Source organism: Electrona antarctica (assembly GCF_951216825.1).
Source record: "Electrona antarctica genome assembly, chromosome: 19".
In the NCBI taxonomy this organism is placed as follows: domain Eukaryota; kingdom Metazoa; phylum Chordata; class Actinopteri; order Myctophiformes; family Myctophidae; genus Electrona; species Electrona antarctica.
Genome location: NC_136800.1, coordinates 9,548,694 through 9,620,782, shown reverse-complemented (window position 1 = coordinate 9,620,782; position 72,089 = coordinate 9,548,694). Strand labels below are relative to the sequence as shown.

At 42.0% G+C, this 72,089-nt stretch overlaps 2 protein-coding genes across 2 annotated transcripts; one reads left to right on the top strand and one right to left on the bottom strand.

Moving 5' to 3' along the window:
• Window positions 1-3,778: 3,778 nt before the first annotated feature.
• On the top strand, window positions 3,779-6,811 carry LOC306943833 (uncharacterized protein; the record flags this gene model as incomplete). The annotated part of the gene is made up of 5 exons (XM_079530356.1): window positions 3,779-3,782; window positions 4,235-4,660; window positions 4,862-4,963; window positions 5,948-5,973; window positions 6,551-6,811. 5 exons carry the CDS (start codon window positions 3,779-3,781, stop codon window positions 6,686-6,688), a joined length of 696 nt encoding a protein of 231 aa, XP_079386482.1. The 3' UTR covers window positions 6,689-6,811.
• Window positions 6,812-35,576: 28,765 nt separating this feature from the next.
• Window positions 35,577-65,551, bottom strand: npc1 (Niemann-Pick disease, type C1). The gene is made up of 25 exons (XM_079488726.1): window positions 65,398-65,551; window positions 61,705-61,830; window positions 61,454-61,560; window positions 60,576-60,745; window positions 58,912-59,079; window positions 58,404-58,653; window positions 57,813-57,895; window positions 56,423-56,787; window positions 55,185-55,411; window positions 54,543-54,643; window positions 53,429-53,531; window positions 52,644-52,833; window positions 51,769-51,951; window positions 51,140-51,254; window positions 50,144-50,271; window positions 49,014-49,148; window positions 48,385-48,474; window positions 47,535-47,725; window positions 46,560-46,675; window positions 45,464-45,593; window positions 44,746-44,931; window positions 41,842-42,073; window positions 41,211-41,324; window positions 39,666-39,828; window positions 35,577-38,312 (listed from the first exon to the last, which is right to left on the bottom strand). The coding sequence occupies exons 1-25, from the start codon at window positions 65,473-65,475 to the stop codon at window positions 38,230-38,232; spliced, it is 3,834 nt and encodes a 1,277-aa protein (XP_079344852.1). The 5' UTR covers window positions 65,476-65,551; the 3' UTR covers window positions 35,577-38,229.
• Window positions 65,552-72,089: the final 6,538 nt, after the last annotated feature.

Here is a 72,089-nt window from a genome sequence, read left to right as displayed (position 1 = left end):
TTCCAAAATGGATCCGAACTGAACCCTTCGGTATCTTCCAGCCATTAATAGTGAAGATGACGTCAGTTTTGTTGGTATAAAGTTCATTGGCTTGAGATAGTTCATATCCGCAATATCCCACGGTGGTGCTGGTTGTCGAGCGCTCATTGGACCAGCACATGGATGATGAGACTGGTATCTGGTACCTGCACTGTAGTTACTCTAGCAGAGAAAAGCACTCCTATCTACTTTCTCACTAGGCATCAAGGTCAAATACATGTAGGCTCACATCAAAAATAGACCTCTCAGTATGTGAGTTAACTTGACTGGGGAAAGCCTAATAGAGGCAGTAAATCTGAACTTGGCGTCAGGAAACCCATAATATAAATATGATAAAATAATATAAAGGATAATATAGGGCTGAGATGATTAGGCACGTGGATGGTGACATGACATTTAATAGGATAAGGAGAACAACCTGGATTAAACAGGCAGTAGGCTAAGAGTAAAATGATGATATGAAGACTGAAAAGTAAGGTGACAATATGAATGACCTAAATGGAACACGGTCTGGGCCCAAAGTTCTATCTGTGTTGACCAACAGAATATGATGGAGTGGCCAACTTGACATGACGTGTAAACCAAGTTCAACCAAGTCTCATCTGAAAAGCTCCACTCCTGTGTGGTTGTTAGGCAGTTAATAATAATAATAATAATAATAATAGCTCAGATTTATATAGCGCTTTTCTAAATACCCAAAGCGCTTAACATATACGTAGGAACACTAGGAACAGACTTTATTAAGAAAAAAAAAAAGAAAAAAAAATGCAAAACATAACAGATACAGCAACAGTACAGGGTTAAAAAGATAAAAGGATAGACGAGGGAAAGTTGTAGTTTCCACTGGTGGAAACGTAGGCGAGGACAGGAAGACTGATCTGACTGCAACCTCAAGGTTACATACAGCATCTTGCAGCATCGTACAGTGTTGCAGAAGTAAAAAAATATTTTCACATTTGTGAGGTTGATTTATCTATATTCTTTCAGCAGGTCACTGACCATGTAGAAGAAGGTGGCTTACCACTAATTATTGCAGTATGTCAGACAAGGCAAAAATAAACTTTAAGTATACTGCATAGTGGAAACTATTCATGAAGTTTAAAACAATAAAATATGAAGGCACACAATATTGCAGATCTTTATTTCCCCATCAAATAAACCAATGTTTCATCCAGGGGACTTTCACACACAGATAGCTTAGGGCCTGGCCCTAGGCCTTAGGCCATTGAAGACCCTTATAGTTTCCATGAACAGCACTTTTTGTCTGATAACATAGCCCATGCATCCAGCAAAATCATCCACAAGAGATAATTTGTTGTCACCCTTTGTTATAGTGTAGATTAGTTTTCTGGAATATAGGATTTTCTCCATTAAATACTTCTCCATATAAAAAACAGTGTTAAGGGCCTTGCAAATGTGAAGTGAGGAATGCAGGCGTTGTTGCCTGGATCAACACAGGTCTCCTCCAGGTCTGTTGAAGAGGGGCGCAACAACGCAAGCGTAAAAAAAAGCTAAACGGAATCCAGAATCCGTTCCGTGCGTTTTATCGCTCCCCGTTTGCAAGGCCCTTTGGCTTACAGTTACACTGTTGCATCAGCATAGCCCTATTGTTACAGGGCCAACAAATCAGTCTAAATCAGTTAAGGGCCTTGCCAACGTGAAGCGAGGAACACAAGCGTTGTTGCCTGGATCAACACAGGTCTCCTCCAGGTCTGTTGAAGAGGGGCGCAACAACGCAAGTGTAAACGCACCGCGACTTCTCTGAGCAAAAACGCAGGTCTCATTGAAAACTAGAAAAAGTGCCCTTCTGGGCACAGGTCTCCACCAGGGGGATAGGAGTGTGTGTGATGTTTGGCAAAATGTTTAGGAGTAACATAAACATGTTTTTTTGTTTGTTGCAACAATTTTCTTCATTTTGTTGAGGAAATGCAGAGCCAGATCACTCATAGCATCTCTGAGGATAGAATTCTGGATGAGCAGGATTTTGAACAAAACAGGCCACTCTTTGGAACTTTGGAAGGCAATGTTAGCCAATCAGTGTAGAATCTGATAAATCCAACAGACTCGTCTTGATCACATGACTACAGAGATCATGTATACCGATTTGCGTGAGATTTGGATGAAATCTGTGCGACTAACATAAGCAATGTGTTTTGCAGAAATCTGCCTCATGGTGGCGCTAAAAACCGGCAGATGTGGGGGGATGCAGGGACAATGTTTTTCCATGGCCTCTAGGGAGTGCGCATACATAAGTTGTATACAGATCGATGCAGTTATAGCTAAAAACAGGAATTGGCCTGTTATAGCGCCACCATGAGGCTGATTTGGAAAAAATAATTGTGGCATGTCGCTTAGTGGAAATGTGCGTGTATAATTTCACGGAAATTGCTCACTGTGATTTGTGGCATTTTGTTCAAAACGGACCAATCATGTGAGCTTTGGAAGCCAATCTTAGCCAATCAGGATGGAAGATGGGAAATGGGGCAGATCCGTGTTGATCACATGACTATGGTACGAGTAATCTACAGAAATGTGTTTTGCCTAAATCGGCCTCATGGTGGCGCTATAACAGGCCGTTGAAGAATATTTGGGGCAGAGGTTCGTTGTTGGCATCCAGGGAGTGTGTGTGCAAAGTTTGGCATGGATCGGGTCAACGGTGGCAGAGTTTAGCTGGTAACGGACGGACGGAAGGAAGGACGGACACACACACACACACACACACGGACGGAGTGCAAAACATACTCTCTCCCCATGCCTTCGGCCTGGTGGAGACAAAACATACTCTCTCCCCATGCCTTCGGCCTGGTGGAGACAAAACATACTCTCTCCATGCCTTCGGCCTGGTGGAGACAAAACATACTCTCTCCCCATGCCTTCGGCCTGGTGGAGACAAAACATACTCTCTCCCCATGCCTTCGGCCTGGTGGAGACAATGAACTAGGCACGTTTTATCGCTCCCCGTTTGCAAGGCCCTTTAATCTGCAAACATTTGAGCGAATTATATTATGTTATTTAGCTACCTGGTTTACTTCTGAAAGTTGTAATTAGTAGGCCTAGGCTAGCTTACTAACTATCTCAATTACATAAGAAGACCCTTCACTGTAGCTGAAGTGAAGATATGCAGGATGACAGGTCTTACTGTAGGGGCGGGGGCCTATATCTAAAGTCAACTCAACTAACTCCACAAAGCGATACTTCCACAATAGGCCTATCTCACAGCCCGTTTTTCACGCCCACTTCCGGTAAATAGTGGTGACTTTAACATGAGCATTTACACGTTTTTTTCTCTGGAGAATCTAAGTACATTTTCTAATGTAAAAATGTGACAGACCAATATTATTATGAAGCAAACAATATGGTAAATCAGCTCGAACAGATAGAACAAACCTTACCTTGAGAAAACAAAAGTTGTAGACTTCTTAAATTACCTCTGTTAACATGAAGTGTCTATGGAGTGACGTCACGCTATCACCACTAACCCCGAAAGGGGGCGTATTAAGGGGGGCGGGGAAATTCTGTGAGATAGGCTTATTATGTTTACGAGCAGAGCAGGATGCTTCGAAACAGGTGGTCCGTTTTAGCCAAATAAGGCATTAACCCAAATTCAAACTGAAGATCTGTCTGGCCAAAAAAAAGTCACCCTGGTATGTATGAAATTATTTCCATTCCATGCAGACTTTTGAACAAGATGACAACTCCAAAGTTCACACTGTGTGTCGTTTTTCTGTTCTTTGGGGAAATGGGTGAGTTTGGCATTTTTTGCAACGATTTTGTGTTTCAAACTGAATTGCCATTGATTATACAGTTCTGAATAATGCCTTTTCATGTATACTATTATCATAACTGTATGCCATTATGATAATAGGATAAATGATACTGATCTGAAATTGGTTTCTATGTTTTTTTACAGCTGTTCATTTGAAACAAGCCTCAGCCCTCCATCAAGATAGTGGATTTATATCAGCTAACATTGGAGACAATATAACTTTGAACTGCTCCTATGGGGATGTTAGTACAGATGCAAAAATCTTTAGTTGGTACAAGCAAACACTGGGACAGAAACCACAGCTTGTGTCTACCTTCTATACGCTAACACCAGATCTACATGATGAAATCAAGGACAATCTGCGCTTCTCACTGCACACTGCAGAAAAGGGCACAAATCATTTGCAGATCTCATTTTTACATCCTTCAGACTCGGGTGCATACTACTGTGTGGGCATCCGTTCCTATTTGGCTAGCACATTTTCAGACGGGGCAATTCTCAGTGTAAAAGGTTCGGGGTCCAACGTTCGAGCTGTCATCCATCAGCCAGTGTCTGAGTCGGTCGAGGTAGGAGACTCTGTGACTCTGAACTGTACCGTCCACACTGAGATCTGTGATGGAGAACACAGCGTATACTGGTTCAGAAGCTCCAGAGAATCTCAACCTGGAGTCCTTTACACCCATAGTAAGACTGAAGTCTGCAAGAAGGCTCCTGAATCTGGGAAGTCTACACAGAGCTGTGTCTACGAGCTCACCAAGAGGAATGTCACTGTTGCAGATGATGGAGCTTACATTTGTGGTGTGACCCTTTGTGGGGAAATGTACTTTGGAAATGGAACAACGCTGGATATTAAACGTAATTCCAAATTGCACATGTATGATAAATGGTATTGCATTTAGATGATGGAGGGAAAAGATGTAATTACACTAAGCTAATGTTTCTATAGGTTACCAAATTACCATGCCTTTCACACGGAGTCTTACTGTGAAAACAATGTTTCTTGTTCTCATCTGAAGTGGTGAATGTGAACTAATAATTATTCTGCCTTCATTTCAGGACATGAAGATCCAACCATCACTGTGTTGGTGATTTCAAATGTACTTCTTGGGTTGTCCACACTTCTACTTGCATGGGCTCTTTGCAAGTCATGCAGCAAAGGTATGAACACTTGTTAATGCATGTAGAGTGTGACCCTTTGCATTTTACAATAGTAGGTAAAGACTTAATTGATTGATTATTATATTATTTCGATGAAGACAAATACATTATGGTACTTCATAGGTTCATAGGTTCGGTATTTGTAGTGCGCCCCCAATCCACTTATTACACAGCCAGAAGAAAGATGAAATAGAAAAAACATAGAAGACAAAGAAGTTTAGACTGGGACAACAAGAAACACGGTCAGTCACAGCAGGAGTGATTTGAATTAAATAATTGCCATGATGATACATAATTGATCATATGTGACCAGATTTGACTGAGAGCCTGTCATCGTGCAACCTCCAGCTTTTCACCAGAGGAGAAAAACTAAATGTATTTATATTTTATCCAAAATGAGATAATAGCACAGGCAGACTCTTCACATAGGCTACTATAGAGCATGTCTGAAATAAATATCAGAGCTGAAATCAACATGTAAATATGAAATAAATGCATAAACATGTAGCTAGGTGTAATGTTAGAGTACACAGAAGTGAACCTTTCAAGCCTGTTTTCTCAACTCGCTGTTTTCTGCAAGACATACTCTATAAGCCATATCTCCAAAACTGGTGGGTCAAACTGAACAACTAATATGTAAATTTGATGATTCCCTGCTTTCATATGACATGAAAAAACGAAAATTCAAAAAAATTCAATGGCAGTCCCTCAGTCAAATTTGGCCACATATTTTCTGTATAATTTACATAATGTGTATATTTGTACAGTAAACACAGTATGAATGTTTGACAGTATATATTCTGTATCTTTACTACATGCTGTTTTGGTTGAGGGTAGAATGAATCAATGCATACATACTGTATTTGTATAGTAATGTATATACCGGTAATAGTCTAGCTATCACACCATCAGTATTACAACCTGCACAGCTTTTGTGGTGAAAACTAAAATGAATATGTTGACATTCATTATCTCAATTTACAGGGAATACAGACCTATCTTCCTCTCAGGTAATTTGATTTATTTTCTGCCTATACCTTCATACAGTATCACAAATTGGAAGCCATATTCTCCAGGTCGAACCTCTAGTTTTTCAAAAGTGAAAATAGCAGACCTGCTGTACAAGCTCACAACGTATCGTGATGACTTGTATTAATGTTCTTAAGCAGTCTATTAAATGTTAACAAGTTTATTATAAGCGCATAATAAACGTATAGTCTGAGGCAACGCTTATAGTCTATCTTGATCTAATATGGACTTTAAGGGGCTGATTAACTGTGTTTATTATGGCCCAGGCCGGCCGGTCTGTAATTAAAAGATAAATAAAAATAATAATTCATGTTTATTACAAGCTCCTTATAAGTTGTGAGTTTGTGACCAAAATTAATTCATTTTTTGAGCAGTGCTATAGCACAGCTTTATGTGCATGTGTGTCTGTATGAGATATCTTTTTGTTCTCAATCACGGAATCGATGACTTTGATAGGCTGAGTACGGAATGTGATGTATGATGATGTATGGTGATAAGAGCGCCGCTCACTTCACACAAGTGTGATTTGTGTATACATCTCTGTTTCGCCCCTTACAGCGTCAGAATGGCGATGATGTCAGCTATGCAGCCGTGAGTTTCACTTCTAGAGGCCGTGCCTCCACCAGGATGGACAGAGTGAAGTCCAACAGTGACACCGTGACCTATTCTGATGTCAGGTACCTTCAGCAGGAGTGACGGCGGTGTGGAGAATCCACGGCCATCTTGTTTTAGCTGCAGAATAACAATAGTTTGTGCATGCAGTTGGGCACTCATTTTTCACTAACACAGAGCCATGTGTATTCCTTTCCTGCCAGGGAGGTGCTTAACACCTCATTTCCTCGAACACTTTCACAGCTTACCCTGTTGACGATAAACCGCAGGTTGAACTACTCCTCCACCTCTCCTTTGCCTTCTCTTATAATAAAAAAACATCACAAAACATCTATTACTCTATTTTCTCAACTGTTGTATACAATATATACAATAAAAACTGATCAATATCATTTGCCCATGTGTTGTCTTTCTTGTACCGACGCAATCTGGGAACCCATTCAGTAAAGGACCAATATATATATATACACACACACACACACACACACACACACACACACACACACACACACACACACACACACACACACACACACACACACACACACACACACACACACACACACACACACACACACACACACACACACACACACACACACACACACACACACATACATACATACATACATACATAAAATAAAACATTCTTAATCTGTCTTGAGAGATCAGTGTTTATGTAACCACCACAAGGACAAGACCTAAAGCTGTTGCTAAAATGATTTTGTTCTCTTCTTGGTCCTACATGTGAGGGAGGATGCCCATGATGAATTACCGCATGCAAGATATCTCATAATTGAATCGCAACATGAATCCTACTGATTTTGGTGGCCAATGGCCTTTCCTTTAGCACCACTGTATTGTTTGGACAACTTATTGTTTTATATAATATACACAAAAAGCCAAAACGATCTACAGCCTCTGATTCTGCCGTACTGGTGTCAGAATCTCAGCCCTGATGAGCCGCACAAAGTAAAGTGAGAACAAAGGAAATTGATGCATAGTACATACATGAGTGGAGCATGCGGTTACACTGGTGGAAACGTAGGCGAGGACAGGAAGACTGGTCTGACTGCAACCTCAAGGTTACGTACAGCATCTTGCAGCATCGTACAGTGTTGCAGAAGTAAAAAGATATTTTCACATTTGTGAGGTTGATTTATCTATATTCTTTCAGCAGGTCACTGACCATGTAGAAGAAGGTGGCCTACCACTAATTATTGCAGTAGGCCTATGTCAGACAAGGCAAAAATAAACTTTAAGTATACTGCATAATCGAAACTATTAATGAAGTTTAAAACAATAAAATATGAAGGCACACAATATTGCAGATCTTTATTTTCCCATCAAATAAACCAATGTTTCATCCAGGGGACTTCATCTTTCTTCATCTTCTTGCCAAGTATCTCTTTCATTGCATCACACGTTGTGGTTTCAGAATCATGTATACTTTCACACACAGATAGCTTAGGGCCGGGCCCTAGGCCTTAGGCCATTGAAGACCTTTATAGTTTCCATGAACAGAACTTTTTGTCTGATAACATAGCCCATCCAGCAAAATCACCCACAAGAGATAATTTGTTGTCACCCTTTGTTATAGTGTAGATTAGTTTTCTGGAATATAGCGTTGTAAAAGATTGGTAATGTTCATAATACACAAACTGTACAGTCTAAGGTCTACAGAATAGCACATGAATTTGAAGTTCATGTGGATTTTCTCCATTAAATACTTCTTATCCATATAAAAAACAGTGTTAAGGGCCTTGCAAATGGGAAGCGAGGAACGCAGGCGTTGTTGCCTGGATCAACACAGGTCTCCTCCAGGTCTGTTGAAGAGGGGCGCAACAACGCAAGCGTAAACGCACCGCGACTTCTCCGAGCAAAAACGCAGATCTCATTGAAAATGAACTATAGACGCGTTTTATCGCTCCCCGTTTGCGAGGCCCTTTAATCTGCAAACATTTGAGCGAATTATATTATGTTATTTAGCTACCTGGTTTACTTCTGAAAGTTATTAGTTACTAGTAATTAGTAGGCTAGCTTACTAACTATCTCAATTACATAAGAAGACCCTTCACTGTAGCTGAAAGCACCTTGCAATGGGTCTGGTCCACAAGATTCGATACACCACCAAGATACCCTGTCTAAATACTTCCTTAATGTCAACGAAGTCCACACCCACAACACCAGAGGGAGTTCAACAAACCATGTGCAACCCAGATTCGGCACAAACAACTTCAAATTCATTTCGCTCCTATGCCACCAAAATGTGGAACGCCCTACCAACAGTCATTAAGACATGCAAATCCCTTGACTCCTTCAAAACTGCTCTCAAAGGGCACCTACGGACGGCTGCAATTCGAAACTGGCCCCCGTAAAATCTGAATCCCCCACCCACCCCTATTTCCCCTCACTGTAGGCCTATATGTTTCTTTTCCATTTTTACCTCCTATGATGATTTCTTTTTGACTATATAGTTGTGTATATTCGTCTCAAATGTTTTGATGAATTGAAAATGGTGGGCCCTATTGTAAACAAGTGTAATGCTTTATGGTGTCGTCCACTCACTGTTAACAGTTTTTGTATTGAGTTGTACTTGAAATGTACTGTAATTCTGCAAACTGTTAATAAATGAATCAATCAATCAATCAATCAAGTGAAGATATGCAGGATGACAGGTCTTACTGTAGGGGCGGGGGCCTATATCTAAAGTCAACTAACTCCACAAAGCGATACTTCCACAATTATGTTTACGAGCAGAGCAGCATGCTACGAAACAGGTGGTCCGTTACTCCGTTTTAGCCAAATAAGGCATTAACCCAAATTCAAACAAGATCTGTCTGGCCAATCAAAAGTCACCCTGATCTCTGAACAGAGGAGTATGTCAGAAATGATTTCCATTCTATGCAGACATTTGAACAAGATGACAACTCTGAAGTTCACAGTGTGTGTCGTTTCTCTGTTATTTGGGGAAATGGGTGAGTTGAGCCTTTTTTGCAACCATTTTGTGTTTCAAACTGAATTGCCATTGATTATACAGCTCTGAATAATGCCTTTTCATGTATACTATTATAACTGTAGTGTATGCCATTATGATAATAGGATAAATGATACATCTGAAATTGGTTTATTTTCTTTATTATTATTTTTTACAGGTGTTCATTTGAAACGAGCCTCAGCCCTCCATCAAGATAGTGGATTTATATCAGCTAACATTGGAGACAATATAACTTTTAACTGCTCCTATGGGGATGTTGGTACAACAGTCTTTAGTTGGTACAAGCAAACACTGGGACAGAAACCAAAGCTTGTGTCTACCTTCTATACGCTAACACAAACATCAGATCTACATGATGAAATCAAGGACAATCTGCGCTTCTCACTGCACACTGCAGAAAAGGGCACAAATCATTTGCAGATCTCATTTTTACATCCTTCAGACTCGGGTGCATACTACTGTGTGGGCATCAGTTTCTATGAGCCTAGCACATTTTCAGACGGGGCAATTCTCAGTGTAAAAGGTTCAGGGTCCAACGTTCGAGCTGTCATCCATCAGCCAGTGTCTGAGTCGGTCGAGGTAGGAGACTCTGTGACTCTGAACTGTACCGTCCACACTGAGATCTGTGATGGAGAACACAGCGTCTACTGGTTCAGAAGCTCCAGAGAATCTCAACCTGGAGTCGTTTACACGCATAATAAGACTGAAGTCTGCAAGAAGGCTCCTGAATCTGGGAAGTCTCCACAGAGCTGTGTCTACGAGCTCACCAAGAGAAATGTCACTGTTGCAGATGATGGAGCTTACATTTGTGGTGTGACCCTTTGTGGGGAAATGTACTTTGGAAATGGAACAACGCTGGATATTAAACGTAATTCCAAATTGCACATGTATGATACATGGTATTGCATTTAGATGATGGAGGGAAAAGATGTAATTACACTAAGCTAATGTTTCTATAGGTTACCAAATTACCATGCCTTTCACACGGAGTGTTACTGTGAAAACAATGTTTCTTGTTCTCATCTGAAGTGGTGAATGTGAACTAATAATTATTCTGCCTTCATTTCAGGACATGAAGATCCAACCATCACTGTGTTGGTGATTTCAAATGTACTTCTTGGGTTGTCCACACTTCTACTTGCATGCAGGGCTCTTTGCAAGTCATGCAGCAAAGGTATGAACACTTGTTAATGCATGTAGAGTGTGACCTTTTACGACGTCCTCTTATCTTAAACACTTAAGCCCTATATACTTATTTAAAAAAAACAGATCTACAAGCTCACTATGCGTTGCAATGCATTGTGAGCTAGTTGCAGATGTTTTTTTTATCCCACAAAATTGCAACCCATTTTTTTCACCCAGTGTCAATTATCTAATGTAATCCTGGGCACTATACACTCCCTCTGCCAACCTGGGGAGAGCAACAGACTGTATGTATGACTGAAATGTATCAAACGTATCAATCCATCATGCATTTTACAATAGTAGGTAAAGACTTAATTGATTATTATATTATTTCGATGAAGACAAATACATTATGGTACTTCATAGGTTCATTGGTTCGGTATTTGTAGTGCGCCCCAATCCACTTATTACACAGCCAGAAGAAAGATGAAATAGGAAAAAATAGAAGAAATAGAAGACAAAGAAGATTAGACTTTGCAACCTCCTTGTAAAGTCTAATCGTGCAACCTCCAGCTTTTCACCAGAGGAGAAAAACTGAATTTATTTATACTTTATCCAAAATGAGATAATAGCACAGGCAGACTCTTCACATAGGCTACTTTAGAGCATGTCAGAAATAAATATCAGAGCTGAAATCAACATGTAAATATGAAATAAATGCTTAAACATGTAGCTAGGTGTAATGTTAGAGTACACAGAAGTGAACCTTTCAAGCCTGTTTTCTCAACTCGCTGTTTTCTGCAAGACATACTCTATAAGCCATATCTCCAAAACTGGTGGGTCAAACTGAACAACTAATATGTAAATTTGATGATTCCCTGCTTTCATATGACATGAAAAAACGAAAATTCAAAAAAATCCAATGGCAGTCCCTCAGTCAAATTTGGCCACATATTTTCTGTATAATTTACATAATGTGTATATTTGTACAGTGAACACAGTATGAATATTTGACAGTATATATTCTGTATCTTTACTACATGCTGTTTTGGTTGAGGGTAGAATGAATCAATGCATACATACTGTATTTGTATAGTAATGTATATACCGGTAATAGTCTAGCTATCACACCATCAGTATTACAACCTGCATAGCTTTTGTGGTGAAAACTAAAATGAATATGTTGACATTCATTATCTCAATTTACAGGGAATACAGACCTATCTTCCTCTCAGGTAATTTGATTTATTTTCTGCCTATACCTTCATACAGTATCACAAATTGGAAGCCATATTCTCCAGGTCGAACCTCTAGTTTTTCAAAAGTTTCCAAAAATGCACCTTTTACAAGTGAAAATACTAGACCTGCTGTACAATCTCACAACGTATCGTGATGACTTGTATTAATGTTCTTAAGCAGTCTATTAAATGTTAACAAGTTTATTATAAGCGCATAATAAACGTATAGTCTGAGGCAACTCTTATAGTCTATCTTAATCTAATATGGACTTTAAGGGACTGATTAACTGTTAATACGTGTTTATTACGGCCCAGGCCGGCCGGTCTGTAATTAAAAGATAAATAAAAATAATAATTCATGTTTATTACAAGCTCCTTATAAGTTGTGACCAAAATTAATTCAGGCGTATCATCATATCAACATGTGATATTGTAGGTAAAACATATTCTACTTACAAGGTTACACTAACAGTTATTTTACTTGTGTGGACTGAATTGACTATACAGACTAGAGGACCTGTTATTGTCTCCACCAGGCCGAAGGCATGGGGAGAGAGTATGTTTTGCACTCCGTCCGTGTGTGTGTGTGTCCGTGTGTGTGTCCGTCCTTCCATCCGTCTGTTACCAGCTAATCTCCGGCACCGTTAACCCGGTCGATGCCAAACTTTGCACACACACTCCCTGGTTGCCAACGATGAACCTCTGCCCCACATTTTCCAGAACGGCCTGTTATAGCGCCACCATGAGGCAGCTTTTCACATTTTTTACCTAAAACTGCACCGATCTGCGTGAAACGTTGCATGCACACTCCCTAGAGGCCAAGGACAAACCGTTGACCTGCATTTTCCGCATCTGCCTTTTATAGCGCCACCAGGAGGCCGACTTTTGTAAAACACATTTTTTGCAAGATTGCCCCGTTTTGAACAAAAGCCTCAAATCATGAACGCAGCATGCAATTTACGTGAAATCTTTCACACATTGTCTTACTAGGCTGAGGAATATATCCCAACCTTTTCACATTGGCCTGTTATAGCGCCACCAACAGGTTGATTTTTGCAAAACACATTTTTGGAACAAAATGCCTCAAAAACATGTTTATATTAATCCTAAACATTTTGCCAAACATCTCACACAGTCCTATCCTCCTGGTGCCCAGAAGGGCACTTTTTCTAGTTTATAATCAACCTCGGGCCATGCAGAATTCCAACATTTTCAAGATTGCCGCCAGATAAAAATAGCTCCATATATATATATATATATATATATATATATATATATATATATATATATATATATATATACACAGTATATGTATGTATATATATATATATATATATATATATATATATATATATATATATATATATATAATTTGTGGGCAAAATGGAACGAGGCGTGATCGGGGCTGGGGTAAAATACGACTAGCCTATCTTCCCACCCGGTCTGGGACTTATCCCATAGCCTGGAGGAATGATTGCTCTGTGATTATTAAAAATAAAAAAAGCACACACACGCACACACGAGAGCGCACGCGCGCGCGCACACACGCACACACACACACACACACAAAGGTGAAGTCCAGCTCGTCAGTCAGTGTGCTTCAGTAACTCTGGTACGACCCCTGAATGCTGTCCTTAAAAAACACTGAACCAATAACTGTTCCGAGGACATTGTTCCTGGCTAGCTTCCCCATGCTGACAGTTAGGATGGAGAGGACAAATTGTGTGCGTGTGCGAATGTATTCCCTCCTCTACATTTGTCAGACCACAGATCCAGACTCCACCTATCAGAATCTCCAACCAGCCACTATGGATGACGTCATGACCCACACATCTAGAGTACAGCCTCATAAGTATGACCTCATGATCACCATTTTATTGATTGTTGTGTTGGTTAAATTATGCCTCTCTTTCTGCACCTACTGTCCTACTGCTTGTGCTCTCATCCCCTTCTAGGAAGAGACTGCAGCTTGGAGGTGCACACACCACAGGTCCAGACTCCACCTATCAGAGTCTACAACTAGCCACTATGGGTCAGGATACATATGATGTCCTGGCACAATCTGCAGTACAACCTCATACGTATGAACTCATAATTACCTCTTCATTGATTGGTTCTAATTGGCTCCTACTGTTACTCACTACATGCTCTCGTCTCCTTTCAGGAAGAGACAGCAGCGTGGAGGTCGTTAGTGGGAGGAGCTTCACCTGGTTGGCTACTCTGGAGAGACTATTAGTCTGTTTCTGTGTCTGCCCCCAGGTGTGCTCCTGGCTTTGTTTGATTTACCCTTAAACCTGCAAGACCCGGATATATTTCTAGTTGCAAAAAAGATATTTCAACCTTACTACTACTTTGTACTCCTAGTACTTTGCAGAGGAAAATATGTTTAAAAAATAATAATAAATTAATAATTTACATTTGGGGGATATCTTTCACAATAATAAATGTACATGTTCTAGATCTAGACATTCTAATGATCACAAGATGAAGATGTGTGAATTTCTGCCTTTGTGGGGGGTATTTATATGCAAATATCATGACCAATGGCATTGTAAGACTAAACAATGAACATCAATGATGTTTAGGTGAAAAAATAATATTTTCCATTCACATGCACTCCCTGGATACTAGGTTTCAGGGTAGTCTTTATTGTAGTCTTTATTGTACAGGCAGGTACAATTAAAGGCAGGTCTTTTGTACAGGCAGGTATCCTACGTAAGAGATAGATTCCTTCCGTTCAGATGTTGTAGCTACATTGGTGACCTCGGTACCCAGGCTTTTATTTTTGTTCGCATTCGGCTCAAAGCTACTATAGCCTATAATCACTGATTTATGTTGTTTTTGTTACATTTTCTTTACTTTACTTTGTAAATAGTTTGATTCAATAAACCGTTTTAACTGACAAGCTGTTTATTGTCTGAAGTTCATCACAGTTTGTTTGGTTGGCCTGGCGCACGCACGCGCACACATGCGCACACACGCACGCGCGCACGCATGCGCACACACACACACACACACACACACACACACACACACACACACACACACACACAAATTACGTTTGATAGGAACAATATTGTATTTACACCAATGCCAACCTATATGTATACCCCCTGGGGTTCTCAAACATTTTCATGTAAAGGACTCCTATACATATTAAGCTGTGGACCTCCATAAGAGAAGGTCTTAATTAGTTGTTAGATTACGTAGATTACTACAGAACTTTATTGTCCCCGGTGAGTAGAGTGAAATGAATTGGATTACCTTCTAGCTGATAATTGTTAGGTTGGAGATCTGCTCTGTTTTTCGGGTGTCACTACCTGTTTCCTGTGTTTCGGTCCGGACCATAGACTGTAAAAAAATAGTTTTTTTGGGTGTCACTACCTGTTTCCTGTGTTTCGGTCCGGACGGAAACATGGTGCACCGACAAAGTAGACAAATTTCTTAAGGTGTGCCGGTCAACCACGTCCCCCTACAGCACTCTAGCTTTGTGTCATCACTAGGGATGGAGCTCGAAACCCGATACCCGAAAGAACCCAATATCAATAAGCTTTGGGCTTATCAAGTCTGTTATCGAGCATAGCGGCCCATGGCGTCATGTTTAAACAATCAAGACAAGAGGCGATCAATAATATAAATCTAATCGCACACGCTGGCACAAACATGTCGAGCCCAAACCACACCAAAGTGTCGCGTTGGGAGACTTGGGACAAAACGTTGTTTAAGGTAAACCACACCAATGCAACCAATGCAACTCATTGAGTTGCATTGGTGTGGTTTACCTTAAAAACCGTTTTGTCCCAACAACGCAACCCTTTGGTGTGGTTTGGGCTTAAAGGTGTATTTATACCTGCAAACAAGCGCTGCCAGGGGAAAAAATTACGCTTTTAAAGTGACGGTACACACATTAATCAGTTTCTTCAATATCTTATCTTATATCGACTGTATCTTCTATCTGTAAATGCATCAAGTCTCTGTCAGTGTGTCTGTGTGTAATCCACGTAACTCGAGAACTGTTAGCCCCACCGACTTCAAATTCGACACATGCGTTCCACACCACAGCAGGGGGTGCAGTGCCCGGTGTGAAGTCAGTCGGACCCACAGTTGTCCAGGACCGCCTCTGGATCGAACCCCGACCTCCCAGTTTCAGGGCAGACACTCTAACCACAAGGCCACTGTCTGGTACCAGACTGGATTACCATTGGCTTTCAAAGTTTGCAGGATTGGCCCGTTTTTAACAAAAAGCCTCAAATCATGAACACAGCTTGCAATTTACGTGAAATCTTTCACGCACATTCCTACTAGGCGGAGGAATATATCCCACTCTTTTCACATTGGCCTGTTATAGCACCACCAACAGGTGGATTTTTGCAAAACACATTTTTGGAACAAAATGCCTCAAATCATCCAATTGCCATCAAAGGCGTAAGAAGAAATGGCACCCTTTTCTCATTGGCCTATTATAGCGCCACCAGGAGGCCACAACCTGACCTGGCCTGGTGGGGACCTGTGCCCCGAGGGGCACTTTTTCTAGTTGCGCTGACAGTTTTTTGAGCGGTGCTAGCACAGCTTTATGTGCATGTGTGTCTGTATGATATATCTTTTTGTTCTCAATCACAGAATCGATGACTTTGATAGGCTGAGTACGGAATGTGATGTATGATGATGTATGGTGATAAGAGCGCCGCTCACTTCACACAAGTGTGATTTGTGTATACATCTCTGTTTCTCCCCTTACAGCGTCAGAATGGCGATGATGTCAACTATGCAGCCGTGAGTTTCACTTCTAGAGGCCGTGCCTCCACCAGGATGGACAGAGTGAAGTCCAACAGTGACACCGTGACCTATTCTGATGTCAGGTACTTTCAGCAGGAGTGACGGCGGTGTGGAGAATCCACAGCCATCTTGTTTTAGCTGCAGAATAACAATAGTTTGTGCATGAGTTGGGCACTCATTGTTCACTAACACAGAGCCATGTGTATTCCTTTCCTGCCAGGGAGGTGCTTAACACCTCATTTCCTCGAACACTTTCACAGCTTACCCTGTTGACGATAAACCGCAGGTTGAACTACTCCTCCACCTCTCCTTTGCCCTCTCTTATAATAAAAAAACATCACAAAACATCTATTACTCTATTTTCTCAACTGTTGTATACAATATATACAATAAAAACTGATCAATATCATTTGCCCATGTGTTGTCTTTCTTGTACCGACGCAATCTGGGAACCCATTCAGTAAAAAAGAAAAAAGGACCAATATATATATATATATATATATATATACACACACACACACACATACACACACACACACACATACATACATAAAATAAAACATTCTTAATCTGTCTTGAGAGATCAGTGTTTATGTAACCACCACAAGGACAAGACCTAAAGCTGTTGCTAAAATGATTTTGTTCTCTTCTTGGTCCTACATGTGAGGGAGGATGCCCATGATGAATTACCGCATGCAAGATATCTCATAATTGAATCACAACATGAATCCTACTGATTTTGGTGGCCAATGGCCTTTCCTTTAGCACCACTGTATTGTTTGGACAACTTATTGTTTTATATAATATACACAAAAAGCCAAAACGATCTACAGCCTCTGATTCTGCCGTACTGGTGTCAGAATCTCAGCCCTGATGAGCCACACAAAGTAAAGTGAGAACAAAGGAAATTGATGCATAGTACATACATGAGTGGAGCATGCGGTTACACTGGTGGAAACGTAGGCGAGGACAGGAAGACGGGTCTGACTGCAACCTCAAGGTTACGTACAGCATCTTGCAGCATCGTACAGTGTTGCAGAAGTAAAAAGATATTTTCACATTTGTGAGGTTGATTTATCTATATTCTTTCAGCAGGTCACTGACCAACCATGTAGAAGAAGGTGGCCTACCACTAATTATTGCAGTAGGCCTATGTCAGACAAGGCAAAAATAAACTTTAAGTATACTGCATAGTCGAAACTATTAATGAAGTTTAAAACAATAAAATATGAAGGCACACAATATTGCAGATCTTTATTTTCCCATCAAATAAACCAATGTTTCATCCAGGGGACTTCATCTTTCTTCATCTTCTTGCCAAGTATCTCTTTCATTGCATCACACGTTGTGGTTTCAGAATCATGTATACTTTCACACACAGATAGCTTAGATAGCTTAGGGCCGGGCCCTAGGCCATTGAAGACCTTTATAGTTTCCATGAACAGCACTTTTTGTCTGATAACATAGCCCATCCAGCAAAATCACCCACAAGAGATCATTATTTTGTTGTCACCCTTTGTTATAGTGTAGATTAGTTTTCTGGAATATAGCGTTGTAAAAGATTGGTAATGTTCATAATACACAAACTGTACAGTCTAAGGTCTACAGAATAGCACATGAATTTGAAGTTCATGTGGATTTTCTCAATACTTCTTATCCATATAAAAAACAGTGTTAAGGGCCTTGCAAATGTGAAGTGAGGAACGCAGGCGTTGTTGCCTGGATCAACACAGGTCTCCTCCAGGTCTGTTGAAGAGGGACGCAACAACGCAAGCGTAAAAAAAAGCTGAACGGAATCCAGAATCCGTTACTTGCGGGCGTGTGCACGTAACGAGCACGCACGCAAGAAATTCACGGGACCGCGCTCATGTAAATACGCTTGCGTTGTCGCACCGCAACATCTCCGAGCAAAAACGCAGGTCTCATTGACAATGAACTATAGACGCGTTTTATCGTTTCCCGTTTGCAAGGCCCTTTAGGCTTACAGTTACACTGTTGCATCAGCATAGCCCTATTGTTACAGGGCCAACAAATCAGTCTAAATCAGTTAAGGGCCTTGCAAACGTGAAGCGAGGAACACAAGCGTTGTTGCCTGGATCAACACAGGTCTCCTCCAGGTCTGTTGAAGAGGGGCGTAATAACGCAAGTGTAAACGCACCGCGACTTCTCCGAGCAAAAACGCAGGTCTCATTGAAAATGAACTATAGACACGTTTTATCGCTCCCCGTTTGCAAGGCCCTTTAATCTGCAAACATTTGAGCGAATTATATTATGTTATTTAGCTACCTGGTTTACTTCTGAAAGTTATTAGTTACTAGTAATTAGTAGGCTAGCTTACTAACTATCTCAATTACATAAGAAGACCCTTCACTGTAGCTGAAAGCACCTTGCAATGGGTCTGGTCCACAAGATTCGATACACCACCAAGATACCCTGTACCTGTCTAAATACTTCCTTAATGTCAACGAAGTCCACACCCACAACACCAGAGGGAGTTCAACAAACCATGTGCAACCCAGATTCGGCACAAACAACTTAGGGATTAAATTAATTTCGCTCCTATGCCACCAAAATGTGGAACGCCCTACCAACAGTCATTAAGACATGCAAATCCCTTGACTCCTTCAAAACTGCTCTGAAAGGGCACCTACGGACGGCTGCAATTCGAAACTGGCCCCCCTAAAATCTGAATCCCCCACCCACCCCTATTTCCCCTCACTGTAGGCCTATATGTTTCTTTTCCCTTTTTAGCTCCTATGATGATTTCTTTTTGACTATATAGTTGTGTATATTCGTCTCAAATGTTTTGATGAATTGAAAATGGTGGGCCCTATTGTAAACAAGTGTAATGCTTTATGGTGTCGTCCACTCACTGTTAACAGTTTTTGTATTGAGTTGTACTTGAAATGTACTGTGATTCTGCAAACTGTTAATAAATGAATCAATCAATCAAGTGAAGATATGCAGGATGACAGGTCTTACTGTAGGGGCGGGGGCCTATATCTAAAGTCAACTAACTCCACAAAGCGATACTTCCACAATTATGTTTACGAGCAGAGCAGGATGCTACGAAACAGGTGGTCCGTTTTAGCCAAATAAGGCATTAACCCAAATTCAAACAAGATCTGTCTGGCCAATCAAAAGTCACCCTGATCTCTGAACAGAGGAGTATGTATGAAATTCTTTCCATTCTATGCAGACTTTTGAACAAGATGACAACTCCAAAGTTCACACTGTGCGTTGTATTTCTGTTCTTTGGGGAAATGAGTGAGTTGGGCCTTTTTTGCAACGATTGTGTTTTCTGAATTGCCATTGATTATACAGTTCTGAATAATGCCTTTTCACTATCATAACTGTATGCCATTATGATAATAGGATAAATGATACATCTGAAATTGGTTTCTATGTTTTTTACAGCTGTTCATTTGAAACGAGCATCAGCCCTCCATCAAGATAGTGGATTTATATCAACTAACATTGGAGACAATATCACTTTGCACTGCTCCTATGGGGATGTTACAGATGCAATAATCTTTAGTTGGTACAAGCAAACACTGGGACAGAAACCACAGCTTGTATCTACCTTCTATAAGATACAGCAAGAATCAAATCTACTGTATGATGAATTCAAGGACAATCCACGCTTCTCACTGCACACTGCAGTAAAGGGCACAAATCATTTGCAGATCTCAAGTTTACATCCTTCAGACTCCGCTGCATACTACTGTCTGGGCATCAGTTCCTATTTGGCTAGCACATTTTCAGACGGGGCAATTCTCAGTGTAAAAGGTTCGGGGTCCAACGTTCGAGCTGTCATCCATCAGCCAGTGTCTGAGTCGGTCGAGGTAGGAGACTCTGTGACTCTGAACTGTACCGTCCACACTGAGATCTGTGATGGAGAACACAGCGTCTACTGGTTCAGAAGCTCCAGAGAATCTCAACCTGGAGTCCTTTACACGCATAATAAGACTGAAGTCTGCAAGAAGGCTCCTAAATCTGGGAAGTCTACACAGAGCTGTGTCTACGAGCTCACCAAGAGGAATGTCACTGTTGCAGATGATGGAGCTTACATTTGTGGTGTGAGCCTTTGTGGGGAAATGTACTTTGGAAATGGAACAACGCTGGATATTAAACGTAATTCCAAATTGCACATGTATGATACATGGTATAGCATTTAGATGATGGAGGGAAAAGATGTAATTACACTAAGCTAATGTTTCTATAGGTTACCAAATTACCATGCCTTTCACACGGAGTGTTACTGTGAAAACAATGTTTCTTGTTCTCATCTGAAGTGGTGAATGTGAACTAATAATTATTCTGCCTTCATTTCAGGACATGAAGATCCAACCATCACTGTGTTGGTGATTTCAAATGTACTTCTTGGGTTGTCCACACTTCTACTTGCATGCAGGGCTCTTTGCAAGTCATGCAGAAAAGGTATGAACACTGCATTTTACAATAGTAGGTAAAGACTTAATTGATTATTATATTATTTCGATGAAGACAAATACATTATGGTACTTCATAGGTTCATAGGTTCGGTATTTGTAGTGCGCCCCCAATCCACTTATTACACAGCCAGAAGAAAGATGAAATAGAAAAAATAGAAGAAATAGAAGACAAAGAAGATTAGACTTTGCAACCTCCTTGCAAAGTCTAATCGTGCAACCTCCGGCTTTTCACCAGAGGAGAAAAACTGAATTTATTTATACTTTATCCAAAATGAGATAATAGCACAGGCAGACTCTTCACATAGGCTACTTTAGAGCATGTCTGAAATAAATATCAGAGCTGAAATCAACATGTAAATATGAAATAAATGCTTAAACATGTAGCTAGGTGTAATGTTAGAGTACACAGAAGTGAACCTTTCAAGCCTGTTTTCTCAACTCGCTGTTTTCTGCAAGACATACTCTATAAGCCATATCTCCAAAACTGGTGGGTCAAACTGAACAACTAATATGTAAATTTGATGATTCCCTGCTTTCATATGACATGAAAAAAAAAAATCAAAAAAATCCAATGGCAGTCCCTCAGTCAAATTTGGCCACATATTTTCTGTATAATTTACATAATGTGTATATTTGTACAGTGAACACAGTATGAATATTTGACAGTATATATTCTGTATCTTTACTACATGCTGTTTTGGTTGAGGGTAGAATGAATCAATGCATACATACTGTATTTGTATAGTAATGTATATACCGGTAATAGTCTAGCTATCACACCATCAGTATTACAACCTGCACAGCTTTTGTGGTGAAAACTAAAATGAATATGTTGACACTCATTATCTCAATTTACAGGGAATACAGACCTATCTTCCTCTCAGGTAATTTGATTTATTTTCTGCCTATACCTTCATACAGTATCACAAATTGGAAGCCATATTATCCAGGTCGAACCTCTAGTTTTTCAAAAGTGAAAATAGCAGACCTGCTGTACAAGCTCACAACGTATCGTGATGACTTGTATTAATGTTCTTAAGCAGTCTATTAAATGTTAACAAGTTTATTATAAGCGCATAATAAACGTATAGTCTGAGGCAACGCTTATAGTCTATCTTAATCTAATATAGACTTTAAGGGACTGATTAACTGTTAATACGTGTTTATTACGGCCCAGGCCGGCCGGTCTGTAATTAAAAGATAAATAAAAATAATAATTCATGTTTATTACAAGCTCCTTATAAGTTGTGACCAAAATTAATTCAGGCATATCAATATGTGATAATTAATTCAGGCATATCAACATGTGATATTGTAGGTAAAACATATTCTACTTACAAGGTTACACTAACAGTTATTTTACTTGTGTGGACTGAATTGACTATACAGACTAGAGGACCTGTTATTGTTCTTGCGCTGACAGTTTTTTGAGCGGTGCTAGCACAGCTTTATGTGCATGTGTGTCTTGATAGGCTGAGTACGGAATGTGATGTATGATGATGTATGGTGATAAGAGCGCCGCTCACTTCACAAGTGTGATTTGTGTATACATCTCTATTTCGCCCCTTACAGCGTCAGAATGGCGATGATGTCACCTATGCAGCCGTGAGTTTCACTTCTAGAGGCCGTGCCTCCACCAGGATGGACAGAGTGAAGTCCAACAGTGACACCGTAACCTATTCTGATGTCAGGTACCTTCAGCAGGAGTGACGGCGGTGTGGAGAATCCACAGTCATCTTGTTTTAGCTGCAGAATAACAATGGTTTGTGCATGCAGTTGGGCACTCATTGTTCACTAACACAGAGCCATGTGTATTCCTTTCCTGCCAGGGAGGTGCTTAACACCTCATTTCCTCAAACACTTTCACAGCTTACCCTGTTGACGATAAACCGCAGGTTGAACTACTCCTGTATGCAATTATGTTTTCATTATCCTCCACCTCTCCTTTGCCTTCTCTTATAATAAAAAAACATCACAGTATATCTATTACTCTATTTTCTCAACTGTTTCATGTATACAATATATACAATAAAAACTGATCAATATTGTTTGCCCATGTGATGCCTTTCTTGTGCCAACGCAATCTGGGAACCCATTCAGTAAAAAAGAAAAAGAAAAAAAATAGGCAGGCAGGCAGGCAGGCAGACACACACAGGCACACACACACACACAGGCACGCACACACACACACACACACACACACACACACACACACACACACACACACACACACACACACACACACACACACACACACACACACACACACACACACACACACACACACACACACACACACACACACACACACACACACACACACACTCTTAATCTGTCTTGAGAGATCAGTGTTTATGTAACCACCACACGGACAAGACCTAAAGCTGTTGCTAAAATGATTTTGTTCTCTTCTTGGTCCTACATGTGAGGGAGGATGCCCATGATGAATTACCGCATGCAAGATATCTCATAATTGAATCGCAACATGAATCCTACTGATTTTGGTGGCCAATGGCCTTTCCTTTAGCACCACTGTATTGTTTGGACAACTTATTGTTTTATATAATATACACAAAAAGCCAAAACGATCTACAGCCTCTGATTCTGCCGTACTGGTGTCAGAATCTCAGCCCTGATGAGCCGCACAAAGTAAAGTGAGAACAAAGGAAATTGATGCATAGTACATACTGTACATGAGTGGAGCATGCGGTTACATGTCAGTATCTGGCTATGTGACTGAAACCAGTCTTACAGATACAGCATACAGCATGGTCAAAAAAAAAATAACCTCATTCTCTCTCTGTGTCTATAAATACTTTCTCTTGATCTTGATGCACCTTTCAAGTTCAACCAAGTCTCATCTGATGAAAAGCTCCACTCCTGTGTGGTTAGACTAACAGTTGTTTAGTTTCCACTGGTGGAAACTTATGTGAAGCGAGGACAGGAAGACTAGTCTGACTGCAACCTAAACCTCACGTACAGCATCTTGCAGCATCGTACAGTGTCACAGAGGCAATAGAAGTAAATGTAATTTTCACAATTTTTGTTCGGCATGAGGAGACATACTAATTCCTACACGGGTTGTGCTTATAACCATGCCCCCATTTTATTGTTCACTTGGTGCCGGTCACAGAGTGTTTTTTCTTTTTTCTTTTTAGTAATTTATTTGTCATAAAATAATCTATTTATCAATGAAATGATAATGATGTAATAACATAAGTTATGTTATTATATCATCATTGTGCCATAGTGCCAAAACTACTAGTAACTGGTGTACCGACCATGGTATTACTGTGCTTAACTGACCAGCCAACTGGCCTGACCTAAACCCCACAGACAGTAGATTCAACAATACAAATTAACTTACGGCTGTTATCAAAGCAAACCTGGGCTTCCATAACACCTCAACAGTGAACAAAGGCTGATCACCTCCATGCCACGCCCCATTGATGAAATAATTTGTTCTAAAGTAGCCCAGACCAAGTATTGACTGCATACATCAATATACTTGACAGATGGTCGACATTTCTCGTTTAAAACAAAATATATTTTTAGTGGTCTCGTAATATATTCTATTTTGAAATATGATCTTTTTTTCATGAGTTGTATGCCATAATCAAGATTAAAACCAAAAAGGTTTTAAATCCTTCACTTTATGCACAATGAATTAAGAATATATGAAAGTTTCACTTTTTGAATTATATTTGGGAAGAAAATGAACTTTTAAACAATTTGAAAAGGTGCTGTACACACACACACTTGCTTGTTCTTGCCCATCGTGATGACCATCTTCTCCTATTTGTGAGTCTTCTGGTGGCTGTGTAGTCCGATCCTGGCTCCACAGTCAAGGTTGCAGACCGGGCATATAAAAGCGGTACTGGGGGGAACAGGGGTGGCGCACGCACGCACGCACGCACGCACGCACGCACGCACGCACGCACGCACACGCACACGCACACGCACACGCACACGCACACGCACACGCGCACACACACACACACACACACACACACACACACACACACACACACACACACACACACACACACACACACACACACACACACACACACACACACAGTTCCAATTTCAGTTCGTAGTTGCCCTCTGGTGGCGGGCAGGTGGTGTTACAGCATGACACACAGACAGACAGACTGACACACAAACAGACAGTTTTGGCCATCTTCTATACTTCTATACTCACTTCGTTCGCAATCACTTCGTTCGCAATTATTTATCACTGTGTGCCATATAAGGCGAAGCAAGGTACCAAACTCACCATGCCTTCATCTTTTGCCAAGTATCTCTTTCATTGCATCACACGTTGTGGTTTCAGAATCATGTATACTTTCACACACAGATAGCTTAGGGCCGGGCCCTAAACAGGAGCCCTTGTACAAGGCTTCTTTGACTATGCATGCACCTCCTGGTACCACAGCACCTCAAAGGCCCTTAAAACTAGGCTCCAGACCTCCCAAAACAAACTGGTCAGGCTCCTACTTGGCCTCACCCCCCGAACCCACCTCACCCCTGCCCACTTTGACAGACTGGCATGGCTTAGGGTCGGCGACAGAGTACAGCATCTTGCAATGGGTCTGGTCCACAAGATTCGATACTCCACCAAGATACCCATGTACCTGTGTAGATACTTCCTTAATGTTAACGAAGTCCACACCCACAACACCAGAGGGAGTGCAACGAATCATGTTCAACCCAGATTCGGCACAAACAAGGGACTAAATTCTTTTCGCTCCTATGCCGCCAAAATGTGGAACGCCCTACCAACAGTCATTAAGACATGCAAATCCCTTGACTCCTTCAAAACCGCTCTCAAAGGGCACCTACGGATGGCTGCAATTCGAAACTGGCCCCCGTAAAATCTGAATCCCCCCCCCACCGCCCCCCCCCCCCCCCCCCCTTTTCCCCTCACTGTATATGTTTCTTTTCCCTTTTTACCTCCATTATGATGAATTCCTGTACTGTTCTTTGTCTATATAGAAGTGTCTATTTGTACGTCTCTAAATGTTTTGATGAATTGAACATGGTGGACCCTGTTGTAAACAAGTGTAATGCTTAATTGGGTCATCCACTCACAGTTAACAGCCTTTGTATTGAGTTTGTGCTTGAAATGTACTGTAATTCTGCAAACTGTTAATACAATTTTCAATCAATTTCAATCAATAGGCCTAAGACCTTTATAGTTGCCATGAACAGCACTTTTTGTCTGATAACATAGCCCATCCAGCAAAATCATCCACAAGAGATCATTTGTTGTCACCCTTTGTTATAGTGTAGATTAGTTTTCTGGAATATAGCGTTGTAAAAGATTGGTAATGTTCATAATACACAAACTGTACAGTCTAAGGTCTACAGAATAGCACATGAATATGAAGTTCATGTGGATTTTCTCCATTAAATACTTCTTATCCATATAAAAAACAGTGTTAAGGGCCTTGCAAATGGGAAGTGAGGAACGCAGGCGTTGTTGCCTGGATCAACGACAGGTCTCCTCCAGGTCTGTTGAAGAGGGACGCAACAACGCAAGCGTAAAAAAAAGCTAAACGGAATCCAGAATCCGTTACTTGCGGGCGTGTGCACGTAACGAGCATGCACGCAAGAAATTCACGGGACAGCGTTCACGTAAATACGCTTGCGTTGTCGCACCGCAACTTCTCTGAGCAAAAACGCAGGTCTCATTGAAAATGAACTATGCGCGTTTTATCGTTCCCCGTTTGCAAGGCCCTTTAGGCTTACAGTTACACTGTTGCATCAGCATAGCCCTATTGTTACAGGGCCAACAAATCAGTCTAAATCAGTTAAGGGCCTTGCAAACGTGAAGCGAGAAACACAAGCGTTGTTGCCTGGATCAACACAGGTCTCCTCCAGGTCTGTTGAAGAGGGGCGTAATAACGCAAGTGTAAACGCACCGCGACTTCTCCGAGCAAAAACGCAGGTCTCATTGAAAATGAACTATAGACGCGTTTTATCGCTCCCCGTTTGCAAGGCCCTTTAATCTGCAAACATTTGAGCGAATTATATTATGTTATTTAGCTACCTGGTTTACTTCTGAAAGTTATTAGTTACTAGTAATTAGTAGGCTAGCTTACTAACTATCTCAATTACATAAGAAGACCCTTCACTGTAGCTGAAAGCACCTTGCAATGGGTCTGGTCCACAAGATTCGATACACCACCAAGATACCCTGTCTAAATACTTCCTTAATGTCAACGAAGTCCACACCCACAACACCAGAGGGAGTTCAACAAACCATGTGCAACCCAGATTCGGCACAAACAACTTCAAATTCATTTCGCTCCTATGCCACCAAAATGTGGAACGCCCTACCAACAGTCATTAAGACATGGAAATCCCTTGACTCCTTCAAAACTGCTCTCAAAGGGCACCTACGGACGGCTGCAATTCGAAACTGGCCCCCGTAAAATCTGAATCCCCCACCCACCCCTATTTCCCCTCACTGTAGGCCTATATGTTTCTTTTCCCTTTTTACCTCCTATGATGATTTCTTTTTGACTATATAGTTGTGTATATTCGTCTCAAATGTTTTGATGAATTGAAAATGGTGGGCCCTATTGTAAACAAGTGTAATGCTTTATGGTGTCGTCCACTCACTGTTAACAGTTTTTGTATTGAGTTGTACTTGAAATGTACTGTAATTCTGCAAACTGTTAATAAATGAATCAATCAATCAATCAAGTGAAGATATGCAGGATGACAGGTCTTACTGTAGGGGCGGGGGCCTATATCTAAAGTCAACTAACTCCACAAACGTTTACGAGCAGAGCAGCATGCTACGAAACAGGTGGTCCGTTACTCCGTTTTAGCCAAATAAGGCATTACCCAAATTCAAACAAGATCTGTCTGGCCAATCAAAAGTCACCCTGATCTCTGAACAGAGGAGTATGTCAGAAATTATTTCCATTCTATGCAGACATTTGAACAAGATGACAACTCTGAAGTTCACAGTGTGTGTCGTTTCTCTGTTATTTGGGGAAATGGGTGAGTTGAGCCTTTTTTGCAACCATTTTGTGTTTCAAACTGAATTGCCATTGATTATACAGCTCTGAATAATGCCTTTTCATGTATACTATTATAACTGTAGTGTATGTCATTATGATAATAGGATAAATGATACATCTGAAATTGGTTTATTTTCTTTATTATTATTTTTTTACAGGTGTTCATTTGAAACGAGCCTCAGCCCTCCATCAAGATAGTGGATTTATATCAGCTAACATTGGAGACAATATAACTTTTAACTGCTCCTATGGGGATGTTAGTACAGGTCCAACAGTCTTTAATTGGTACAAGCAAACACTGGGACAGAAACCACAGCTTGTGTCTACCTTCTATACGCTAACACAAACATCAGATCTACATGATGAAATCAAGGACAATCTGCGCTTCTCACTGCACACTGCAGAAAAGGGCACAAATCATTTGCAGATCTCAAGTTTACATCCTTCAGACTCGGGTGCATACTACTGTGTGGGCATCAGTTTCTATGAGCCTAGCACATTTTCAGACGGGGCAATTCTCCGTGTAAAAGGTTCAGGGTCCAACGTTCGAGCTGTCATCCATCAGCCAGTGTCTGAGTCGGTCGAGGTAGGAGACTCTGTGACTCTGAACTGTACCGTCCACACTGAGATCTGTGATGGAGAACACAGCGTCTACTGGTTCAGAAGCTCCAGAGAATCTCAACCTGGAGTCGTTTACACGCATAATAAGACTGAAGTCTGCAAGAAGGCTCCTGAATCTGGGAAGTCTACACAGAGCTGTGTCTACGAGCTCACCAAGAGAAATGTCACTGTTGCAGATGATGGAGCTTACATTTGTGGTGTGACCCTTTGTGGGGAAATGTACTTTGGAAATGGAACAACGCTGGATATTAAACGTAATTCCAAATTGCACATGTATGATACATGGTATTGCATTTAGATGGAGGGAAAAGATGTAATTACACTAAGCTAATGTTTCTATAGGTTACCAAATTACCATGCCTTTCACACGGAGTCTTACTGTGAAAACAATGTTTCTTGTTCTCATCTGAAGTGGTGAATGTGAACTAATAATTATTCTGCCTTCATTTCAGGACATGAAGATCCAACCATCACTGTGTTGGTGATTTCAAATGTACTTCTTGGGTTGTCCACACTTCTACTTGCATGGGCTCTTTGCAAGTCATGCAGAAAAGGTATGAACACTGCATTTTACAATAGTAGGTAAAGACTTAATTGATTGATTATTATATTATTTCGATGAAGACAAATACATTATGGTACTTCATAGGTTCGGTATTTGTAGTGCGCCCCCAATCCACTTATTACACAGCCAGAAGAAAGATGAAATAGAAAAAATAGAAGAAATAGAAGACAAAGAAGATTAGACTTTGCAACCTCCTTGCAAAGTCTAATCGTGCAACCTCCAGCTTTTCACCAGAGGAGAAAAACTGAATTTATTTATACTTTATCCAAAATGAGATAATAGCACAGGCAGACTCTTCACATAGGCTACTTTAGAGCATGTCTGAAATAAATATCAGAGCTGAAATCAACATGTAAATATGAAATAAATGCTTAAACATGTAGCTAGGTGTAATGTTAGAGTACACAGAAGTGAACCTTTCAAGCCTGTTTTCTCAACTCGCTGTTTTCTGCAAGACATACTCTATAAGCCATATCTCCAAAACTGGTGGGTCAAACTGAACAACTAATATGTAAATTTGATGATTCCCTGCTTTCATATGACATGAAAAAACAAAAATTCAAAAAAATCCAATGGCAGTCCCTCAGTCAAATTTGGCCACATATTTTCTGTATAATTTACATAATGTGTATATTTGTACAGTGAACACAGTATGAATATTTGACAGTATAGAGTAGTTCAGGAAGAACGGATTGAGTGGCCCTGGTTTTTCCCTAATGGGACTGATCGAGGGTAGCTACTGGGACGTAAGTCGGGACTTGATCACCCCGGCTGGGTCACCTGAGCGAGGGGTATGATGTTGCGAGACCCGAAACCCCGATGACCTTAGGATACATCACTGAGGATACGTCCCAGGTGCATCCATGTATGTATGTATTTTGTTTAGTTATTCTATTTATAGTGACTCATAGGAACAGACTACGTGACAACCAGGAATAGTCTGGTGACCACCGGAGAGACGGGTGGCAGCCGGAAATTAGACGGCACCCGGGAGCAGTATGGGTTGGCGCCCCAGCCTGTGTCTTCCGTGAGGAAGAAGCCCAACAAACCCATGGTGAGGCCTTTAGGAGGGCCATTCAAGCCTCAAGCGGCGCCTGCGGCACCACCAAGGGCAAGGTGGAGCCTGCGTAACTGTTGCGGCTCGAGAATCCACTATTCCTGAATAAAGTGCCTGGTGCTGGGAGTCTGGTGCAACGCACAGGGCCTGACCTGGTGAGAGCAGGAGTGGACCTGGTGAGACGTAGGAGGGGCCCGGACAGGAGTCAACCCACAGAGCCTAGTCCTTCCACGCGCCAGAATGGTACCTCCCAGTCCCGGCAGAGTAGTTCAGGAAGAACGGATTGAGTGGCCCTGGTTTTTCCCTAATGGGACTGATCGAGGGTAGCTACTGGGACGTAAGTCGGGACTTGATCACCCCGGCTGGGTCACCTGAGCGAGGGGTATGATGTTGCGAGACCCGAAACCCCGATGACCTTAGGATACATCACTGAGGATACGTCCCAGGTGCAGCCATGTATGTATGTATTTTGTTTAGTTATTCTATTTATAGTGACTCATAGGAACAGACTACGTGACAACCAGGAATAGTCTGGTGACCACCGGAGAGACGGGTGGCAGCCGGAAATTAGACGGAACCCGGGAGCAGTATGGGTTGGCGCCCCAGCCTGTGTCTTCCGTGAGGAAGAAGCCCAACAAACCCATGGTGAGGCCTTTAGGAGGGCCATTCAAGCCTCAAGCGGCGCCTGCGGCACCACCAAGGGCAAGGTGGAGCCTGCGGAACTGTTGCGGCTCGAGAATCCACTATTCCTGAATAAAGTGCCTGGTGCTGGGAGTCTGGTGCAACGCACAGGGCCTGACCTGGTGAGAGCAGGAGTGGACCTGGTGAGACGTAGGAGGGGCCCGGACAGGAGTCAACCCACAGAGCCTAGTCCTTCCACGCGCCAGAATGGTACCTCCCAGTCCCGGCAGAGTAGTTCAGGAAGAACGGATTGAGTGGCCCTGGTTTTTCCCTAATGGGACTGATCGAGGGTCGCTACTGGGACGTAAGTCGGGACTTGATCACCCCGGCTGGGTCACCTGAGCGAGGGGTATGATGTTGCGAGACCCGAAACCCCGATGACCTTAGGATACATCACTGAGGATACGTCCCAGGTGCATCCATGTATGTATGTATTTTGTATCTTTACTACATGCTGTTTTGGTTGAGGGTAGAATGAATCAATGCATACATACTGTATTTGTATAGTAATGTATATACCGGTAATAGTCTAGCTATCACACCATCAGTATTACAACCTGCACAGCTTTTGTGGTGAAAACTAAAATGAATATGTTGACATTCATTATCTCAATTTACAGGGAATACAGACCTATCTTCCTCTCAGGTAATTTGATTTATTTTCTGCCTATACCTTCATACAGTATCACAAATTGGAAGCCATATTCTCCAGGTCGAACCTCTAGTTTTTCAAAAGTTTCCAAAAATGCACCTTTTACAAGTGAAAATAGCAGACCTGCTGTACAAGCTCACAACGTATCGTGATGACTTGTATTAATGTTCTTAAGCAGTCTATTAAATGTTAACAAGTTTATTATAAGCGCATAATAAACGTATAGTCTGAGGCAACTCTTATAGTCTATCTTAATCTAATATGGACTTTAAGGGACTGATTAACTGTTAATACGTGTTTATTACGGCCCAGGCCGGCCGGTCTGTAATTAAAAGATAAATAAAAATAATAATTCATGTTTATTACAAGCTCCTTATAAGTTGTGACCAAAATTAATTCAGGCGTATCATCATATCAACATGTGATATTGTAGGTAAAACATATTCTACTTACAAGGTTACACTAACAGTTATTTTACTATTTTACTTGTGTGGACTGAATTGACTATATACAGAGCCAACAGAGGACCTGTTATTGTTCTTGCTCTGACAGTTTTTTGAGCGGTGCTAGCACAGCTTTATGTGCATGTGTGTCTGTATGAGATCTCTTTTTGTTCTCAATCACGGAATCGATGACTTTGATAGGCTGAGTACGGAATGTGATGTATGATGATGTATGGTGATAAGAGCGCCGCTCACTTCACAAGTGTGATTTATATAGCTCTGTTTCGCCCCTTACAGTGTCAGAATGGCGATGATGTCACCTATGCAGCCGTGAGTTTCACTTCTAGAGGCCGTGCCTCCACCAGGATGGACAGAGTGAAGTCCAACAGTGACACCGTGACCTATTCTGATGTCAGGTACCTTCAGCAGGAGTGACGCCGGTGTGGAGAATCCACGGCCATCTTGTTTTAGCTGCAGAATAACAATGGTTTGTGCATGCAGTTGGGCACTCATTGTTCACTAACACAGAGCCATGTGTATTCCTTTCCTGCCAGGGAGGTGCTTAACACCTCATTTCCTCGAACACTTTCACAGCTTACCCTGTTGACGATAAACCGCAGGTTGAACTACTCCCGTATGTAGTTATGTTTTATCCTCCACCTATCCTTTGCCCTCTCTTATAATAAAAAAACATCACAGTATTACTATCTATTACTCTATTTTCTCAACTGTTGTATACAATATATACAATAAAAACTGATCAATATCATTTGCCCATGTCTTGTCTTTCTTGTACCGACGCAATCTGGGAACCCATTCAGTAAAAAAGAAAAAAGGACCAACACACACACACACACACACACACACACACACACACACACACACACACACACACACACACACACACACACACACACACACACACACACACACACACACACACACACACACACACACACACACACACACACACACACACACACACACACACACACACACACACACACACACACACACACACACACACACACACACACACACACACACACACACACACACACACACACACATAAAATAAAACATTCTTAATCTGTCTTGAGAGATCAGTGTTTATGTAACCACCACAAGGACAAGACCTAAAGCTGTTGCTAAAATGTTTTTGTTCTCTTCTTGGTCCTACATGTGAGGGAGGATGCCCATGATGAATTACCGCATGCAAGATATCTCATAATTTAATCGGAACATTGCAGGATGAATCCTACTGATTTTGGTGGCCAATGGCCTTTCCTTTAGCACCACTGTATTGTTTGGACAACTTATTTTTTTATATAATATACACAAAAAGCCAAAACGTTCTACAGCCTCTGATTCTGCCGTACTGGTGTCAGAATCTCAGCCCTGATGAGCCACACAAAGTAAAGTGAGAACAAAGGAAATGGATGCATAGTACATGAGTGGAGCATGGTTACATATCAGTATCTGGCTATGTGACTGAAACCTGTCTTACAGATACAGCATACAAGCATGGTCAAGGAAAAAACAACAACCTCAAACTCTGTGTCTATAAATACTTTCTCTGTCTCTTGATGCAGTTTGCACCTTTCAAGTTCAACCAAGTCTCATCTGATGAAAAGCTCCACTCCTGTGTGGTTAGACTAACAGTTGTTTAGTTTCCACTGGTGGAAACGTATGTGAAGCGAGGACAGGAAGACTAGTCTGACTGCAACCTCAACGTCACGTACAGCATCTTGCAGCATCTTACAGTGTCGCAGAGGCAATAGAAGTAAATGTAATTTTCACAATTTTTGTTCGGCATGAGGAGACGCTACATACCAATTCCTACACGGGTTGTGCTTATAACCATGCCCCCATTTTATTGTTCACTTGGTGCCGGTCACTCTGAGTGTTTTTTCTTTTTAGTAATTTATTTGTCATAAAATAATCTAGTTGTCAATGAAATGATAATGATGTAATAACATAAGTTATGTTATTATATCATCATTGTGCCATAGTGCCAAAACTACTAGTAACTGGTGTACCGAACATGGTATTACTGTGCTTAACTGACCAGCCAACTGGCCTGACCTAAACCCCACAGACAGTAGATTTAACAATACAAATTAACTTACGGCTGTTATCAAAGCAAACCTGGGCTTCCATAACACCTCAACAGTGAACAAAGGCTGATCACCTCCATGCCACGCCCCATTGATGAAATAATTTGTTCTAAAGTAGCCCAGACCAAGTATTGACTGCATACATCAATATACTTGACAGATGGTCGACATTTCTCGTTTAAAAAAAAACATATTTTTAGTGGTCTCGTAATATATTCTAATATTTTAAAATAGGATTTTGTTTTTCATGAGCTGTACGCCATGATCATCAAGATTAAAACAAAAAAGGTTTTAAATACTTCACTTTATGCACAATGAATTGAGAATATATGAAAGTTTCACTTTTTGAATTATATTTGGGAAGAAAATTAACTTTTAAACAATTTGAAAAGGTGCTGTACACACACACACTTGCTTGTTCTTGCCCATCATGATGACCATCTTCTCCAATTGTGCGTCTTCTGGTGGCTGTGTAGTCCGATCCTGGCTCCACAGTCAAGGTTGCAGACCGGGCATATAAAAGCGGTACTGGGGGGAACAGGGGTGGCACACACACACACACACACACACACACACACACACACACACACACACACCTCTGTCCCAATTATCATTATTTATTTTCTTCAAATTGGCATCATGGTGATGCTATTAAAAGGCCTCTTCATCTTTTGAAATATTTGAGTGTATATACCTAGGGGACCTCTCCCTTTTACCAAAAGTACGGCTTAGTCGACAATATGTATTTGGTTTCCACGGTGATTATGCACTCTGCACTTTAAACTGTGCAACTAAAACAAGTAAGACGCGTAAACGCGAAGCTGTTGTGGCACACACACACACACACACACACACACACACACCTGTATCGTTCCAATTTCAGTTCGTAGTTGCCCTCTGGTGGCAGGCGGGTGGTGTTAGTGTGACAGAGACAGTTTTGGCCATCTTCTATAGTTAGTGCTCACTTCGTTCGCAATCACTTCGTTCGCAATTATTTATCGCTGTGTGCCATATAAGGCGAAGCAAGGTACCAAACTCACCATGCCATATTCGGGTATAACTGGACAAGTCAAATGTGAAAAAGTTGAAGTAGGCCATAAGTAGCCTATATTATGATGCCAATACCTTTGTAATGGAGTAAAGTTTTAGCAGAACTTACTAACACATGCAAGTACTTGATATAAAAGGAACAAATATGGATGCATTAGTATTGGTGATATATTATATTCCAAAACAAAATAAGAAAAACATGACATTTAAAGTGGTGTACCTTTAAAACCACAACACCTAGTACAATCAAGGCTAGGTAAATCATACACATCATTAAAACCTAATTAAAGAAACAAGGTCTCCCTGAGGCTAGGCCTCTTAGCTTGTTTCTCTCCTTTGTGTTTCTGGACAAAGGTTATGATTCACACGCAACGATGCACTGCATTGTCAACAAGCATAAGTCATTCATTATGTATAGATTTCCAGATGCCCAGTACCAGGCTCAACATTGAATGAGGTATGGGAAAAAAAGGAAAATAGAAAAAAAGAAAATGCAAAATGAGACAACCAATGTTAAAGGACCACTTCACCACTTTTCAACCTACCTTCATATACTTGGTCGTCATTAATGTGTTTAAAAAGAAAGAAAAGTCTGCCTAACGATGTCACTGACGGACGGGTTTCTGAACTGCCCACAGCCCTCTGAGAGTAGAAAAAAAAAATTGTGGCATTTTATCATGAACATTAGTGAGGACCAATTACCTGTATATGTTGAAAGCAGTGAAGTGGTCCTTCAAGTATAATTAAAGCTGCAATCTGTCCGTTTCATATCGAAAACTGGGACTCCTGCGTGGTCTACTGTTCAAAGAAAGACCAGGGTCTCAATGTTAGAGTAGGGACACCTCCATGCACTCATGTGCTTCAGGCATTACTACTCAACAGCAGGGTCTCAATGTGCTTCAGGCATTACTACTCAACACCAGGGTCTCAATGTTAGAGTAGGGACACCTCCATGCTTTCTTGAAAGTTATACCTAACCTTTTAAAAACAAGTTACGGATTGCAGCTATAATGAAGGAATGCTACTGCTCCTTGGCACACACTCGCACTGGTATTACGTCCTCCTCCAGCAAACACATCACCCCTTTCAAATCTATAAAACACACCATTGTGAAAACTTAACGATCTTATCCAACACAAACAGTCACAATTTCAGGCGACACGAGGGCCGGGCGCTGACACCGTAGACATAGAAAGGTATGACGCCTCATTCGCCGCTGCAATTCATTGGAGCGACGACTCAGCGACCTGTCTCGCACAGAGGGCGGCAGTGCACCCGTGGAGATGTATGGACATGAGTCCAGTCACGTGACTCACATCGCTTCCTTTCATTACGTTCCTTGGCGCCAACACGGAAGCTTGCCCTTCCTTTGAGAGCATTCGCCCCAGAGCATCTACCTTTCCATGTCTATGGTTGACTGAGAGACAAGTGAATGCGTGTACAGTTGGAGGCCATCGATATTGTCCTTTTCTTTTTGCTGAGGTTTGCGCGATCTGCGCAAAAGGACAGTTAACCCATTTTGGGCGGGAACCCCTTTTGGCGTTTTAAACATTATGTTATAATTTAGTTATTGAAAAATAGCAGATCTACAAGCTCATAGCGCGCCACCGAGTGGCGCGCTACGAGCTTGTAGGTCTGCTATTTTTGAAAAATCGTGAAAATATTTATTTCAGAAAACTGGAGGATTTAGAAGGATTTTTTTTAAATTTTGAGGTCAGGCCTAAATGGGTCAAATGATAAGGGACAATATCGGTGGCACCCAACTGTATGTACTGTAAAGCTTGACGCTCTGCTTGAGGAAGACAGTTGCTCTTTTCGTGCCTTGTGACGCAACAAATTCCTTTTGCAAGGCATGTCTGAAACATTTTCTCCGTTGTTTGCAGCGTCCCTGGAGGGGGCTTTACACTATTTAATGACAAAAATGTTTTTAGCTTGAATAAAGCTTTCTAAAGAGGTATTACAAGTTGTAGGATTACACAGTTAGCCGGCTAACATTCTACAATCAAGTTTCATTTTGTAGCGGTAAATGGTTTGAACGTTACTACGTTAGCCCTCATTTAGAGTTCTGTGGCAAACCTTGTAATCCTGGTTCTTACCCGCCCACCGTGATCTAAAATGTGACAGGGTTGTTTCAGTAACTTCAGTAAGTTATCCACCATTAGTAACCATTATTATTATTACCCATCATTATCGTAATTAGTACTCATTATTAGTACAAGTTAAATTAGCATATACAGTGATACTCTCAAAAATTGATTCACCATGTCAAATAGTTCTACAAAAGTGCCACATTAGTAAACCATTTCAGGAACATAATTTTCCTTTACACATTCTATTTTGTCCAGTTTACATATACATAAATTATATACAGTATATAGTCAACCGTTACCCTTTTAAGAATCCTGCAAGAAAATTGCGACTAGCATATGGAGCTGACTGAAAGCTTGGATCTGTCATCTAGTGTCGAGGGCAGCGTCTCTCCTACTTTCACACCATCTTATTCCAGTTCCATGGCGAGTTAGGTGACACAAAGATAGAATGGTCTGAACTGACCATAGACTTAGGAGGGTGATGGTTGGTGGTGGCGTGGCTACAGATGGGGGGGAAAATATACACCGTACAACAATTCTAAGCTTAGACAAGGCCTCTGGTTCTCTTAACTCCCAAGTGGTTTCCTGAGTTACATCCGTGCATAGTTGTAGTGGCGATGATGAGTGTGTCAGTAATCACAGAAACTGCTCAAGCTCAACTCCCACGCGGTCTTTGCCAGTTCATTGTTAGTTCAATCGTTCAACGTTTGAAAGCAGCGAGCTAGTAGTTGAGGAGGCGCTCCCGTTCCGTCCCCGCGTAGCGCTTGTTGGCCGCCGACACCTTGGCCTTGTTCACGGAAGGACCTGCGAAGTGATTCACAACAGCCCGACATGATCAGAGAGGCACTTCAGTCAACACACATTTCAATTCAATGCATCCTGTAGAGATTTGAAATCATGTGCTGAGGTACTAGCTTTGTTTTATTTGACAGTTTCTTTTTAAAGTCATAAAAGTGCATTCCTGAAATATTTGCTCTTACTTCATGTTCAGGTGGGTGGGGTTACACAGGTCTATGGTAATTTTTACACCATTGTTTTTGGTGTACTGTACAAGCACATATATTAAACGCCTGAATCCAAGTCCCTATCCGAGTCCCTATTCTGCTCATGTCATAACAGTCAAACATTCAATTAAAATAAGAAAACATCTACGAGTTCACAATGCATCGCATTCTGAGCTTGTAGATCAGCTATTTTCGATGGAAAGACTGGAAAAAAGGAAGGGGTCGCTAGTATATATATAAAAAGTATATAGGGTTCACCCATTTAGACCTGAGGACGCGTCTGTGTCGCTTTATAGCTATTAATCACTTTAACCATTACTTTAAACTTTAGCTGTTGAAAAATAGCACATCTACAAGCTCATAGCGCGGCACCGAGTGCCGCGCTATGAGCTTGTAGATATATTGTAGATGGGGGTCGGCGGCCAAATACATATCATTTTTGGGGTTTTTCAGAAAACTGTCATGATTTAGAAGACATTTGTAGAATCTGTTCTCAGGTCTAAATGGGTTTATGTTGTTAACCCATTTCGGGCGGGAACCCCTTTTGGTGTTTTAAGCATTATGTTATACTTTAGCTATTGAAAAATAGCAGATCTACAAGCACATAGCTACAAGCTTGTAGGTCTGCTATTTTTAGAAAAATCGTGAAAATGTGGCACAAATCTTTGAATATATATTCTTTCAGAGCGAACGTTTTTAACTCAAAACTTTGTTTCTGGGGGGGTGCCTGGAACAACATATTTTCAGATGGGGGTCGGCGGCCAATTACATTAATTAATTCTGGGGGTCCTTGACATGAAAATGTTTGAGAACCACTGACACAGAAACATAGGGGTTTTCAGAAAACTGTCGGGGTTTAGAAGACATTTGTAGAATCTTGTCAAGTCTAAATGTGTTAACCCATTCTGGGCGGGAACCCCTTTTGGTGTCAGCATTATGTTGTGTTTTAGCTATTGAAATCTACAAGCTATCTACAAGCTCATAGCGTGCCACCGAGTGGCGCGCTACGAGCTTGTAGGTCTGCTATTTTTTTTTAATCGAAGAACGACTGACATAGAAACATAGCTTTTTCAGAAAACTGTCAGGATGTAGAAGACATTTTTAGAATCTGATCTCAGGTCAAAATGTGTGAAAGCCTGGTGGTAGTTCTGACCTATATAGCTGAGCAGCACCGGTAGGAAGATGAGTCCGTGCGTGGCTCCCAGCAGCACTATGGCCAGGTACATGCGGAAGTAGAAGATCTGGAAGATCTGCGACTTGGACAGGGCCAGAATCAGGATGCCACCAAACTTGGTCAATGTGATCCCGCTGAAAACCTGGAAATAAGGCACAGTGCACAGAGATATCACACGAGGCTCAAAAAGGCTTCCTCACTTGCCTTCATGCATGCAAATTCAAAAGTTCTACTATTAAAAGGACAACTTTAGTTTTTTTCCACCAAAGTTCCCCCTACTGGGGGAAGGCTTATACTGTGTGTATAGGCTCCATATGTCAGTTTGTCATATTCAATATATCCTGTGATCTTTTCCGGCCAGATGTAATTTCTTGGGGTCTAGTAGGACTACAGTAAATGATAACAAAAGAAATCGCCATAAAATTTTGTAAAAAAATACATATTTAGCCAAATGCTCAAATGCCCGCAGCCCCTGTCAAAAACTGCTAAAATCCCTAAAACGAAAGAAAGCAGCAAATGAAAGAAAACTAACACTCAACTTTTAGTTTCTCTATAACAACCTAAAACATGAACTTTGGTTGAAAGTTGTCCTTTAAACCTAATAGTAGTAGTCTTGCGTTGCCAAACTGTTGCGTCTCGCAACTTTCGAATGCTTCCGTTGCTCCGTCTGGAGCAACGGAAGCTCTGGTCATGACCCAGAGATAAAGCGGAAGTGAAGCCTCCTCCTTACTTCTGTTTCGTCTTTACAGTTGCGCAAATCGAAATCATTGAAGCACATGATATACCTTGCTGCTTAGCAGGAATGGATAATAAAACATTTAATGTAAAGATAGTGTGTTTTGGTGAACGGAAATGCCAGCTTCCTCGCTCGAATGTCAGGAGTTCCAGACTCTATATAGCATTCAGAGATTGTGGAATAGTTGTCTGGCTACGCGAGACTAAAACCTATATAGTAACAGCAGGCAGTACTGTTCCTAAGACTGGTTGTGAGCTTGTAGATCAGTGAGACCACCGTGCAACTAAGATCGCATTCACACCAGAATGCTTTACTGCGATTAAAACGAATCCTGCTACGTAGTGTCGGAAAGTGCGCTTCGTGTGGCAGCTGTGAAGACTGATGCGGATCAAACAATCGCATTCTAGTAGGCCAAAAAGAAGAGTTTCGTTTCGCTTCCAAGCGCACCCGACTTCGATTCACTGCAGGTGTGAATGCAATGGCATCAAATAAAGGAAATGAAACGTGTTACGTGAGGAGTATAAACGGTTGGAGACGGAGGACATATTTTACACAGCGCAAAGCTGTCCCGTTACCGTGGATAGACGTGGTCGAATGAGGATAAACGTCGGATAATTCATTGCGCACACGCACGCACGCACGCACGCGTTTCCTTGCTGCGGTTGATACAGCGCAGTGTGAACGCAAACGCAGCAAATTAAAAATGCATGAATGATGCAACTTCTCCGCCCAGTCGCATCGAGTCTACCGAAGTAGAGGTGAGAATGCGACCTTAGTATAAGACTTACTGAGCTGCCCATGTGAGCCAGAGCCTCCTCGGCTCGCTCCACCCTGGTGCTCTTCACGCTAATGGAGAACGCCCGCATGATGTGACTGCAGAACTCCACAGAGATGCCAACGCACTGCAAAAAAAACACAAACACAAAAACTTGAAGAAAACGTGGGGAAAAAACAGATCTGCTGCCTCAAATGCTGGACGTTTCACTGGTAGACCAGTTAGAATAGATCATTGGTTCCCAAACGTTTAAGCCTGTGACCCAAAAGTTTAACAAGTAGTGAAAATAGCTGATCTACAAGCTCAACGCGGTGCGGTGCGATGCGTTGTGAGCTTGTAGATCGGCTATTTTCACTACTATACATTTGTTTTACAATTTATGGAATTTCATAGCATTTGTTGATTTCTTCATGAAAAAAAAACAGCTAACATTTTCATTAATTACATTTTGGGAATGTTTTTTGAAAATGTTTTGAAATAGTTAATTAAAAACAAAATGTAGCAAACAAAAAAAATAATAACTTTTTACCCATTGCTGGCAGTCTGAATACCAAAAAATAAAACATGTCATTACATTTTTGAGAAATACTGAAAAGATATTGCTTATAGCAGCTTTAAAAAAGGACCTAAATTGAGCCTTTTACCATGACGAGGTTGACCAGGGACACGGCGTTGAGGCTGATGCCCCACAGCCACATGACCCCGAACATGTTGATCAGGATCATGGCGATGGTGACGCTGACCATCACGGCCGACCACAGCTCGAAGCCCAGCAGCACCGCGGTCACTACGAAGACGGCCGCCAGCGACATGCTCAGGTTGAAGGCTGTGTCGTAAACGATGGTCAGGTACTGCTCGTAGAAGACGTAGAACACGCTGTGGTCGAGGGAGAGAAGAGCAGAAAGGATTTGAAACCAAGGAGTGCCCAACTGCCCATGAAGCAACGTGTTAGTTGCATAGAACGTTCACAGAGCTCATTTCATTGGGAGACACGAAACGTGGGGTCGCGGGAAAGCAGGAAATAAAATGTAGCTTTTTTTAAGGCCTTAACCCGTTTTGGGCGGGAACCCCTTTTGGTGTTAGCATTATGTTATGCTTTAGCTATTGAAAAATAGCAGATCTACAAGCTCATATCTTGTAGGTATTTTTGAAACATCGAAGAACGACTGACATAGAAACATAGCTTTTTCAGAAAACTGTCAGGATGTAGAAGACATTTTCTGATCTCAGGTCAAAATGGGTTAAGAGCCACTTGTTCGAATGCCCCCGTCCCCTGTCAAAAATAGCAACAAAATAAATAAAAGAAAGCAGCAAATGAAAAAAAAAGAACACTCATCTTTACTTTCTCTAAACATGACGCTTGGTTGAAATAAACAAAACAAAGTTGTCCTGTCAAAGTTTTAACATTGTGGGGGTCTACAATAGAGTCAATAATATACAACTCCATCTCAATGAATTAGAATATTTTGTAAAAGTTTTTCTTCTTCTGTAATATAATTCAAAAAGTGAAACTTTCATATATTCTCAATTCATTGTGCATAAAGTGAAGTATTTAAAACCTTTTTTTGTTTTCATCTTGATGATTATGGCGTACAAAATCAAAAAATCTCAATGAATTAGAATATTTTACGAGACCACTAAAAAAAAGGTTTTTTTAAACGAGAAATGTCGACCATCTGAAAGGTATATAGTGTTATGGAAGCCCAGGTTTGCTTTTATAACAGCCGTGAATTAATTTGTATTGTTCAGTCTCATGTATCACACCTTCCTCTTGACAATACAACCTAGATTCTCTGTGGGGTTCAGGTCAGGCCAGTTGGCGGTCAGTTAAGCACAGTAATACCATGGTCAGTATACCAGTTACTAGTAGTTTTGGCACTGTACTGTGGGCAGGTGCCAAATGGAGCTGGAAAGGAAAATTAGCATCTCCATGAAGCTTGTAAACATACTGAAGCACAATGCACTCTAAAAAGATGGCTGTGTTGAAACCATTGTTAAGTTTTCACTGTCAGTGGATCAACACCAGCAGATAACATCGCCTAAATCATCACGTGACCATTTCCTTTCCTTCTCAAAGCTTCCTTGGATTGGCTCCAATGTTGGAGCAATCATTCCCAAAATTGAATGTTGAACGGCCTCTAAAGTAACCTGACTTCGCCAGATTGCGGCAGTATCGAGTTCACCAGTTCCCTCCTCCTGCCTGCATCTGGGATCTCTCAAGCAGAAACGATGAACCCGGAAGCAGCGGGACAAACATTTGATATCTTCATAATAATTTCGAGTTGTAGTCTTGTTAGGTTGTGTTTACATTTGCGCTGTGGCAGCGCTTCAATATGTCATAAGTCTCGCATTGATCCCGCCTCTAGCGGCCTCATACAGCCGCATATCGCTCCGGCCAGAATTGGACCGGAGTACATCATCTCTGCCTGAGAGTTCCCAGACTCTCCCTGCTGGCAGAATGCAAATGTTGTCCAGCAGGGGGAGTGGTTTCACCAGGCTACCTCTAAAGAGCACCCTTCCAAATGCATTTTCACTTCTGCTGCCCGTAGATAGAGCATGCCATGAACATGTCTGAGTCGTACAAACGATGTCCCCGAGGGATCGAACGATTTCATGTCAAGGACCCCAAAACTTATATGTAATTGGCCGCCAACCCCCATCTGAAAATATGTTGTTTCAGGGACCCATGAGAGGCAAAGATTTTAGTTAAAAACGTTTGCTGTGATTTTAATTAAAAACGTTTGCTGTGAAAGAATATATATTCAAAGATTTGCACCGCATTCACGATTTTTCAAAAATAGCAGATCCACAAGCTCGAGCTTGTAGATCTGCTATTTTTCCAACGGCTAAAGTTTAAAATAATGGTTAAAGTGGTTAAAAGCTAAGGCGACACAGATGCGTTCCTCAGGTCGAAATGGCTTAAAACAAACTAGCAGGACGACCTAAAGGGTTACACTTATCAAGAATAACCATGAGACAAAGTTCATTATACTGTTGAGGTTATAAAAGATCTACTTGGATGTTTATCTGGAACCTTTGCCTCTACTCATCTGGCTGTGCTCTATACTGTAGCGCCCCATTATCCTATTCCATCCTTATATATTAAGTTCATTTATATTCATGGCACACTTTTCTTCACGCTCTGCTCCCAACACCCTGCTTTCCCCCCCATGGGATAAATAAAGTGGTATCAGTTAGTGTTGTGCTGTATTGTACTGTATGCACTATGCAGACTTTCTAAAATCTAGGATACATTGGATTAGAAGTATGAAGTGAATATGTGAATGCATGGACCCATTTAAGGTCAAACATTTGCTAGCCTATGGGCTATAAACGTTGTTGTGAACGATGTTATCTATGGCACAATTGTATAGTCCCCTTGAACTTTGAGTTCAAAACAAACTCGACTGTCATAATACCATACAAATTAAAGGGATTCTTCCACTTTCAAACACGCTTGGGGTCATTCTGACGTCTACTCGAGCTTTTGTGAGCACCCCGGACAGTTTCTGATTGAAGCCGTTTGGTCTGATTCCAATAAGGTTTACCTGTAAGGGAAGACCTTGTGGCCCACGGCCTGCGTTATGTTGTCAGCCAGAACGCGGGCCATCTTCAGGGCATGGATGAAGTCGGAGGAATTCTGCAGGATGGTGTGGTAGGTCATGAAGTAGGTGGCCCCTACGCCCGTGTCATTTGGATCCAGGTGCACCGCTGAGCTGTAGGCAGCATGGCCACTATGGGGAGGGGGGGGAGCACACAAGCAGACATTCTTTTTAAGTGGTCAAACAAAGGTTTGGTGAGAAGGAAGCAGCGTAATGTAATGGTACGACGGGAATCAGAAGTGATACTGCCATGAGTGTCATGTCCCTCTCTTGGTTTAAGATCTGCCAACAATAATAGTGGTTAACTATTGCAGCCCTACTACATACAAACAGGAAAATCACACCTGTGTGAAGTGAGCGGTGCAACTATACATTTGTTGTTATAATTACTGTACTGTACTATGCTGTATTGTAGTGTACTGTGCTCTGAGAAAGTGGGCAAGGCCCGAGTTCCTGCGTCCGAAACGGTCGAGAAATGACAGAGTTACCCGTGTTGCAGCTGGCCGTGCTTAGACATACAGACTTACATATGATAGGGACACACACAGCTGCGTATTGGCGCGGAGGCACAGCTCAAAAAGAAGATAACAAGAGACTAATAATTGAACCAACTGCTGCACCCTTACACTCCAATAATAATTATTTTAAACACAAATTAAATTACCCTTTCCCACAGTTGATGTTGGGGTTGTCGGACAGAAACATGGGCAGGAACCGCAAGAAGTCTTCCCCTTCAGGCCTCTGTTTCCCACTGGCAGTCATGGGTCGACAGTGAAGACACGATGGATCCACCACTGGAGAAACACAGAGTCACAGCATGTTCCAACCAGACCAAGCAATAAGACGTGGGGGCGCTGGGGAACACTTCACGTGACATGCTAAACATACAGTAACAGTCACTACTTCCTTCCAAAAAAAAAAAAAATCACAAAAGGAAAGTTTAATAATAGGAATCCAAGTTCAACTAAAGAGCACAAATGTCATCATGTGCTACTACATGTGCTAATTTATTGCTCAAAACAACTTCCTCTTGTTTTTTTAAAACACACACGCGGGTGACATACCGGGTATCCATGGAGTCGTCAGAGAATGACACTTTTTTTTTTTTTATATATATAGTTTTTATCCCACGATTTTGTAACCCATTTTTCACCCCTGTGTCAATTATCTAATGTGATCCTGGGCCCTCTTACACACCCTCCGCCAACCTAGTCCCCATATATGGGGGACATGGGGAGAGCAACGGACTTGAACTCATGCTTCCTTCATGCCTGAGTATCCAAGTTGCTCCTTTACACCTGACAGGGGGAGTTTCCCTGGTTGGACGTAGCGCGTGGAAGGAACACCTTATTCCAACCAGTTCCAGAATGACACTTTTAACCATTATTTTAAACTTTATTTGTTGAAAGATAGCAGATCTACAACCTTGTAGATCTGAGCCTTTATATTTTGCACAAAATTGTGAAAATGTGGCGCAAATCTTTGAATATATATTCTTTCACAGCAAACGTTTTTAACTCATACATTTGCTTCTGGGGGCGGGGTGGGGCTGGAACAACATATTCAGATGTGGGTCGGCGGCCAAATATATATTAATTTTGGGGGTCCTTGACATGAAAAGGTTTGAGAACCACTGATAACGTTTTTCAGAAAACTATCAGATTTGGAAGACGTTTACATGGAATCGACCTCAAACTGGGTTAAAAAGAGGAGAAGAGCATGTGGAATGCGGCGGGCGGGCGGCGGGGTTAATGGTTTACCTGAGGCGTTGCAGAACGCCCCTGTGTTGTTGAAGTATCGACAGCAGGACGACTGGGGCTTCACCCAATCAAAGTAGTCATCCAGCCACGAGGAGGGGGAGTAGGCGATGGTAGTGCTGCGAGCAAAACGCACAACAAATATGTAAAAAAAAAACAATTCCTAGGTCGCATTTACTATGAAAACCTGCATCTACCGTTGTGGAAAGGATACAGTAGGTGTTAGTAAAAGGGCGTCTGTGTCGCTCCCCTCCAACAGAGGCTATGTATATCACGCAACCATATATGGTCACGCCTCGTGACATTACGCCTCGTGACACTTCACGCCACCATATATGGCCCTCTCCATATATGGAGATCACGACACTGATGCGTGCACGCGACCAGGTCGCTTCTCGCCCTCAGGGCGTCTTACTGGTATACCGGTAAATATTATCTCAGGTAAAAGTACTATGTGTACATTTCTTTGTGGGAAAAGAGACCCCTTGGTTGTACGGCTGTACAGCCTGTAAATAAGCTAAGAGAGACCACCCTGTGGTTGTGCCGTTTGTGCAACAAGCTTGAAAACCCCTTACTAGGTATTGTAAATTAAGAGAGACCCTGCGGCTGTGCCGTTTGTAAATAAGCTAAGAGACCCTACGAGTGTGCTGTTTGTGAAACAAGCTTCTAAATATCTGAAACCTTTTACTTTTCCTGCCATGATCTCCTTAACCCCCTCTTCTTCCTTTTCTGTTTTCTTGGAAGAAAAACACGATGGGAACTATGCACAAAAACTAATTTCACCCACTTTTTACTGTGATGTGACAATAAAGCTGATTCTGACTCTGATTCTGAGCCCTACTTACAATTTTGTCGTACAACGGTGTCACACTAAGATAGTGAAACTAGTCAATCTGCAGATTCTCATTCACAAACGTATTTTGTCTCGTACAAATTGTCCGTTGTGACTGAGACTGAAACGGTTGGTAGTTTCCTTACTAGTTGCTGATGAGCGAGGAGTAGTAGACCTGCTGGACTAAGGAGTCGTTGTTGCAGCCCACTCCTCCACACACACTGTTCTGACCCTCCAGGCTGGTGTAGTTGACCCCTCCTTCCACCACAAAGTACACCGGAGGGCCCGTGTGGAGGTACGTGGTCAGGTTCTCAAAGTACTGCAGCACATAGGAGTCCTAGGCAAAAACAGAACAGGAAGAGAGAGGAAGGTTATGTATAGTAGTGAAAGGAGTGGGAGTTCTAAGGCAAAAGGAACAGAAAGTTCTCATTGCACAGAACACCACAGATCTATGTGAAAGATAGAAAGAAGATCTGAAATATGCGTAGGAACCGAGCGGTTTGACATGCAGTCTCCCAGTTGACAAACGGCACGAATAGGACTGTGAAAAAATGAAGTTCAATCAAACTATTATTAAATGTGTAAGTGTACAGTATTTAATTCACACTCAAATTCTTATAGTAAAGGGTGCATAGGGGAATTCAGAAGGGTGTGTACGTGTTATTAAAACAAATATTGTGTGATTGTCTGCAACTTTTAACTACTAATAAGTAATAAATAAAGTAAAGAGATTGATCTTCTGCGATTAAGAGCTAATAACCAAAATGTTGTTTTAACAATGAGCTATAACCTAATTTGAGTTCTCACATTGATTCAGGTTCTTCAACTTGGAAGATAACGTTTAATGAACTCTACAAACTCTAGATTAGTTTAATTCTAAATGTACTTAATTATTCTCCGTTTGCAGCGGCACAATGTTGACACCATCCACACAAGGCTTCTCATGTACACAACGTACGAGGACACAATCTCGACAAGAACTGCACAGAGACTTACGTCCGGCATGGAGAGTTTCTGATCCAGTCCGATCTCTACTTTATTCACCACAGCGATGCTGAAGGAGAGCATCCCCACGAACACGGCTACCTGCAGAAAGGGAGGGGAGGTTATAGAAACTGTGAAATCTCGACTTAACCCATTCTGGACAGGAACCCCTTGTGTTTTAAAGCATTATGTTATACTTTAGCTATTGAAAAATAGCAGATCTACAAGCTCATAGCGCGGCACCGAGTGCCGTGCTACGAGCTTGTAGGTCTGCTATTTTTGAAAAATCTTGAAAACGTGGCGCAAATCTTTGAATATATATTCTTTCAGAGCGAACGTTTTTTAAGTCAAATCTTTGCTTCAGGGGAGTCCCTGGAACTACATATTTTCAGATGGGGGTCCACGGCCAAATAAAGATAATTCTGGGGGTCATTGACCCCCAGAAAAGGTTGAGCACCACTAACATAGAAACAAGGGTTTTCAGACAACTGTCATGATTTTAGAAGACATTTTGTAGAATCATCCTCAGGTCAACCACTGATTTGGTACTCGGACCAGAAGACATAGAAGGCATGTGGGAGAGCTGGCCATCATTTTTGTTCTTCGGTAACAAAAAGCAATAGCATCATTGGATTACTTACCACTATGGGTCGCACCCACTCCTTGAGGATAAAGGGGGCGTATATCTTCTTGAAGAAGCGGAAGAGGAAGCCATCAGTCTTTACTTCCTGACCTTCTGGAAGCTTCACGCAGCAAATGATGTCCAGACGATTCCCCTACACACACACACACACACACACACACACACACACACAATACACTCTCAACAAACAATAGTCTAATCCACTGGTGCCCAAACACTGGTTTGACCAAAAGTTGGGCCGTGGACCAATTTTGATGGGTTCCTGTTAGTGATGGGAGATTAATCGGCAAACACATCAGTATCGGCCGATTTTAGTTGTTTTTAGATTAAATCGGCATCAGTTCGATTAATCAATCAGACCGCTTAATTAATCGGTCCGGTGAATCGGTCTGACTTTACAGATAAACAAGCCCAAAGTAACACCTTGAACAGATCTACAAGCTCACAATATTAAATATAAGGTATTAAAGTTAAATCTGACTTGCCTAAGCCTGTATTTTAATTTTAATTATTAAAAAAAACACAACATTCATTTTTTTTATAATTCCATGAAGAAAATCAACAGAAAATCTAAGAAATTCCATAAATTAAAAAAACGAATGTATAAGAAGTAGTGAATATATAGCAGATCTGCAATTTTCACTAGTTTGGGTCCCAGCGGGGAGACCTAAATTTTCTTTTTTGGGGTCACAGGCTAAAAGGTTTGGTAACCTTGGTTTGGTCTAATGGCGTCCCGCCTCGTTCCTCCTGTGAGTCATCGCCACCGCCCCCTCAACACAGGACTAGAATTGCTTTTATTTTATGTAGTCATAGCACTTTATAGTGTATAGTATAGTTTATATGTATAGTTTAATTATATAGATATCATATTCCACTGTTATGTTCTTAACTTACGCATGTTTCATGATAACTACTTTTTATGTATGTGATGTATTGCCCTGCTTTTTGTTCTTGCTTAATGTAAATCGCTCTGGATTAAGAGCGTCTGCTAAATGCCTAAATTGTAAATTGTAAATGAAAACTATTCAAGAGACTATATAAATAAAACTAAAATAGAAATTTGCTGCCAAAAACCAACAGTGGTTGATAGATACCACCAGTAAAACAGCAGCAACGTTCCCCTCTCACCTCCTGCCTGCGGGCATCCAGGCCCAACAGGCTGACGAAGCAGCTGATCTGCATCAGGAAGTCAATGAAGACGGCCAAGCCGGCAAACAGAGAGAACGTCCTCACCGCCGGCATGTCAGACAGGGCTCCTGACAAACGTTCAGCATACTCGTTAGCACATGTTCTGTACCATCATTAGCACATGTTCTGTACCATCATTAGCACATGTTCTGTACCATCATTAGCACATGTTCTGTACCATCATTAGCACATGTTCTGTACCATCATTAGCACATGTTCTGTACCATCATTAGCACTTTTATTCTCATCATCATTATGCGTGTTCGGCGACTGCCTTTTTTAACCCATTCTGGGCGGGAACCCCTTTTGGTGTTAGCATTATGTTATGCTTTAGCTATTGAAAAATAGCAGATCTACAAGCTCATAGCGTGCCACCGAGTGGCGCACTACGAGCTTGTAGGTCTGCTATTTTTTTTAAATTGAAGAACCACTGACATAGAAACATAGCTTTTTCAGAAAACTGTCAGGATGTAGAAGATATTTTTAGAATCTGATCTCAGGTCAAAATGGGTTAATAAAAACAAAATAAAAACCATGACGATTGACAATTTCGTCAACAAATAAAATGTTAGGGTGGGGACTAGTGGATGAGAGATCCAGTTTTATGCTAGGTTGCATTCTGAAAATAGCCGATCTACAAGCTCACAACGTGTCGCACTGCGACACGTTGTTAGCTTGTAGATCGGCTACAAGCTGTCATTACGACAACATCAAGGCCCTGCCAAAACACATTAAGTCAACTAAAACAACTGGAGATTTAGTTGACTAATAAAATCTTATATTTAGTTTGGCTAAAACTAGACTAACACTAAAACCTTTCAGGTGATTAAAATGTTGATAAAATGGAATTTTCTTCAAAAGAACTATGACTAAAACTAAAAATCTAAATTTGCTGTCAAAATCAACAGTGGTGTTGTAGTGCGTTAGTAGTAGTACCGAGGAAGAAGGCCACAGTCTCAGACAGCGAGGACAGGAACATGCTGGGGGCCACGTCTCCTAGGATACGACCAATCTGCTGGTCCAGTTCCTCCTGGTGCATTCGCTCGTCCCTCTGCACGCGCACACACGCACGTACGCAAACGCACAGACACACGGACACACAAGAGCACAACATTTGTGACTCTTTCTGATACAGATACAGACAGTCATGGTGGCAAGACTAACTTTTTTTTAATCCAAAATGAGTTAATAGCACAGGCAGACTCTTCACATACTACAACGTGTCTGAAATAAATATCAGAGCCGAGATCGACATGCAAATATGAAATAAATAAATAAACATGAAGCTAGGTGTAGATGTTAGAATCCACAGAAGTGAACCTTTCAGGCCTGTTTCTGCAAGACATTACTCTATAAGTCATATCTCCAAAACTGAACAGCCAATATGTCAATTTGAAGCTGTGATTCCCTGCTTTCGCATGACATGAAAAAACGAAAATTAAAAAAGAAAATCAATAACTTAGGCTTGATCCGAAACGGTCACATTTGATTTTGCCCTACAATTGTCACATTCACACAACACCACAAATGGGTGTTGATGTAGATAGAAATCATTTGGAACCTGCCTGGTATGTTTGCACTATGATGAAAATGTTGTCCACGCCCACAGCCAGCACCAGGAAGGGGATGACCTCGATGACGATGAGGGTGAGGGGGATGCCGGCGTAGCTGAATATGCCCAGGGAGCAGGCCACGGAGCTCAGCACGATCAGGATGCCCGCTATCCCCAGAGAGATCTTAGAGTCCACCTAGGATTGGCACAAAGCCCAATGAATCAGTCATCTGCCACTAACCAGTTCCATGAACTCGCCAGGCGTGTCAGGCTGGTTTCACTCCACATTGCTGAACATTTGTGTTCGTACGTCATGTTTGACTAAGAGTGGCGTTTGAATGAATCAACCTTCAATGTGATTCAAACACACGGACCCGGCCTAGCGTCCGTATTCTGGGGTGAGCACAAGTATCATGTTTGTAGATCGATCTTCATCGGAGAGGTTTAGGGCTCTATTTTCGTCCATGCTAAACCCCTTATCCCTAAACTTCTTTTGTTTTACCATTTTGAAAAACATTTTTTAATAGTTCAACTAGCCGATCTACATCGACATGTTGTGAGCTTGTAGATTGTCTATTTTAACAATTAAAAAATGTTTTTCAAAATAGTAAGGGCCCTCAGTGTAGAGGGGAAAAAGGAGGGGGCCTAGCATAGACCCCTGGGGGACTCTGGACCCCGGTACTTCTGAAATGGGGCGAGACTGAGACGCTCTATGACACACTGGTTAGGATGGATGGTAACACTATGACACACTGGTTAGGAATATACACTGGTTAGTCATAGTTTTAGTCGACAAAATCAACACTATATGACACACTGGTTAGGATCATGGGACGTTAACACGATGACACACTGAACAACACACTAGTACGTGGAGACTAGTCTCACCATCAGTCGCCGGAGGCTGTGGATGTGACCGAGGGCCAGGGAGATGTAGACAAACATGATGACGTAGCTGACCACGATGGTGCTGATGTCACTGTCGCTCTCCCTGTCGATCTCGTCCATGATGCTCCTCTCAGAGTTGAACGCTATCGTCAGGTTGGGGTTGTTGTAGTTCTTCATGTAACGGATGAATCTGAAATGCACACACATCATTCACACGGTAAAAAAAAAACATTTGTGCGAAAAGAATGATTACAGTGTTGTTTTTGGCAGCACATTTTTGATTTTAGTTTTAGTCATTAGTCTCTTGAATAGTTTATTTAGTTTTAATAACATTTTAGTCACCCGGAATGTTTTAGTGTTAGTCTAGTTTTAGTCGACTAAATATCATAAGATTTTAGTCGACTAAATCTACAATTGATTTAGTCGAACAAAATGTATTTCAGTGGGCCTTGATGCCGTCGTAATGACTGGCATAGCTAGTCAGAATATGTACTGTATGACACTGATTTACTTCAGACACTATGGCACATTATGAGTCCAACTAGTACAAGTGGTTCTCAATTTTTTTATTTGTAAAGGACCCCCCTTAACTCTGAGAGTGTACAAATGGAACCAAATGTCTCAGAGTTACACAACTGTTATGGTCCTAAGTAGGCCAACCACTCTTTATGTGTTTCTGGTAATATTATTGTCCGTTCATTTTGTATGTCCGTGGCATACAAGAAAAATAAAATTGACAAAAATGTCCAACCACATGGCGATGAGCCCCGATTGTGACGACTCACTCTTTCTCCCATGCCCGAGCTTTGCCCAGCTTGACTTCGTCGTCTTTGTAGTTGTTGACGGGGAACGTGATCACCAGAGCCGTGGCGTTGTTGTAGTGAGTGCCTGAGGAGGAGGAACGAGAGAAGTGACGACACAATCAGGCCATGTAATAAACACCGAACAGGAGAAGCCATAATGGAAACTAAAATAACATTTGAAGACCTTGTGTGACATTCCCCCCCCCCAAAAAAAGCATAAACAAACTGAACGAAGTTGTGGTAACTAAAGGTATTCGAAGACCAGTGACCAAACTTGACACACCGTTTTCACTGAGACCACGTGATGTACAGTATCATGATATTTTCAGCCCCTTTAAAAAGGGGTATTTCTGCCAATGTACTGCATATCCAAACCATGAAGAATCCCATAAAAGCACTAGAGATGCCAATATGCGCAAGTACTGTTTTCGGCTGCGTATGTCTGTGGCGGCTAATCAGGGATTGTGTATTTTAGGTTAGGTATTTTTGATGACGTAACTATGGTACGTTTCATGGCTACAAAAAAGGTTGAGCTTGCTTAAACTTTTTCCAGCGCTCCAATGATGCAGTGAAATGTCAAGCACATATATGTTTATGTTTCACCATTCCCTCCCTACTCTGTTCCGTAAGGGAAAGAAAAGCTCATGCTCGCTGTTAACCAGTTGCCTATGTTATTAAACCCTAACATTTCATTTACACAAGTTACTGTTGAAGTGTGGCTTTTGTCACCACTAGACGCAGCATTAGGGCTTTCATTTCCAGTGATTTTTACTAGTTGCCTAATTTACTAGTCGACTAGTTGTTTAACTAGGCCTAGGGGCTAGTACCAACAATGTCGACTAGTGGATTTACTAGTCGACTAGTTGAATATTCGACTAGTTGCTTAATGCCCTACGCAGCATAAGATTAAAGTATTCATAAATAAATGATATCCAATACGGGGATCGACGACCGAAACAGAATGACTTCTTGTGTGAACAGTAAAACATTTCAACTTGGAATAAAGATTACAAAAACAATTGGAATTTCAAGAGTGCGTTCTGTAGCACATCTTCGGTTAACATTTCCTTATCCAATTTGTGTGACTTGAGCTCACCGTCGTAACCCCCCAAAGCCAGCCAGGGGAACACAGGGCCTCCAAAGGTGCCCATACATGGGTCATGGAGGACAGTCATGTCATCGAGGGATGCTGGAGAACTGAAAGGAAGAAGAGACAAAGAGGCCATGAAGGTATGGCGAGAATAGCTCATCCTTCTCTGAGGAAATGAATGAACTCTCCATCGCTACATGTTCTCTGGATATCTCTTTGTGTGACAACAAAGGAGCCAACGAAAATGAGGAAGCATGAATGATTGGCTCCATTTCTTGCGTTTACTCAAATACAGCTGTTGAGGTCCAACCTTAAATTCCGACCTATTTCCTGTGTCAGATAACGTCACTTTGACAGCAAAAATTTTATTTAGTATGTTTTATTACCTATCTCATGCAGGTTTCAAATAGATTTCCATGCCTTCCTGAAAAGTTTCTTAGTTTTCATAGCTTAGATTTCAATTAGTTTCCATTTGGTTTTCGTCAGTGAGAAAAGGTAGTCGACGAAAAAAAAAGAAAGGTCATAGTTGTGTCGACTAAATCAACACTGCTCTAAACTCTCACAGACTCACAAATCTGATGGTAATTTAAACCAGAGGACGAAACTTTAGTTTCCTCCAAAAACAAAAACACACACACACATTCCCACCTGACACAGTAGAGGAAGTGAGTGTGTAAGTCGGCATAGGTCATGAACTCGTCCCCGTTGATGTGGTCCAGCACTTCGTGGCTGTTCTGGAAGTAGTTGAGGACACTGAGGATGGTGCAGTTGTTGTTGTACGGGGCCAGAGGAGCCAGACAGATGTCCTCCAGGGTCACGTTGTGCCCGTCGTACTCGGCCACGAGGCCCTCGATGCCTAGCTGCAAATCCAGCACCTATAGTTGTCCAGTAGGAAGAAACCCCAATGAGCAACAGAGAGATGCGTATAGAGCGTCGCAGTCCCGCCCCCCCTTTCAGAACGTAGAGGGACCCAGAAGAGAATTTCCCATGCATTTTTTCCCATAGACGTTTCAAAAAGTATTTATTTAAAGATCCGTTAAGCCTCAGACAAAGCTAACTCGGATCGTGAAAAAACAATAATTTGAAAGAAGAAAAAAAGGGCACGGTACATTTCTTTGTGATTATTTGTTTGTCATGACTTGTCACGATCCGTGTTGGTTTTGTCCGAGGCTTTTATAAATGTCTTCTAAATCCTGACAGTTTTCTGAAATACCTATATTTCTATATCAGTGGTGCTCAATATTTCATGTCAAGGACACCAAAAATGATGTATTTGGCCACCGACCCCCATCTGAAAATATGTTATTCCAGGAACCTCCCAGAAGCACAGATTTGAGTTAAAACAAAACGTTTGCTCTGAAAGAATATACATTTAAAGATTTGCGCCACATTTTCAAGACTTTAAAAAAATAGATCTGCTATTTTTCAGTAAGTATAACATAATGCTTTAAACACCAAAAGGGGTTCCCGCCCAAAATGGGTTAAATGAATACTTTTTGAAGTTTATGGGGAAAAAAATTATAGGAAATTCATTTCCGGGCCGCGGCTCGTCGTCATGAACGTCATGGCGGGACTGCGACGCTATTGGGACACACACACACATAGCTGCGTAATGTAGTGGAGGGCACCGCTCAAAAAAACACAACCCAACGATAATGGCTGATCTTTATGTAAAACCTCTTATGCGTGCCTTTGAGAAGACATGCTTCTTTTACCCCCCCCTACAAGCTCGTAATGCGGCATGCTATGAGCTTGTATATCTGCTATTTTTCAATAGCTAAAGTATTACATAATGCTTAAAACACCAAAAGGGGTTCCCGTCCTGAATGGGTTAAGTCACTCTACTTAGTTACTTTCCACCACTGCCCTCTCCGTGCACGGCTCACCTGGTGCAGGATATTCTTGTCCAAGATGGCGCCGAAGGGCACGTCGGCCCCCTGCTGGGGCTCAAAGGTGAAGGTGCTGTTGAGCGGCGTGGTGATGATGAGCTGCTCCGTCCGGAAGAAGGGCGCGAAGTGGCCGTCAAAGAAGTCCTTCTCTTGGCGCGCGCGGCTATCGGGGGCCGACCAGAGCTCCACGGGGTCCGTGGTGATGCGCATGTAGGCCAGGCCCGACGAGGCGGCCGCCACCAGCACCAGGGTCGACAGTATGACCACCAGGGGCTGCCGCACGCAGTAGGAGCCCCAGGCGGTGAAGAGGAGCCGCATGGCGTTCTCGAAGCGCTCGCCGAGTGTCTCGCAGCACGTCGCATCTACAACGGATAAGGGGGAGAAACACCAGGGATTACGTTCAGATCCGAAGTGAAAGGCCAACTGAAATCCTATCACATCGATTCCCTTTTAAAACTCATACATAGCTAAATAGTTCAGCACAGGCGAACATAGATTTGTTCTATTTTTTTAGAAAGAGAGTTGTAAGATTGTAAGACATTTTTATTTAATTTTTTTCCCAATGTTAAAAAGACGTTAAAGACGTCTTTGGCCTGGATGGCAATTTGTTAAAAGAAGACAAAAACGTATTTGGCCTAGAATGAGTTGGTCTGAACAGGCCAAGCTGCCTTGGTCCAACTATGTTGGGAGTGTTTTTGAACATGGGAAAACCTGGTGAAAACTAGGCAACGGAGTCCTTATTCCTTACCCACTGCCAATAGATGAGTATGCCTATGTCTTTGTTTAGTTCTCTGGTTTGTCACTTTTAGCCTCGGAAACCGACGTTTTTATTTCCAGGAAGAAGAAAAAAAGTCTGGGCTTGTGTCCACTGTCCACTTCAATTCAGCATACAGTAGCACTAACGTTTCTCTCTCTGCGGATCGTCAGCAGCCTTGTTAAATTGACGCACACACTCCTCTCTGTCGCTCTAATTAATTAGTCTCATGTCCTGCAGCTGGGTCTAGTTTCTCCCGGCGGATCCTGCCGGGAGCTGTCTATGCCATAGAAAGCATAGGTCAGTTCCAGTCTAGCCACGTTTGACCTAATCTCTCAAGAACAGATTCTGTGCTGCGCTACAAACAGCAGAGGGTGCTGTTTTTTCTTTTTTTGGCCGATGGGTTCCCAGATTGCGGTTGACCCAGCTCATCATGTGCCAACTTGTTATATCCAAGTCAAATAAAAGGATGTCTGTCAGGAGGCTTTGATGGCCCGATTGCCTGACAACAACTTGGTGTGTTCACTTCAGGCCCTTAAGGTTTGACGGCAAACGTTGCTTTGTGATTACTTGAGTTTATTTAGGTCCCCCCCCACCCCATTAGCTGATACTTCATCAAGTACATTACTGTACCTCGGTCAGGGTTGTCATTGTTCAGAGACAGTGGGTTGTTGCTGTCCAGTATGGGGCCATATTCAGACGTGATTGTCCTTTTCCTGTAGGCAAGAAAAATATAGAAATTGTTTTAACACAAACAGCTAAAGAAATACAAAACGTCAACATATATTGTCCAAGTTATTAGCTTCATTATTAGTTGTTGACAGGGATGCGCCGATCACAGGTTTTTTTGCTACCGATCCCAATCATTTGATTTTGAGTATCTGCCGATACCGATTATTCCCGATCCGATATTTTTATACGACACTTACAATAGTACAATATCCAAAATCACAGACAATATCCAGTCTAACATCATGATATGGATAAAATATTGATACAAGAGATGTCCCGAACACGATTTTTTTTTGCTCCCGATCCGATTCCGATCATTTGAAAATGACGTGATCGGCCCCGATTTCCAATCACATGAGCGGATGTAGTTGTTGAGCCTTGAAACGTACGCATGGCTTTGTGTGCGATATGGGTCCATCCATGCAAGACAAACCATGAATACATAAAACAGACTACATGAGAGAGACACACTGGTATGTGCTGGTTCTTTACCTGTAGCAGTAGGCTCCCAGCACAACGGTGACAAAGATGAGGAGGAAAGCCAGATAAGAGATCCACATGACCACATACATGGCATCGACGCCAAAGATGGTCCAGGGAGGAGGCAGAGGAGGGGGGACTGGCTTGGGCCCGCAGGCCTTGGCGCAGTCCTGACAGGAACATGGACCCGAGCCATCATCCAGGCCCTCTGTGCAGGCAAACGTCTCGTTGTTCATGGGAGTGAAGCCAGACACCGGGGCATCTGCAAGGACAAAACGGCACGAACGCGTCAAGGTGATGATTGCAACAGCAGAGCTGTCATTCTCAAAGACTACTTTCCATTGGTTCAATATTTTCGAAACAACACACAGACAGTAACACAGGGTGTTCAATAGCACTGATTTATTGAAGAAATAAAATCAATAACCTCAAAAATGGAGTTATGAGGTTTCCCTCCCGACAGCAACGATATAATATAGGACAACAACGTAATCTGCTGTAGCACTAAAAAGCGATTTACCAGAGAATTTGGGGATTATGGAGAAAGGACTCTGGCCGTTATTGATGTCAAACATGAACTGGATCCAGTTGGTGGCGTTGCAGTCCTTGGCCTCTTTACCACACAGCAGTGACAGGGCCTTCACGTTGGTAGAAGGATTCTCCACGTCCTTACAAGCATTGTACATGGCTGCAAGATAGGAAAGACATCAGACTTGACTTATCTTTGAACCATGGAACGTCAACAATGCCCCACCCCGGACAAACCCCCATTCCCGCTGCGGCTTTAGTTGTGCAACAACAAAGCACGACTGATAACACAGAAATCCAGAACTTATTTGAATGAATAAATAGTGATTTGAACCAATCCGTGTGGTAGAGTTGTTACAATATGTTTAATACACTATACTTTATTCATCTGCAGTGGTTGGAGGTGCTGTAACTGCTCATTGAGGAAAAAATAGACCCTGGACACCTATTAAAGTAGTATTTCCTGAAGCTCATGTGCAATATATCCTCTCTAGCAAAACTGGGTATCTTTTTGGTAAAACCAGAAAATGAAAATGTGAGATAAAGAACTAATGGAACTATTTTTTTTTTTTTTTTTAAACACCTCACCTCTGGATAAAATAACCCCCCCCCCCCCTGCATGGTAGGTGTATAAAAGCATGACTTGATAAGCAAGGGTAGAAGAGATTGGGAAATGAAGGGGAGGTCATGTGTGCAGTTCGAGTTCATTCAATATAAAGCAAGGCTCCATTTGCTAAATATAGGACAATAGCAACCATTAGTCACCCCAGGGTAGCACGAGGCAGCGCCTGAGTGGAAGTAAGGAAGTGATGTAGTTGTACTACTCAGCACGATTCATCTGACGTGCACAGATAAATGTGCAGAGTAGTCAAGTACAACTTGTTCCCTTGTGTCCTGACCATGTCATAGCAATAGCAACTTTCATTACTATTTGGCATTATTGCACTTAATCCCATGAACCCTAGGGTCCCAATTCTGTCACATGTTATGTCATAATAGACATTAACATTCGGCACTTGCAATGCAACGTGTATATCGTCTGTCGGGTCCAAAAATGTCATTTTCAGGATTCAAATGTACACGCTCAAAACACGTCGATTCGCACCGCATTTGGAGCTTGTAGATAAGAGGTTTCTGCCCGACAGCAACGATATGCATGTCGATCTGCAATTTTGGGGGAAGAGATTTGGTGTAGAGGGGAGTGGACCAAGTACAGTAGCCTGGCTAATAAGCCAGACTCAAATCACACTGTCGTGTGGTATTTGAGTCTGGAGATGTTGTGTATGGATCTTGTTTCCCGGGGGGCGGGTTCAAACATTTTCTCTTTGACGCAATTGGTCAGAGATACTGTCAGTCAAAGGTCTCAAGCATTGAACGTCACTGTACCAAAGCCCGCCCATATTGCATACCGTGTCCCAATTGGCCACACCAGTTCTCTGGTGTAGGAAATGGGCGTACAATTGAGCCTCTCCAGACCATAATCCGCCGGCAGGCAATTTTGTTTTGCCAACGGCTGATTCGGTCTGGTTTATTAGCCAGGCTACAAGTACAGACCCCCGGGAGAACCCTGTCAATGAAGTAGTAGTAGTTTAAGTAAAAAATAAAAGAATTAAAAAAATGACATTAAGTGACCAGACTGCCGCTGTATGAACTTACCATTAGCAAATGTCTGTCCGATGTAGTACTCCACCTCTGTCACGTCGACAGCGGACGTGTTAAGCGCAGGTTCTGGGCCAAACTGGGTGGCCTTCATGAACTCACTCTGGTGTGGGCTGCAGGTCAGCTCACAGAACAGGTTCATCAGGTTGAAGAAACAGGCAGGGCATCTGCACACAGTAGCAGAGGAAGATAATCAAACTGTGGAAATGACCTCTCCGGACTAGAAAAGATTTGAAAGAGTGACCATAAATCTAAAAAAAAATGAAGACAGCGAGCCAATCTACTTGCCAACTTGTGTACTAAAGCGAGGTTCGCGGAAATAATGTCAACATTTTTGACATATGTTTTGGTGCTTGCAAATCAAACCGTATGGGCAGATTGGGCACTTAACAGTACAGTGCAGTACTAAACGTTTTGAATGACAGCCAGCCTGTGTGTGTGTATAATTGTTTTATTTATTTCTATTTATTTATTTGATTTTTTTTTGTGGCTTTCGCCTTTTATTTGACTTTTTACCCCTTTTTCTCCCCCCAATTAATTCCTCCCCCACACACATTTCTGTGTTGTCACTGCTGCTGTAATCTTACCGACTCACCTGCCGCCCCAGCCCGTGGATTACATGCTGTGACTATTTTCAGCCTCCCCACCCAGCCCCCCTCCCCTAAACACGGACGGGCCAATTGTGTTCGTACATAGATGCTCGACAAAGCCTGATGGCACCACGGTGGATTCGAACTCGGTGGTGGTGGGCAGGCACTTTTCCACTGCGGCACCCGCGAGCGCCAAATAATTATTTTCAAGTGAATGTTTGTAGGACAGTGTGTGACCATGTGATGATGATCGCCTGGTGGTTAACATTACAGCCATAATCATACCGAGACAGGAACTGAAGAGGCAGCTGCAGGCTTCGTTTGAGCGTACCGAGCTGGGCCACGTCACAGCACAAGCTTTGGTTTCCATAGACATAGCCAGGACACAGCTCCTACATGAAATCCAAACACATCCTCAGTGAGCTTCATGAGTAGTAGCCAAATACAGTAGACGGTACAGTACCACTTGAATATGATGCAGAATGTTGGTTCCAGTGTTGACTGCGTGTGTGTGTGTGTGTGTGTGGGGTACTTACCGTGAGAAGTTCATTGCCTTCAGCAGGCAACGCTATGGGCGGACCAGTGTAATTGCAGTTGTACTTCTTCCCTGCAACAGGAGAGTCTCCACACTCACCGTACCACACACAGTGCTGGGCCTGAACCTGAGACAAAAGGCAACACATTACTGGACAATCATTTCTCTTGTGTGCTTTTTGGCTTAAATCCGATTTGGCCATCATGGCAGCTTCATGTTTAAACTCTGCAGAAAGTCCCCATTTCCAGTGTGAGTTCAACCAAGATGCTATATGGACAGAAACACGGAATACAATTATCTTAGTTAAGATATGGAGCATAACCCCAATTTGCATTTTACATAATTTACAATGTCTGCCCTGAAGAGAGCCCAAAATGCAGAACGCATTATCATAGCTGAACCACATGACACGGTTGTCTGTGCAAAGGATCAAACCATTCTAATCTGGGGTTTCAGGCTAACTATTGTGTTTCACCTTGAAGTTAAAGCTTGGTTTATACTCTGTGCCGTGCACATAAATTAGATTATCTACAAGCTCACCACGTGCAAGGCATTGTGAAGATAGTCTAATTTTGGTATTAAACAGTTTAAAGGTGGAAATGAAACATGACCAAAGTTAGTCATGGTTAGTCATGTTTCATTTCCTTTGTTTACAGAACCTGTAATTAAAAATCTTACTTCTGCAAAAGTGCAAATAACAACTGGCCCCATCATCTCTCGAGGCTCGACAGACCTGCTGTATCCAAATATTTGTGCTGAGCGCAGGCTGACTGCATCATGTGCTTAGTAGCTTCTATTGACTGAAGCTTCCTAAAAAAAGTGTGTGTGTGTGTGTGTGTGTGGGGGGGGGGGGGGGGGGGGGAAGAGGACTACTCTAAACACTATAATTTTGATTATTTATTTATTTATTTTTTATCTGTAGTGTATCATTTGTAGGGAGGGGGGGGGGGGGGGTGTTATCCTAACAAAAATAAAACATCTGAATGGGCTGAAGTTTGCGACTGCAAAATAAATCTTGCAGCTTGTCTGCAATCTGTCTAACCAGCTCTTCGGTTAGCTGACTATTCAGCTTTAGCCCTCTTGCACGTGTTCCCAGTCCTCTGAGAGGGGCAAAAAAAGAGGGGTGCGTTAGGGAACTTCACTTCGCTTGCACAATGTTTTATGACTTAGGCTACCGCCTCTGTCCTAGTCTGAGCTAAGTTCAAGGCCACCATTCAAATGCCACTATTTCCACAACCCCCTGTCCTAGTCCGAGCTAAGTTCAAGGCCACCATTCAAATGCCACTATTTCCACAATTAGTTTTTTCAGAGGCACTGAAGTGCAACAAACCATATTATGCACAGGTTGGGCGCTGACTACTTTGGACGTTTCACCAAACTGGAAGGACTGAATGTAATCTCAGAGCTGCCTAGACACATCCTAATGGAAAATAACCCTAGGTTAATTTGGACAGGCTGATAAAGAAAATAGAGGGGTACGGATCGTTCCCGATACAAAATGCCCTTGTGTATCAGTCGATACAGAGTACCAATCCCTGAGTGTTCCTTGAGAGTGTTCCAAATGGACCCTTTACAGCTCTGTAACTCAGTGTACAAATGGAAACAAATTAAATTTGTACACTCTCACTCAGAGTTATGGGTGTCTGACTGTCCTTGAAATGAAATAGTTTGAGAACCATGGGTCTAGGTAGTATTAAATCAAAATGCCATGAATAATTGTGGAGGTACAAGTTTGCAAACTAATAATGTATATAGTACAGTTATATAGTACCTCTTATTATTATAGTACAGTAAGAGTATAAAACGTGCAACTGAAACATTACAGTTGAATGTGGTATGGGAGTGGCATAGAGTGGCATACTCGCCGAGTCGCCGATACCAGCATTTTAGGCAGTATCATCAGCTTTTCTTTAAAAAAGTCTCTTAAGTGCTTCATGCCATGAGGTTAGGTCTCAATAAATCCAAGAGTGTGCTCTTGAAATAATCCTTTAATGTAAACTATCATGAGATAACCAAAGTCAATCTACAGTACAAACCCCATGTCTTCAGACCTATAAGCAGAGCTGTAGACTAGTATTATTGAACATTGATGATTGCAAGGGCTTATAGGCCTAGTATATAAAATTAAATCACTAAGCCACACTTTCATAATTAGTTTTTATTTTATTGGAGCCATTTTACAACTGGTTATAAAATTAAATAACCCCATTTGACCAGTGAAACAAACATGAATGTGGCCAGGTGCATTTCAGTGCATCTAGAAGCCGTTTTTAAGACCTCATTCTACCCTGTTGTGTTGTTGTTGATGTTTTTGACCCTTCAACAGTCTTAACAGTAACCGCATCACACGTTTGGCAACTTATCAACATATCCAATGTGCTGTTTCAGCTTTGTTTAGAACAGAATTTGCTCTGTAGCCTAACCTACATAATCACATAGTTATCTATTAATTACTAAAGGACAGCAAACTAAAAAAGCACAGGTGAAGTGAGGACAATGTTTAAGTACGTGACGGTGGATCACATTATCTAACCAAATCAAACTGAGTTTGTACTGGAGCAAACCTAGAAAAGGCTGTGATACATTACATACATTTTATTCCACATAATCTTCCCCCCTACATTAAGAGCTGCCCAATCCATTGAGATTGTTAAATCCCTTCTTAAAACTCACCGTTATCTGATTTTAAATGGTTACATATTCTTATTGTCTGTCTTCTGTGTCTGTGTACATATGTTCCTTCCTTGTTGTTGTTTTTTATGTAATTTGCCTTGTTTTATTTTCTCCTGTGAAGCACTTTGATCAATTTCGGTTGTGTGAAATGTGCTATATAAATAAAGGTTGATTTGATTTGATACATGAAATGTATGCAATATCACAGCCATTCTAGGGCTAGAGGGGTCACTAAACCCTCCCCTTTCTGGACCCTCGATCGGTTACCTTTTTTGTATTTTGGACGGGGCAAACCTATCCACTGTCTTTGTGTGCGTGATGTAATAACCACAAATAATGTGTCATCACAAATAGCAGCACAGTAGAATCATGTTAAATGTATCCATTTCTAACGCAAGAGATTATAATGAACTAGTAAACTCTCAGCATTACATGCCTCGGATGCCTGGATGTTACCGTTTATAGCTACCTATCTAGGTTGGGTTGTGTGTGTCAGAGGATTATTATGTCAGAGGATTATTGCCAGACCAGTGTGCAGAGTATCATTTTAGCTAACGTTCTCTTGTGTTAAAGACTGGATGCCTAGGCTGTCACTTCAAAGGGGGGGGGGGGGGGGGACAGTAACACATTCCACAGCGTTGTTGTCATCCCAACCAGCAGCATCGCATCTTGACGACAAGACACTGTGAACAATGTGTTCTCCCAGAGAGATACTGTACGTTGATCCATCTCAAGTTGTAGCCGGCGTGCTAAAACAGTTAATTCAGCTAGCTATAATAAAACCACAACATTATTTTCCATCTCCCTACAGTAACACAGGGAGGGGCCAGGCAGTTAATAATTATAGAGAACAGCAGCAGCAAAATTAACAGCCACAACAGCCCTCATTTACAAACTAGCATAAGTCGCGCGCACACACAAAAACACGCCAGGCTCACATGATAATAATAAGCAACAGCCAACAGGGCTGACTCAGTCATCTTTTATGTCGGTAGAAAGAGACGAACGTCAACAAACTTACCCACTGGTAATGTCCCACTGCCAAGAGAACGAAGAGGAGACACATAAAGGGATTGTTTTTCTCAGCTAACAGCCCCATACCTCCCACACTGAACACACAACAGCCAACTACTAACTGAGAGTGAACTGACCACCAAAAGCTCTGCTGCTGATCAACTTTCACGTTTCCTGTTATTGCTTTCTTCTTCTTCGTAGCTTTGTTATGGGCGGAGACAACCCCCCTCCCTCGATTGGTGCCGCCACCTGGTGCTGTGATGTGGAACATCCACAACAGTCCCCCAATCCCAGTTGTGTTGGAGAATGTTTTGCAATGCACCACTTAAACGTTGTTGGTTGACTAAAGTTCACCTTCTCAAACCATGCACTTTTTTAAGTCACTCAGTTCTATATTATTTGGGACATGTTCCATGTCCTATTATGTTATGTTTGGTAGTTGCTGTATAATGAAATGTATCCACAGAGTTGTTTGCTGTCCATTTTGATGATCAGATGTTTAAAGTTATTCAGGCTGTTAGCGTATTCAAATAATCAGTTTCACAGGTAAAAAATAAAAGCAAAAATTGTTATTTCACACACTAATTTATTTACAATATCTCCACAAATGTATAAACAGTATAACAGGCCACAGCTAAATAAATGCAAAAAAAATGTCAATTTCACTGCACAATCAATAAAAACAAACAATATAAAAGTATTTACAAAGATCAACATATTTATAAGTGTCCAGGGCATCAAACTTCACTTTAAAGGGATAGTTAAATTTTTGAACATAAGCTGTATGAAATACTTGCCATTCATATAGTGGTTGCAACTGTATTAATTGGTTGCCAGAGTCCCGTGGTGGGAGTTCTGCTCTGGTTTTGGTGAAATATGAAGTAGTTCCGGTCATTTTGTGGGGGGCACTGGGGCCACGCATTAAAAGTAAATTAATTCACAAAACTAGCGTCATTTGTTGACATATTTCTACCATATAGTGCAACTTTCGTTTATTTTTTACCCCTCTATGACACGGAACAATGTTTTTTTTGTGTCCATATCACTACGCCCAAAAAATAGTTCCATGTGATAGAGGGGTCAAAGTTGGACGAAAGTTTCGCTATTATTTTATAAATAGGTCAAAAATAGCCTACAAATTACGCTAGTTTTGTGGATTCATTTACTTTTAATGCATGGCTCCAGTGCCCCCCACAAAATGACCGGAACTACTTAATATTTCACGAAAACCAGAGCAGAACTCCCACCACAGGACTCAGGCAATCAATTAATACAGTTGCAACCACTATATGAATGGCAAGTGTTTCAAACAACTTAAGTTAAAAAATTGTGAACTATCCCTTTAAGGCCAAACCACACCAAAGGGTCGGGTCGGGACAAAACGTTTTTTAAGGTCAATTATTGCAATGAGTTGCAATAATGTGGTTGACCTTAAAAAACGTTGGGGGCACGGTGGCACAGTTGGTAGTGCTGTCGCCTCACAGCTAGAAGGTCCTGGGTTCGATTCCCACTCGGGATGCTGTGGGTGCTGGCGGCGTGCTTCCTCCTCCGCGTCATCAGTGCCCATACCCGAGGCGGGGTTGGCGAAAGGGCCTTTCTGTGTGGAGTTTGCATGTTCTCCCCGTGTCCCCTAGGGTAGGTACCCTCACAAAAAACATGCAGTAATCCTGGTCTCTAAACTGCCTCCCCCTGGCCAGCCGGGGCGCCTGATGGAGGGGAAAGGAACTGGTTGGAATAACGTGTTCCTTCCACGCGCTACGTCCAACCAGGGAAACTCCCCCCTGTCAGGTGTAAAGGAGCAACTTGGACACTCAGGCATGAAGGAAGCATGAGTTCAAGTCTGTTGCTCTCCCCATGTCCCCCATATATGGGGACTAGGTTGGCGGAGGGTGTGTAGAGCCCAGGATCACATTAGATAATTGACACAGGGGTGAAAAATGGGTTACAAAATTGTGGGATAAAAAATTATTAAAAAAAAATAAAAAACGTTTTGTCCGACCCTTTGGTGTGGTTTGGCCTTTAGTGGTAAATTCCTTCCACTGTCTGAATGTTCCAGTGATGGTCTCTGAGATTCAGCCCAGTATCGACCAGAGTGTCCTGTATAGTGTCCACTGCTGTACCAAACAGTAGCACATGTTCGGTCAGTGAGGCGTGCAGGACGCACATGGAACCCTAGCCCTGGTCCAGTGCGTCAGCCAGTCTCTTTCACTGACGCCCTGCCGGGCACGCCTCAACTGCTCTCTAGCAGTTTTCCAACTGCCAAGGGTGCGAGGGTTTAGAATTCACCGAAAATAAACAAAACGACATAGCTACTCACCAAAACAAAGCCTGCTAGACCTTGGTAAAAGTCTATTCTCAAAGCTGGGAAGTGTCTCAGTTCCACAGCTTCTCTCTAAAATGTATTTTTGTCATGAAATAAAATGCATCCCAAATGTAGTAGTAGAACAAATTACTGTCCGGTACTAAATTACTTTATTAAAATGGCACAAAGTGCATTTTAGAGAGAAGCTGAGGGACCTGAGACGCTTCCCAGCTTTGAGAATAGACTTTTACCAAGGTCTAGCAGGCTTTGTTTCGGTGAGTAGCTACGTCGTTTTGTTTATTTTCAGGGAATTCTAATTCTTTTTTTTCTAAGTGCTGGAGTTTGGAAGTACTCGTTGACTATCACTCAACAGCCCATGTGTACCACCTGTTTACATAATGCAGGAGGCAGCAGGAGGTTACTTTACTGATAACGAGTGCTTCCAAACTCTGACACTTAGAAAAATAATCATCTGCAAGGAATTTCTTGACAGGAAGTTGCTCATAACATGTCAACGGTGGATTTTTATGAAAAACACTTTGCAGATAGTAAGACGATAATTCAAGCTTTTCGTACAGCTGCAATGTTGGTGAGTTTGATGTTATTTAATACAATTAAATATGACTTTTCTGTTTTGATGAATGGGCTGTCTATGGGAAGTTGCACCTAGGTAGCACCTTGCTGGCAAGATGGCAGCCGTGTGCATATCAATGGAACCCATCCAGCCTCCTGCATTCACAAACACCCACTGCAGGTCTTCATCTGGTAGAATGTGACCTGGGTACTTGTTCCTGAGTTCAACGACCACTTTGGAGAAGACCTGGTTGCGATCCTGACCTGCGTACCGCCGGGCGAGTTCTGCGACGTCTTGTCCATTGAACAGATATGGCTTGTTGTCCAGCCAGTAGGAGTCTTTTAGGGTGGATGAACCCACCCTAAACAAGGCCTGGGTTCATGGGCATGGCCAGAGGCTGTCCATACACCTCTCTCAAAACGTCGTCCCACTAGTTCACCACAGTCTGCCTCGGCTTCCTCCTCGCCACCCTAACCCTAGGAGGAACGTGTGGCTCGAGAGAATCAGACTCAGAATCAGGTATGATTACGAGTCTGATTCTCTCGTGGGTCTCCCGTTCGAACTCCTGCACCTGTGTAGAAAAGAAAAAAGAAATGGATTTGAAATCTTATATTGTTGTTAAGAAGCTGTTATCATTTTATTTGTTTACATATACTTATATATCGTTGCTGTCGGGAGGAAACCACCTAACTCCATTTTAGATTTTTCTTATTTTCTTTCAGTGCTATTGAACACCCTTTACGTCTGTGTCGTTTTGAAAATATTTAACCAATTGAAAGTAGTAAAAAACCCTCCTCTCATTCAAGTAACAAACTCCCCTCTCATTCAAGTAATAGATAATATATAAAAGTCACAACACCAACTTTGATGAGGCAGTATTGCTTTGTTTTCAAAATATATATGTTTTTTTTTTAATTTCCTGAAATTTTTAATTTCCTGAAAAATGAACATTTTGGAGTTAGGTGGTTTCTTCCCGACAGCAGAGCCAGAGATATGCAATCATGCCAATGTAACTAACGTATTATTAATGAAACACTCGTACCTGAACTTGAGGGTTAAATGTGACTCTCTTCACAGGCTTCTTGGAGCTGGTGGTGCCATGGACTGTCTCCAGAGTGCCGTATCCCTCGTCGTTTACTGCAACCTGGCAGAAGAGAATAGTGTTAACCATCTTAATACTTATTTTAGATTAACTACAATATTTCATTTAATATAGAGCTGGTAGTAAAAACAAAATATATGGTTACAAAAAATATTTTTTTTTATCAAAGAGCTTGAGAGATGGGGAAACCCCAGTTACTGAACAAACACTCTGAGCGATGATTACTATCAGAATATAGAACTTTAAACTTTTTCATTAAAACAAAAAGCACTATCTTAGGCATAATAACAATAGCATGTCATTTGTGTGTAGCATGTCCATTTAACATTATAGTAAAACAAATGTATGAGGAAATGACATTCATGGTAATTTGCTCATATAATTCCTCATGAAACACTTACCTCCAGTGTGGGTCCTGCAGCTTGGAGTGGCAGGATGGCACCAATCATCTTCAGATCAACCTGGAAATTAAACAGAATATGAGAATATTGTTATTTATTTAGTTCTCCAAGATTAATCTGATTTAAGAACACACACACAGTGTCACACACACACACACACACACACACACACAGAGAGAGAGAAAGCAGCCGGCAGTTAATATCCTTTTCACATAGTTGCATTTACCTCTCCACGGACAGAGCAATGGACACGTTTCAACCTAACAGGTGTCCCTCTGAGTCTGACTCCCTCAGGAAGACCATGTTGGTTTTAATATAGCCTACATTAGGCCAAGCCAAGGACCACCATTTTATACTACAGTACAATCTCACTGTAAAGTGTCAATTTAACTCTGAGAGGACGATATGTCGTCCTGAACACAAAAAAGTGTGTTAGTAATACGTTTAACGTCCAGTCTATTTTCAAATCCAAACGTGCATGTAGGACTACTGTACACGGATAGACAGTCCGGGTTACCGGTCTAATTTAAAATCAAAACAATTTAGCTAGCTATACGTTTACTCTGCCGTTAACACAAGTTCAAATGATAACATCAAAATAAGAACCACAATACAATAAATAAAGGGCAGAGCCCGTTGGAAGTTGGAATGAGAAGTCCACAACAGCTAACCGGCTTCCATTTTTAAACGCCCGTTGTTGGAGCACACTAGCACAGCCACGGCCACAGGCTCCCATACAAAACTAGTGTGGTCGCACAAGCATGTCGTCTCTAAATGCACCGTCGTGTCAACTTCCCCATCAAACTAAAACAGGCTGCCCGGACGATGATGACATTCATGACACTTACCTGATGAAAGGGCTGAAGGGAGTCCCAGCTGGTCCTCTGGGTGTCGTGGACTGGATCCGGACGACGGGGTTTTGGTCCTGAGACGCACTGGCCCATGATGGACGGTCGCTCGGTTGGTTAGGGACGGGTAACTGGTCGGTCGGTCGGTTGGTTAGTTGGTTGGTCCGGGTCGGTCAGTTAGTCAGTCAGTCAGTCAGTCAGTCAGTCAGTCAGTCAGTTGGTCAGTTGGTTGGTCGGTAGTACTTGTAGTGATAACTGTCTCTCTCTCTCTCTCTCTCTCTCTCTCTTTCCGTGGCTTCTCTCTCCTCTCTCGCTACAAGACTACACCTGCTCTGCTCGCGTCGACGGTATTTACCGCCGAAGCGTTCAAAAGTTTGGCCAATCGGTTGAGTTGACCAATCAGAATCAGGAATGAGCGGCGTGTCAGCTTGGCCAATCTCGCGGGAGGCCCGTACGTTGAGTTGACCAATCAGAATCAGGAATGAGGCCCGTGTCGCACGCGTGGTGCATGCGTGCTGCGGTCGCGTAGAGGCTACAGTTTAAAAAGGCTCGCAGCGTTTTCACCTCAGATGCACTGAGACTTTCAACAGAACCAGTCGCATTTTGTACTCGCTTAACAGCAACCTACCTGCTCAGCAGCTACATCACCAACTGACCACCATTTAACACAGTTACAGAGAGGATACATCGACAACCACGACAGGAACTAGCGTTTATCTAACAGTGCTAATATTGTTGCTTTTCTGCACTAACTATTTCTAGTTTGTCCACAGGTTTCTACCGACGGAGTCCTGCGTGCTGATCATCGTCACCAGTCAGTTGGCCTCGCGTCTGGCGGGCTAGCTTGAGGTGCCCTTCAACCCTGTGATGGTCACTGGCCTTGGCGTCTTGCGGGCCAGGCTCTAGGTTGCGTCTTGCGCCTGAGCGTTTAGCAACGTCTGTCTATGGGGCGTCTGGGTGTGGTAAGAGGTAAAGTACTCTCCCCACCACTGCAGCATTAACTGCTGTGCCTCCAACTTGGCCTGGCGCTCCATCAAACACAATTGGCCGTGTTTACGGGTGGGAACTTAATCTGGCGATGGATCAAGTGACCGTCCCTTTTGCTGCACTGCAGAAGCTACTTGCAAGTGTGTATGGGAGGATGCACACAGTAGTTTTTGGTGCCAGCAACAGGGACTCAAGGACACTTGGGGCAATTGGGAATTGGCGATGACTAAATTGGGTCTCCTCCCATGGATTGTCGCCTTGATGTTGGCGGAGGAGCTTATGTATTTCTTAACCCAGAGAGCAGGTCATGGCAGGTACATACCGGACAGCTCAAAGGGTAAAGAAATCAACTAAGGACAATCCGTAGATAGAACAAACCTGTGTTACAGAAATCACCACAAGGGTAGCCGAGATACCACCGTGGAGCATGCTAGGAGGTGCGTGGTGGTGGTCTACAACACATTGAGCAGGGACCCCAGGTAAAT

What these genes read in the sequence shown, in the direction of transcription:
- npc1 (XM_079488726.1), bottom strand. Translation starts at nt 65,475, where the DNA reads ATGGGGCTGTTAGCTGAGAAAAACAATCCCTTTATGTGTCTCCTCTTC. An exon ending in GCTCGGGCATGGGAGAAAGA is followed by an intron (nt 52,834 to 53,428) that starts GTGAGTCGTCAC and finishes TGTGCATTTCAG; the next exon opens with ATTCATCCGTTACATGAAGA. An exon ending in TGGATGCCCGCAGGCAGGAG is followed by an intron (nt 49,149 to 50,143) that starts GTGAGAGGGGAA and finishes GTGTGTGTGTAG; the next exon opens with GGGAATCGTCTGGACATCAT.